Source organism: Gymnoscopelus microlampas (genome assembly GCF_963454915.1).
Source record: "Gymnoscopelus microlampas genome assembly, chromosome: 7".
Taxonomy (NCBI): domain Eukaryota; kingdom Metazoa; phylum Chordata; class Actinopteri; order Myctophiformes; family Myctophidae; genus Gymnoscopelus; species Gymnoscopelus microlampas.
In genome coordinates this window covers 381542-453630 of record NC_139944.1, presented here as the reverse complement: position 1 = coordinate 453630, position 72089 = coordinate 381542, and the positions used below count along the sequence as shown (strand labels likewise).

General features: G+C 42.1%; 3 protein-coding genes and 1 long non-coding RNA gene across 4 annotated transcripts; all 4 read right to left on the bottom strand.

Moving 5' to 3' along the window:
* Positions 1 to 4411: 4411 nt before the first annotated feature.
* Positions 4412 to 6640, bottom strand: LOC311048843 (putative ATP-dependent DNA helicase Q1). Its single transcript, XM_084062154.1, has 3 exons — positions 6522 to 6640; positions 6132 to 6211; positions 4412 to 5629 (listed from the first exon to the last, which is right to left on the bottom strand). Exons 1-3 carry the CDS (start codon positions 6593 to 6595, stop codon positions 4425 to 4427), a joined length of 1359 nt encoding a protein of 452 aa, XP_083918280.1. The 5' UTR covers positions 6596 to 6640; the 3' UTR covers positions 4412 to 4424.
* A 5580-nt stretch (positions 6641 to 12220) lies between these two features.
* LOC311049447 (uncharacterized protein) lies at positions 12221 to 13741 on the bottom strand (the record flags this gene model as incomplete). The annotated part of the gene is made up of 3 exons (XM_084063018.1): positions 12221 to 12324; positions 12451 to 12764; positions 12936 to 13741. 3 exons carry the CDS (start codon positions 13739 to 13741, stop codon positions 12221 to 12223), a joined length of 1224 nt encoding a protein of 407 aa, XP_083919144.1.
* Positions 13742 to 38147: 24406 nt separating this feature from the next.
* On the bottom strand, positions 38148 to 40285 carry LOC311049064. The gene is made up of 3 exons (XR_014601158.1): positions 40155 to 40285; positions 38805 to 38984; positions 38148 to 38352 (listed from the first exon to the last, which is right to left on the bottom strand). It is a non-coding gene; the product is annotated as an uncharacterized lncRNA (long non-coding RNA).
* A 116-nt stretch (positions 40286 to 40401) lies between these two features.
* LOC311049446 (uncharacterized protein) lies at positions 40402 to 42744 on the bottom strand (the record flags this gene model as incomplete). The annotated part of the gene is made up of 5 exons (XM_084063017.1): positions 40402 to 40577; positions 40785 to 41045; positions 41271 to 41457; positions 41570 to 42046; positions 42517 to 42744. The coding sequence occupies 5 exons, from the start codon at positions 42742 to 42744 to the stop codon at positions 40402 to 40404; spliced, it is 1329 nt and encodes a 442-aa protein (XP_083919143.1).
* Between the last annotated feature and the right edge of the window lie 29345 nt (positions 42745 to 72089).

Sequence of the window (72089 nt, the reverse complement as noted above, 5' to 3'; positions counted from 1 at the left end):
GCACCCGCCGCGGCGGAGACGCGACCGCCACGGCGGAACGACCGCCACTGACAGCCACTGACTGCCACTGACAGCCACTGACCGCAGACAGACAGACAGACCCAGGCCGTTGGAGCACACTCACACCAAAAATAGCCGATCAACAAGCTCACAAGTGTGAGCTTGTAGATCGGCTATTTTTGGAGTGTAGAGGGGGGAAGAGGGGGAAAAACGAGCAGACCACGTGCGTAATTACGCACGGAAAACTCCGGCTTGATATCGTTTGACATTATAATAAATTATAAAATAAATTATAATAAATTCATGACTGATACACCGGAAAAAATATAAACTTGACAGATCATAGAAACATTAAAATTATAAGAATTCAAGTACAATTTACAGAGAACTGGCCTGATGAAATCTCAGCGCAAAATATGCCACAGGTCAGTGGCGGGTGCATTTCTCCTTTCCGACATGTCGCCTTTCCGACGTTGACGAACCCTATACCTAACCCTAACCCTAACCCTAACCGCACGCGGAAGCCACTAGTCGGAGTGGTGAGATGTCGGAATGGAGAGTGAACACCGTCAGTGGCGGGTCTGTGGCGGGTTTTTGCGGGTCGTGGTGGTCAGTGGCTGTCAGTGGCGTCTGTGGCGGGTCCGTGGCGGGGCGTGGCGGGTCCATTGCGGTCAGTGGCAGTCAGTGGCTGTCAGTGGTAGTCAGTCAGTGGCAGTCAGTGGCAGTCAGTGGCTGTCACCGGATAACTGTACAAAGTCGGTGAAAGGCCGTCCGTGGAAACCGGTAAATAATCTGTACTAAACTGTACAAAATCCGTGGAAGGCGGAGAGTGAGAATCAATCAGTGAAAGACGGTCTGAATTGGTAAATGAAACTGTATGGGGCCCTCAGCCTTGAGAAACAGAGATTTAAGGTACAAACAGAGATAGATTTGATGCTAAATGCTAAATTTTATACAAAATTTAGTGAGAAGCTCTCAAAGCTCTAAAACCTAAAACAAGCATATCTATTATGTCAATACAATACAATACAATCAGAGAGCCACGCGCCTTTGGAACCTCAACCTCTTAGGAAAAACTCACGGCCAAAGCACTGCTCCACTTCTCTCCCAACTTGCTACACAAATCTTGCAAGAAGTACTTCTATTTTATTTTCAACCTTCACATGCGTCTCCTTTTCTAATAATCATAATGTGTTATATATTTCTGCTCGCAATTTACTTCCGGATGGTCCGTCTCAACAGCCAATCATCTGTGACACAGTGAGCACCCTTTGACGTTGCCATGACGTTGCGCTGGCACCTTCTTTGACGTTGCCCCATCCGTGAAACGGGCAACAAACAAGCGCTGCCGTGGTCTATGCAAACGAGCCGAAAAGCGCGCCCAAATAAGGCCAAAATCGCTTACACAAAAGGCAGACCTGGCGACGCAGGCTACGCCAATCATGTGAGAGAGATCTACAAGCTATGAGGCAGAGACGCCATGTGTCATACACCGTATCTTAGCAACAACGAAAGCGCTCACTCTCATTGGTCGTGTCATGCTGAGAGCAGTTTCCAGACAGTGGCATCGCAGAGAGCTTGCTGTCGCCATCACAGTCAGACGCAGCAACGACAGGGCGTTGTGATAATTTCTCTAATAAATCGCCCTGTCATTCATATTGTCAAGACTTTTAGGTCACTGCAGCCTGCTACTAATGTAACCAATGTTTATGTCCACTACTGTGATAGCGTTCGTTGTATTTGAATGATTAGTGCCCCAGGGGGGGTGCTTAACATGAGCCCTTAGCATGCGGCTAACGCTAACAGACTTTCACTGTTAGCATGTAGCTAACGCTAACGTGGTTGTCATGCCCGCAGCGGCTGTGCAATCACTTTGTCAACAATGCACGTTCGTGTGGTGAATGTTATTATTGCTGCTCAGTTAGTTCATTGTAGATGGTGTATGTTGTGGGCTGTGTAGCTCGACAGCAACTCCAGTAACTAACGTAATGGCAGGACCGCCCGTGCAACGCACGTTTAGGCTGCATTATGGTAATGTAGTAATTTCAGATAATTTCGGTCCGATTAGGGCAGTGGTTCTCAACCTTTTCAGGCCGCGCCCCCCCAAAATAATCATATTTTAACTGGGGACCCCCCCATTTTGTTTGACTCCGTTCCACAACTCAATATTGTGCAAATAGCAGATCTACAAGCTCACGTTGCGAGGCGTTGTTGTGTACATGTTTGCCCCTTTCTTATATTATTTGACAATTTTTTATAGTATAGTTTGTTGACTACTTTTGTTGCAGTAATGCTCTTTTCCTTTACTTTCGTTTTTTTTATTGTCTCCGCCAGGCCGAAAGGCATGGCGCGAGAATATGTTTTACCCCCTGTCCGTCCGTCCGTCTGTGGACAGCTAATCTCCCGCATTGTTGGCTTGATCGCAGCGAAACTGTGCACACACACTCCCTGGATGCCAATTCAGAACCTCTGCCCCATTTTTTTCACATGGCCCTGTTGTAGCGCCACCAGGAGGCCGCTTTTTGTAAAACACATTTTTTTCACAGTACTCCTACATATTTTGTCCAAACATCACGCAAATCAGTACACAGTATCTCTATAGTCATTAAACAAAACGGGTCTTTCAGATTTTTCATAATCCATCCTGATTGGCTAAAAATGGCTTCCAAAGTTGCAGGACTGCTCCGTTTTGACCAAAATGCCTCAAATTATGAACACAGCATGCACTTTCCGTGAAACTTTGCACGCACATTCCCACTGGGTGCATTTCGCCTTTCCGACATGTCGCCTTTCCGACGTTAACGAACCCTATACCTAACCCTAACCCTAACCCTAACCGCACGCGGAAGCCACTAGTCGGAGTGGCGAGATGTCGGAATGGAAGGAGCACCCCATTCCCACTTAACCTGACGCTACCAGATCCAAACAGCTTGCTCCACACATTGTTTCACAGCTTATTTGGATCTGGGATCTCGGGAGCCAATTCGATGACGGGGCTGTTCCTTTTTTTCAAGATACTTGGTAGATGATTGGATGGGACCGTCTGTCTATCACCGTGTGGGCGTGCAAACACAACCAATCATATCGATGTGTCTACGTGACGTATGGTCGAAGCGACACCAGGAAGTCAACATCGTAGTCCAGTATTTCACCACAACAAGAACTCTGAAGAAGTTGCTAAAAAAAAGTTATCATGGAGGTCGGAGATTTTTGCCGTTTTTGTAACACGAATCTGCGCATAAAAGGTATTTTAACGGGTACAAGGAAGATATTTGATAAGCCTAAGCCTGCAAACGAAACAAGTATTAACGAACGCCTGATAGCGTTAGGTTTAACACTGTTTAAAGACCCCTCCGTATCGTGTCGGATGTGTAGGTCATGTCTTCGCTTGCTTCAAAGAATGGAAGACGATTTTTCCATTTTAAGGCGATGGGAAAAAGAGGACAAAGACAGAAGACCTCCAGAAACGGCTACCGCTACAGCAGAAACACCGACGTCACCTGAGGCATCCTGCCTGTGGTCACCAAACTCTCCTCTCAGCGTTAAAGCGTTTTACTCTTGAGTCTGAGTCAGTCAATAATATAGCACAGTCTTTCAACATGTCCACGATACACTTTAGATAACGTATATCTCATTGTGCTATAAAAGTCTGTGCAATAACTGCTGCCAAGTAGTCAAAAATGTTGCAATAATTCACTGTTGCTGTTCATCAATGACTGGACCAAGTGCATCTTTATTTTTCTCATTACTTTCACACAGAAAATATGTATCTCAAATTTGCACTGTGAATTTGCACTGTTTAACTAAGGGTACTTGAAAGGGATATGAGAGTGCACATAGTTGGGACCCTATTGAATATAGGCTACGCATGTTGTATTGTTTTTATAATCCTGTTATATATATTGTTGTGATTTTCCCCTACCTGAGTATGCGCAACTATAGCATTTAGTTGTCTTTTTTTGTAAATAAATATTTTAATTTGCCTCACTTGTTCATGTTTACTTTCTAAAACAACATCATAACATGTTTGTACAGTATCAAAGTTGGATCCCATGTGTAAAATGGCAAACTGATCAATGCCTCTAGCCTAATGATTTGAAACAATCAATTTTAACATGGGGGGGAAAAGCAGGGATTAAGAGTCATCATGCATAGTGAAAAGGGTGACATACAGTACCAGGACAGATGTAAAACAATGATGTACTTATTTTGTGATAAAAGGTTATCAATCTAAAAGTGATATATTTGCATACCTGGAAAAGAAACGACACCAGATTTTTTGCAGCGACAAACTTTTAATCACTTGCTTATGTTCAAATGACATACAAAACAATTTTAATCATGAGCATTCAGTCAACTAAATATACCACAGCTTTAATTGACAACCAATGTGAGTCTTATAAGAGCCTTTAATGGCCAACTGCTTATTCGTCAGACGATTCTGAGCTGCTGTGCTGTGTTCCCATCTCAAAGTCCTCATCATCTTCATCAAAATACCCTGTATAATCGATGTCTGGCTCAGTGAAGCTATCCTCTTGAGAAGAAGGCTCTACATCCTCAATGTCACCAAAGACTTCATTGATGATTAGCAGAATTTCTCTTGCATGTTTTTTTCTGAATACGGGAAGGTTTCTAAGAATGTAAGACGAGTCAAATATGTGTGTGCAGCGTTCTAATACTGCATCTATGAGCTCAGCACTGAAACCAGTACATGCTGACTTGCTAGTGTAGACATGTGCTGTGTCTTTTTCTAAACAACTCATATACTCCTCTAACATTTCCCGGATAAGAGATTTGTCCTCTTGTGTTACCACTCTACATTTCCCTTGCATGCCAGCATCTTGTTCTATTACCTCATGTTTGGGGCTAGGCTCGTCACAATCTTCACCTGCACATGAACATACAGAGTGGCAATAGCTGCAGCAGACATGCCCTGGCTCTACACTTGTTGGCTGGTTTTCAAAATGGCCGTACAGTGCTTTTCTAAAGCAGCTCTTAGTGCCAGTGTGTATCAGTTCTTTCACTTCTGGACCAGCACTTACAGTTTTTTTTATAGCATACAAAATTGCATGTGACTGTAACCCATTTCTGCCAGCCCTTCCAACTTTTTGAACAATGTCTTCAACATCCTCTGGCAAACCATACATTACAACATGAGAAACATTAGGGAAATTCAAGCCCATCCCAAGAGCTGTTGTTGCAACAACCACTCGGCAGCTCCCCTCTCCCTCTCCACTAAAGGAGGCCAAAACTCTGTCTTTGTACTTTGACAGTGTGTTGCTGTGGAAAATTCCTATAAGGTGGTTCTCAGCCTTCTGATCCTGGTCTCTGTTAACCCAAGCATCTTCTCCCAATTCTGCTTTAAGATAGGTGAACACTCTCCCAACTAACTTCAGTGTTCTGCAATAGATTATGATGGGAGACATTGATAGACCCTTATCTTTGACCTCCTTTACTACCCAGTCCATACAGTTCAAGTTATCAGCAGGAACCCGACTCAGTCCCAGCCTGATGTTTTTCCTGTTTGGGCTAACAGTCACGAGAGTTGCCTCCTCCATATTCAGCATCCTGGTCACACGGCCTCTGTTCTTGTTATCAGCAGATGCTGTCAACGCTAAAACAGGTAAACCTGAAAGACAATAAGTGCACATGTATCAGCAAACAAGCATTAATGAAGAACTGCTGTGGGCTACACTTTCTATAGTGTTATAAAGGGGAAATAATTAGGTTATTTATGTTATCGGGTAGCTTCAGGTAAAGACTGACATTTCCACATATCATACTGTATTTTCTTTACATGACAAATAACTACACTTGGACAGCACCAACTTCTATGATCTGCTCCTGTAGTGTAAACACCCCTCCCCCTAACCTGGCTAAACAGGGGGGTTAGCCTCCCAAGTTGCCAGCACAACACACCCCTCCCCCTAACATTAAAAATAGGGGGATTAACCTAACCAGGTTGCCAGCCCAATGCACACACAACCCCCCCCCCCCCCCCAACATTAACCCCCTCAGGTAGCAGCACAATGCAGCCCCCCTTCCAAACACAATCAATGCCCCTTTTCTGGATTGATATATTAATTAATCATGTATTTAATCATGTAGCATTACTGTGTTTCAAAACTCACCTTCTTTGACTATGGATCTTAGTTCATTCAGCCTGGAAAAGGCTTCTCTGAAGGCTGGCTTCCCGTTTGCTCCCAGTCCCCTGGTTGAAAGAAAAATAAATCCTACATTGAGTCTAGGCAGCAGCAATAGTAACGTGCATAGTTGCATTACAACAATACAGTTAGAGTAAGATCTGTGTTTAACATTTGGTCTGTTTGTGTGTGTTAGCTTATTGTTTATAATATAATGTTTGACCTAAATAAAACATAAATGTTACAACACTTCGTCTTTGAACTACTGTAACCGTATTTAGAAACACGCTGCTCTGTTTTGTTTTACAGTTTAACATTGCAGTGTATGTGTAGTGTTAACAATTACACTATACAGCCATTTAACGGCGTTTAGCTTACCATTTGTATGCGACGTGAACTTCATCGACGACAATGCCCAGTAGGTTTTCACGATACACTTGTGAGGAAAGCATATCACGCCATTTATCTTCCAGTAACCATGTCTCCGGGCTGCCAAAGACCAGCTGACATCGGCCGTCGAGGATGTCGGTGTGTGCTGAATTATCTACGAGTTGCGCAGCATAGAGTCCCAGATTCGTAGCCTCTTTGATTTGATCTGCTACGAGGGCAGTCAAAGGAGACACGACGATCAATATAGGCTTCGGCTTCGTCCCCAGTTCTTTCGCTATCAGTGGAGCTAGTTGGTAAATTAAACTCTTGCCGAAGCCAGTCGGGAGGAGAGCAAAAACATCTTTTCCACGCAGAAAAGCCTTCAGTGCCAAACTTTGCTCTTCTTTCAAAGAAGAAATATTGTCCAGTTGAGAAATAACTAATGTTATTGCAGCATCTATCGTCATATCGGTGTTGCTCATGGTAGCGGCCATGTTGACTAGTGAAGAAACTACAAAACAACAGCCGCTCCTATATGGCGTCACATCCTCTTTTGCCCAGATCCCGCCCTTAGCTCACGCTGATTGGTCCGTACCGGGAGCGGTACGGTGTTAGCTCAACCCCTTGAGCGATCTCAGATGTAGCTGTCTTGAGGAACCTGGTTACTCAATACCGCCACCTCTGGCAGGGTCAGGTTAATTCCCACTATGCCGAGGAAGAAAGTCCACTTGATTTTTTTCTAATCAGCCTCATGGTGGCGCTATAACAGCCCGATTTGTGTAAAACTTTGTATGTGCACTCTCTAGAGGTCAGGGAAAAACCTTTGCCCTGCATTTTTCACATCTACCTTGTATAGCGCCACCAGGAGGCCGACTTATGTAAAACATATTTCTTTACATTACTCCTTCCGATTTTATCTAAATTTCACGCAAATCGGTACACATGATCTCTATAGTCATGTGATCAAGACGGATCTGTTTAATTTTTCCATTCACAGCCCTTTCATCTACATAAACGTTCATATTTCAAATATTAAATTCTTACCCCGTGGCCACAGATGTTACAATTGGAATCGGATGGGTCTAAGTACATGTATCTTCCATATTGTTCAATAAAAAAACATTTAAATCCGAACGGTGGCCATTTTCTCATAGATGTATAATGTATCAGAGTGCAATACACATCCCAACCGATAGGGTCGCGTAATTGAAAGCATGAGAAGAAAATGGCCACCGATTGGATTAAAATGTGTTTTATTAAACAATACGGAAGATACTGGTACTTAGACCCACCTGATTCAAATTGTAACATCCGTGGCATGAGGTCAGCACTTTATATTTGAAATCTGAACGTTTATGTAGATGTACGGTCTGTACATGTAGAAAGTGCAAACACCAGGTTGAAGCTCCGCCATGACTGACATGTTTCGTCCCGACTGGCGGCCGTGTGCGGAGAGTAGCACAACGTCACTTTACTTACCGATTGCGTTCGACTCGTTTCACTAAAATTAAAACGGACTGCGAGTAATGGGAGAGGACAAGTGTCTCTTGTTCACAAAAAAAGTATGGTTACATGGAATTAATTAATCTCTGTGCAGGGAGGGAAAAAGAAAAGGGTGCGTCGTTTGTCCCCGCTTTATAGCAGATCTACAAGCTCACAACGCGTCGCGGACTCAACATTTGTGAGCTTGTAGGTCTGCTATTTTCGGTGCGCATGCAACTAAGAATAAATTAGGTATCACGTCGGATGATATCCATGTAAACTACAAGTCTAATCTAATGTGTTCTTTCCAATGACAGGACAGAAAGTCGTCATCAGCCTGCAAAAATGAAACTGCTGTTGAAGACCTGTGACTACAGCCATATATATTATTTTTCTAAATAAAACGGTTACATTTACACACTGCTTGATCTACTCATTGGTATATTCTATATTGTGTAAGCATTTATAATGACAAAATGTATGAACACCCAATTCTATAAGGGTTCTTTAGAACTGTTTCATGATATAGGATAGGAGATGGTCTTTCATTTGGCAGAATATGATACATAATTACATGACTTGTAAGCATTACAGATATAATAGTGAAAAACTCTTGTTCATTCTCGTAGTATTTACTTCGACATGCAATCATTATTTTTCTGGGGACCCCAGCACGTTGGATTCAACTTTACTGGTCTTAGATACAATAGGCTATAGTAAAACCTAACCTAACCTATTATCCATATACACCAATTGAAAGCATGAAACAGTCTCAGTTGAAAATAAAAAGAAAACGATTCGGCTGTGTATGACAAGAGTATTTGAACATTAGCATGTCATCTAAGTAATGGCCAAGTGTAGTCCAAAGAATATAAATGGTAAAATGGTAAATGGTGCATTTATATAGCGCTTCTATCCGAAGCGCTTTACATTGATTGTGCCATTAACCCATTCACACACACATTCATACACCGATGGCGGAGGAAACCATGCAAGGCACCAGCCTGCTCATCGGGAGCAATTAGGGGTTCAGCGTCTTGCTCAAGGACACTTCGACACTAACTCTAGGGGAGCCCCCCAGCCCGGGATCGAACTGAGAACCTTGCGGTTTTCCAGTTCACACTACCCGGCCACTCTACCCCCTGAGCCACTGCCGCCCCTAATATAACTGTAAATGACAGTGAAACATTATATTCTCATAAATAAGGAATCATGCATGACATGAGTATGAAACGTTTTGTTTTATTATATTGTTGACTATGCCTCATCGCCATGGATGTCCCGACTAGATGGACGTCACCAGCACCGGACTGTCTTCATGGTGGGAACTGGGAAGGAATGTTGAACACACACACACACACACACACACACACACACACACACACACACACACACACACACACACACTTTGTGCTACTCTGCTAATTTACACATGATATTTAGTTTGCTAAAAGATGCAATCAATACAGAATACAATACAACAGCAGCGAAGATTGAGTGTTGCCAGATCTTGTGAGAGAAATAAGCAACCAGATCTATGAAAACAAGCCCAAAAGAAAATACCTATAGGCCAAGAGCACTTGAAACCTAGACATGGGCTATTTGAAAACACATCAACATGTGTTGATGTTGTTGTAGTGAGAACTGGGAGGGGAAAGTTACAATGTAGACCACACCCCCATGCATCCTCCCCTCCCATCAAGGAAGGGCAGTGCCCCAAAGCATTATGGTCATTGTAGTAATACTGCAGTCCAGTCAAACCCCAGTCAAAAACACATACTTCTATATTGTTCTGGCCATAGGGTGCAAATTTCAAAATTTGCTACTGTTATCTACTACAAATATTATTAACATTGAGTGATTGTAAGTTCTTCCAGGGGTGAAGTGCTCCTTTAATGTCAGAGTGTTTGTGTTGGAGCGCCTCAGTGCGGCTGCAGAGTTCATGTGCAACCTCTTCCAGAGAGAGATAGAGACACTAGAAACTCTGCTGGAGAAACAAAAGACAATGCTGGGCATTGACTTTCATATGGACATTGATCTACACACTGCATGTATGTCTGTTACACACACAACATCAAACTACACACTACAGGTATGATGCAGCGTTTGCATTCCAGCCAGCACGCCAGCGTAGTTCCCATATGGTTTCAAGGTGGGCTAAACCATTTGGACCCCATGTCGGCAATGTCAGCGGGATCCACTTCAGTCCCAACTGGGATGCCCTTGTGGAACATACGTGTGTTCTAGCTGGGCCTTAGGTGGGCCCCACCTAGGCAATTCTATGTGGGGCCGAGGTGGGTGTTAACTGCTGAGGTGTGCTTGTGTTGTCTATGAAATGAATACCAAGGACCTCAACAGAAACAAGTCCGCAAGGACTTTTTTTGGACGGAACTTTTAGACAAAAGTATTACAAATGTAAGTGTGATGTTTTAAAAAAAATGCCTAATACATTTTTCAATCAATCAATCAAAATTGTGTCTGGGCACAGCGATTGCACTTTGAGTCGACCTCAGGATACATTTCAGCCACCCTGGCTTTACTAAGATGATCTATGTTCTACTTTCAGTTGAATTAGACTGAAATGTGCACATGAGGTTGTTGAGTTGATTCTATATACAGCTTCTGCCCACCCACCACTCATCTGTCAACTCAGTCCTCAATTGTCTCTCCAATTTATTTTTTAAATGCTGTGTGTAACCTCAGTAAGAGCTGAGATAAATGTATAACTGTCTGAAACAAAACCATTCTCAGTTGGTAACATTAGGATCCGTTTCTCCCACTTCTGATTATTAGGAAGCTGTGGAAATGAACCAAATACTTGTTTCACAAACTGACGGATCTGGAGAAATCTGAAGAAGTTGAATTCAGCACAGAGAGAAGGAAAACTGTATTGTATTGTCCGTATACAAGTCTTTAAAACACCCAAGTCCCACATTATAACACCTATTAAATGCAGAGGTGGACAGAGTACTCGACCCCAGTACTTGAGTAAGAGTACAGATACTCCTGGTTAAATGTACTCCACTACAAGTAAATGTAGCTCAGTCAAAATATTACTTGAGTAAGAGTAAAAAAAATGCTTGCTTTTAAATGTACTTAAGTAATCAAGAGTACATGCTTTTAAAAACATTTAAGTAAAATACTTAAGTAAAAGTAAAAGTAAAAGTAAATTTCTTATTTTTCATCAATGAATTGCTGTAATTTTTTCACAATTAATTTATAAGACCTTGTAACTCGTTTCAGAAAAGTCACTCTGAAACCACCTGCACTGATGTGCTTGCTTGTAGAACCACTACGTTATACAAAGCATGCAGAAATGCCTATAAAAACATAGAATTGAAATTAATGGGATCGAAAAGGTTGTCATTTTCATGTTTTATTAAACACGGGGGGTTTACACAAATAGGGCATGTTCTCTCCTTCACTGAGGAGGAAGAAATTCCTAAACAAACTACATCTCTGCTTTCAAGAACTCAACGGTTGAAACCACTCCACAAGAACATAGGTAGCATATACAGTACAGTACCACAACAATATTTGACCTGTCTGTCTCTAGTATGGAAAGGCATAACACCAGAGAGGAATACAGTGTCTGTCTGTCTCTAGTATGGAAAGACATAACACCACCAGAGAGGAAATGCAGTCTGTCTGTCTGTAGTATGGAAAGACATAACACCAGAGAGAAAATACAGTGACACCGGATGTACTGTACTGATTAATCTACCTTTATAACTGGCTCAACAAAACTGCTTTCAGCAAGACAAACTCAATATAATAATGAAATAAACAAGCAAAGGCTTTGAACCAGATGTAGTGTCCACTTAAGTTTCTGAACGTGAAAGTAGTGCTTCTTCTGTTCTTTTTTTTGTTTTTTTTTGTTTTTTTTGAAGTGCACTTTGACTTTTACTGTCAAATTAAGTGAAAGAGGTCTCAGTTGAGACAATTGTCAGCCTGGTCAAACTATTGAAACTTGAAGAAGGCCTTATTCAACTTCAGTAGCAGATGGTTTTCAATGTTCTGTGAATGAAGTCTTCCCCGTCTTGGGCTGAAGAGCAATCCAGCTGCACTGAAGAGCCTTTCACAGGCAGCAGAGGCGGGTAGTGCTGTATTTAACTTGAGCGACAGTTTGGCTACAGCTGGGCAAGATGTGAAACTGTCCATACCTCCAGCTGTACATGCCAGGTATGTATCCAGTTGCTTGGTGGTTTCCTGGTTGTGTACATGCTTCATACCGGAAAATAAATCATCTTCATCGGAAGTGCTTGAGGAGTCATTCGGCTGCTGAAGAGGTTCATCATAGTCCGGAAGACTTCCTTGATGTATCCGAGGCCTAAATGAAAAAAACATCATTATCCCATTTTATGGTTGCATTGGCTGTTTTCAGGATTTTTAAATCATTAACCCTAAAAATCTGATATCAATTATAACTTAAGTGAGAAAACTGATGTTTTCTCACCTAGTTTGAGGACATCATCAGTGGTCCAGGATGATTTGAACTTTGGGTGAAGAATAGTTGCAGCGATCATCTCTGGGTCAGACATCATTTCCCCAAATCGTTTATTCACCCCGCCTAGGAGGGCATCAATCAGCGGCTTGCAGTATTTCAGCGACGCTCTGAGTTTCTGCAGCTTGGCGATGAGACTGTTGATTGTAGGGAGGAGCCATCCGAGGTGAATGTTCTCTTCTCCCTGCAGTATGTCCAGCGCCTTCGCAACTGGAGCCATGGTGTTGGCATATTCACCCAAAAAGGCGATTTCAGCTGGACTGTACCTAACACACACACACAAAATATGCTTATTGGATAGGTACTATGGAGACTATCATTTAACCATTACTTTCTTTCTAAAAGGTAACTAGGATTTTTTTTCTACAGGTTCAGCAGGGTAATAGTACGGTAAGTATATCTGCAGGTATTTAAAAATACAAACATTCATTACTTACATTGGAAGATCTAATTCAGAACAGACGGATCTCACAGCCTCCTCTCCATCCTTCTGTTTGATGATGCTCAGGATCCGCTCCACAGCCATGTAAAAGGAGTTCCATCTTGTGGCATTAGGTTGCACAAGCTGAAGTTTGCAATGCTTTTGTACGACCTCTGCAGCAGTATGGGACCTTGATGTCTTGTTCCAGAGAGCCTGAGATTTGGCGAAGGTGGACCTCGACAGCGTCTTGTAGATAGGAATATTGTTTGCATTAGTGGCATCCACTGAAGACACTAGATTTAGTAAATGACAAGCGCATCGATGATGCTTCGGGAGTTGGTACTGGAGACCATCATCTTCAGCCATAATGGCATCAACGTCAGTGAAGTCCACCACCTCCTCATTCTCAGGGTCATCAGTTGCATCTTCTTCGTCAGCTGTCTCCTCAGCAGCATTGTTGTTTGCATCTTCAGTTTCACCAAACACACGGAACGCCTTTATGAAGTTTGAGCCATTGTCCGTTGTGGTTCTGACAATCTTCTCACGGATTTCATATTCCAAATGTATGTCATTCAACGCACCTGCCAAGACATCAAAGGTGTGCGAGCCCTTCAACTGCCTACATGCAAGAGCAGCAGAATGCCTCTTAAAGCTACTTGGATCCAGCCAATGTGCAGTAATGCCAATAAAGCTCCTCCTCCTTGCAGACCAGCAGTCTGTTGTTGTGGCTACGTATGAAGTCTTCCTCATTGCGTCCTTCACCTCCTCCATCATCAACAGTGTGGCATTGTGAAGCTTGTGCCGGACAGTGGTTCGAGACATGACGGTACCCTTTGGCGGGAGGCATGCGTTAATCCGACAGACCTTTTCTCCGACTACAGATGTGCCACTTCAAAACTTCACATGTCCTGCCATCGCCAAGACAGTACATTTTCAGGGGATTCCCAGGGCAATAAGAGGGACAAAGAAGGGCATTTAAAATGCTGAATTATTTTGATGATCACTGCTTTTATGATGCTAATTAATTTGAGCAACTGGTCAAATCACCTTTCGCCTCATAATGAGTCTGACACCTTCTTAAACACACATTCTTTTGTTCTCATGTATATGGATGTCTGTTGAAGGGAAAAACGGGGGTGTGTAGTGACAACTTCTTTTCAGGGGCAAAACAGTGCATTTTAAGGGCAGAAAAGGGAGGAAAAAAATGCATTTTCAGGGGACTTTCAGGGAAAGAACAGTAACGTGTGAAGTTTTGAAGTGGCACATCTGTATGTGGCATCCGCGTGCGGTTAGGGTTAGGGTGCGGGTTTGGTTCGGGTTTACTATTGGAAACGTCGGAGCGCTGCGCTGTCGGAGGAATGCGCTGTCGGACTAACGTACTGCACCCCACTTTGGCTGTAGATCTGTGACAAGGCTCTGGAAAGCTGGCAGCTCAACAACGGAGAAGGGCTGGAGACCTTGAACTATGAAGTTGAGTACTGCATTGTCAACACTCTTTTGAGAGATTTGCTTAGTTTCTTCAAGCTTCAACTTTCATTCTTCCTTCAAACTTCCACCATTTTTATCCCCAAATCTATTATTTGATTATTCAGTTATCATTGTATATACTGTACCACTGGTTCTCAAAGTGAGGTCCAGGGACCCCCAGGGATCCTTGCAAAATGCGTTAAAAAAAGCATCACAATCATTTGAACCACTTTAACCATTATTTTATACTTTGGCTATTCAAAAATAGCAGATCTACAAGCTCATAGCAGGGCACTGAGTGCCATGCTCTGAGCTTGTAGATTTGTTTTTTTTGAAAAATCTCACACACAAAATATTTTTAGATGGGGGTCTGCAGCCAAATACATATCATTGTGGGGGTCCTTGACATGAAAAAGTTTGAGAACCACTTGTATATACTGTATGATTATTGCTGCTACAACAATGACTTAGGAACCAGAAGTAAATATGTAATACTCCTATACACCAGGGGTTCTCAAACCTTTTCTTGTCAAGGACCCCTAAATTGATATGTATTTTGCTGTGAACCCCCATCTGAAAAGGTTTTGTGCCAGGGACCCTCCTCCAGAAGAAAAGATTTGAGTTAAAAAAAAAATATATATATATACAGTAGTAGGCTATAGCTATTCACAAAATTAAAAAAAATAGCAGATCTACAAGCTCATAGTGTGGCATGACAGGCTATGAGCTTGTAGATCTGCTATTTTCGAGTAGCCCAAAGTATTATATAATGGTTAAAATTAACTCTTTTTTTTGCTGGGGACCGCCTGGCCCTGGAACCCCCAGGGGTGAGAACCACCGCTATACACACATACAAGAACAATATCTGGTGCTATTTTAACAGCATTTCTCAGTAATATGGCAATGGATTAACTAGTGTCCTAACATTAAGCAAGGGGTTGACTGGAGAAGTGAAGTAAGTGACAAATATTTAGCCTAAATAACGTTATAAAGGCATTTCATTCATCGGCCATCGAATAAAACCACAACCACCTCGTTTGCAGTTTGATCAACACATTCACATTCTCACAACAGGTGGCATTGAAATGTGACCCGAGACACATTAAAACATGGTGAAACTCATCCGTTAACTTACGTAAACGTGTTTTTTTCAGGTTGGATGTCGAGTTGTTGAAAGCAGAGCTGTAGTTTATCTTTGGTAAACACAGTAAGCATTTGAAGCGATATGCTTTTTAGCGGTGCCAGCCGCTCTACACTTGACTATGTCCGTCCGTATGTCCGTTTGTCCGTTTGTCCGTTATGTCCGTTTGAGCCCGGATGTCCGTTTGAGCACGGGCTTTAAACAGCTATAACTCCAGATCGCAGCATGCCAGCAAGTCCAAATTTGGTATGTGGACTTACACCACCAATAGGGACGAGCATTGACTGCTGAAGCCCCGCCCCACCCTATTATAGCGCCACCAAGAGGCCACTGGCTTTAAACAGCTATAACTCCAGTTTGCAGCATGCCACCAAGTCCAACTTTGGTATGTGGACTTACACCACCAATAGGGACGAGCATTAATTGCTGAAGCCCCGCCCCGCCCTATTATAGCGCCACCAGGAGGGCACTCATCAAAGGCACCGCTTCCTTCACACAGGGTGCGATTTTTTGTCTGTGTCCGGGTTTTTCACCCCTGCATATTCAAACATGGACTTAAGATAAGGCCATGGGTGTTTTTCTTGTTCGGGTTTCTCAGCCTCATTCTGCTGATCATCATCACAGTCATCAGAGTCGGAGACGGAGAGAGCGCTCTCGTCTTCTCCTACTGTCGCCATTTTACCGCCGTCTTGTTTTGAGTTGATAAACAAGTAACGTGGGTTAACCGGCGTTATCCTTATATGGATGCTGGGCGGGCCTGGATGACGTATTTCCGCTTTTACGTAGACCCCAGTGGAGAACGTGTACTGTGATAGGTTTCCTTCTTTGACGAACACAGCTTGTGGCCAATTGCATTTTAGGGGAAAATGTGTTTTTTTTCTTTCTTCAGCAAACCAAAAGTAACGCGTACTTTTTAGCCTTTGTAGAAATCTACTCGAATAAGAGTACAATATTTTTCTTGGAAATGTACTCGAGTAAGAGTAATAAGGGTCAAAAAAATATAATACTCAAGTAAAGTACAGATCCTCAGGATATGTACTTAAGTACAGTACTTAAGTAAATTTACTCCGTTACTGTCCACCTCCTATTAAATGATAAGTCAATGGTAGAGGGAGTAAATAGTTGATTCATTTTAATGGGAGCGTGTGTAGATGGTGAAAGGAATTTAGAACTGAAAAAGTGCTCCTCGGAGCACAGGTCTCCGCCAGGTTAGGTAGAGTATTGTGGCCTCCTGGTGGCGCTATTATAGGTCAATGTGAAAAGGGTGCCATTTCTTCTTAGGCCTTGCACGGCAATCGGACACTGCGTTCATGATTTGAGGCATTTTGTTCCAAAAATGTGGTTTGCTATATTAGACCTGCTGGTGGCACTTTAACAGGCCAATGTGAAAAGGGTGGCATTTCTTCCTCGGCCTCGTGGGAATGTGCGTGCAAAGGTTCACGGAAATGGCACACTGCGTTCATGATTTGAGGAATTTTGTTGAAAACGGAGCTATCCTGCAAACTTTGGAAGCCAATGTTATGCCAAGTAGGATGGAATATGAAATATCGGACACATGCATCGTAAAAACATGACTATAGAGATGCTGTGTACCGATTTGCGTGATTTTTGGACAGAATCTGAAGGAGAAAGAGCAATTTTTTTTTTACAAAACTCAGCCTCCTGGTGGTGCTCTAAAAGGAATATGTGAAAAATGCAGTGCAAATGTTTTTCCTTGGCCTCTAGGGAGTGTGCGTGCAAATTTCACGCAGATCGATGCAGTTATAGCTAAAAACGTGAATCGGCCTGTTATAGCGCCACCATGAGGTTGATTTGAACGTTTTCAAGTGGCATTTCTTCCTGGGCCAAGTGGGAATCTACGTGGAAAATGTCACGCAAATCGCATGCTGCGTTCATGATTTGAGGCATTTTGTTCGAAATGAACCAATCCTGCAAACTTTGGAAGCCAATCTTAACCAATCAGGATGGAATATGGAAAATCAGACTGATCCGTGTTGATCACATGGCTATGGAGAGATAGTGTGTACCGATTTGTGTGTTTTTTGGACAAAATCTGTAGGAGTAATATACAAAAAAAATGTTTATCAAAAGTCGGCCTCATGGATGCGCTATGACAGGCTAATCTGAAAAATATGGGGCAGAGGTTCTGCTGTGGCATCCAGGGAGTGTGTGTGCGCAGTTTCACAGCGACCGGGTCAACGGTGGCGGAGATTAGCTGGTCACAGACAGAAGGACGGACACACACACACACACACACACACGGACGGACGGACGGACGGACAGGGGGCAAAACATACTCTCTCGCCATGCCTTTCGGCCTGGCGGAGACAATGACACAAAATTGGATCCAATTTTTTGTTGACAATACTATGGGTTTAAGTGAGTATCGGGAGGACAAGAGAGGAATAAACTAGGGCTGGTAGAGATTATAATTGACAAGACTGAAGCTCCAAAGAACACCACACACCAGTCTATGTCAGGTGCATGTAACCAGTAATTTATGTTATGAATATTAGCTCCCCAGTAGATATTTTGTTATATATAATATAAATGTATGTATGTATGTATGTATGTACAGTATGTATGTATGTTCGCAGCTTCTTCGCCAGGCAGTTGATCTCCTCGACGAAATGGAACCATGTAAGTTTGAGACATAAACGTTAAGTGCATTATTAGAATTTGTTAACTGCATGAACTAACTTGCAAAGTCATTCCATTTACAGCAAGTATTGGAACGGGTAGCCTACAACTAGTCAACTTTTGTCCGTTTGAGCTAAACTTTTTTGTTTTTTGGTTTTGCTGTAATCGTCTGTTTAGCATCATTTAATTATGGCATTCCGGTATTACAAACAGACTGTATCGAGAATTACACGTGGTGGGTGTATGACTATGCCACGGTAACAAACATTGAGTTGAGCACCAGTACTCTAGCCTGGGATCCAGCCTGCTTCGCTACGTTCGGCTGACTTTTTTTTCTCTCTTCGCTTCTCAGTCTGGAAAGCCTCCTATCTCCAAGGGAGGCGGGACATGGCATACGGCTGGAATCGTGCCGTGGCTTCTGATTGGTCTGTGGTGCGGGGCGGGACAAAAAAAACGTTGTGATCGTTGTGATTCGTCATTCGTTTGAACAACATCCAATCAGCAACGACGTTGCCTAACTTAACATATGTAGTTCCAGTGTAGTTCTGCCAAACGAGTCAATAGGAGGCTTTCCAGACTGAGAAGCGAAGAGAGAAAAAAAAGTCCGCCGAACGAAGCAAAGCAGGATCCCAGGCTACCAGTACTCAGTCCACTTGGGGAACGTGACTGATGTCCATAAACACAACTCTGTTTAGAGTTAATGTAAAGGTGTTTATTTACAAAAGGCAAATTAACAATCATGAGGGGCATTGTCTGATATGTCCAATTGAGTTCTATTCAGTAATGGACAAATTGGCCTACTCAATCCCAGTACTTGAGTCAAAGTAAAGATACCTCTGGTCAAATATTGCTCAAAGTGAAAAGTTGCTCTGTCAAATTTGTACTGGAGTAGGCCTACTTGCATTTTAAAATACTCATTCAGAAGTACATTATTTTTAAATGTATTTAAAAAGACATTTTCCACAACAAATCAGATTTTGCAGAAATGTATATCGATAATGGTAAAAGTAGCCAATCTACAGGTGCACAATATATTGTGAACTTGTAGATCTGCTATTTGCACTATCTGAAATAAGTCGTTAATGTGCCTTTTCCCCTTTTGTAATGTAGTGGAGTTAAAAGTACCATAGGCTCTATGCACAGCAGCCATATTGGAAATAAATTGGTCCCCTTACTTCATTCACAGGTGTTACCAATGACATTAATGAAGGCTCTGTTCCATTCTGGTCAAACAGAGTCAGGGTGCTGATAATGTGCATGTTGGCTCACTGGAAACACTCTGCTACACCAGTGGGTGTCAAAGTGTGGTCCAGGGACCCTCATGGTTCCTTGAGGGGGTTTCCAATTGGCCCTTTACGGGTGTGTAACTCTGAGTGTCCAAATGGACCCGTACAGGTCCATTTGGTTCTATTTAGACACTCTCAGAGTTATGGGGGTCCTTGAAATTAAAAGGTTTGAGAACCACTGTGCTACACTAAACTAGAGCCTTCATCAGTATAATTGGTGAGACCTGTGAAGGAAGTAAGGAAGAGGCTTAATTATTTTCCAATATGGCTGCGGTGCATAGAGCCTTGGTGGTGGACAGTAACTAAATACATTTACTTAAGTACTCTACTTTTGACTCCACTACATTTCTAGAAGGGGAAAAAGTATATTCTGAATATGTCTACATTTTCAAATGAATATTTGAAAGGTAGTCTCAGTTACCCTATTATGTTTTTAGATGCAAGCATAATAAATACAATTTATATAGCGCTTTTCTGAGTACTCAAAGTCGCTTTACAAAACCAAAACGAAATAAAAAGTTACAAACTATAGAAGTAAATGTAAAAAAGGCGGATTAGGGAATGCATGTATAGGAGGCTAATGTGCAGTGAAAATATGTTGTGATCTCTCAATCTCACATTCCTGAAAGTACTGTTGGCTGAATACTGATATGTCAATTCCTATCTACAGCAGCGAGTTCACCTTCTCCTGCTCCTCCAACACCAGGGCAGATGTTGCACCCAGTGGATGGTAAGTAAAAACAAGATCATGCATAATTTGGCTATCAAAGGTTTCCAGAATTCGTTATGTTAAACACCTGTAAACCTTTTTTTTTCACTTGTCTAGCTGAAGTGTCCAGAAAGTCCACTGCCTACCCTCGACCTGCGTCAGCATCACGCAGAAGGAGCGTAGTTCAAGTATCTTACACACACACCTTTACTTCTGTTGTCTGGCACGGAGGAATTACTTAAGCAGGTATAAGGTTGTGTTGAAAGTTATTGTCAAACACCATAATGTGCATTTGGGTTAAGTGCACCAGTTGAGCCAGTTGTCTCTCTGCTGGTGGGGTCTGTGTATAGCATCTACAGCATTATACTATTAAGGGCATGGAGCAATTGGGAACACTTGCCAATCTATTAACCATGGCACTGCTACCATGCGTCACTCCCCATAGCTCCGCCCACATAACTTGAGTAAGAGTTCACAAATGCAATTAAACGGCTAAAATTGAGGAAATTGAAAACTGGGACACTAATTCAGTGTTAACTGCTTTATGCCTGTAAAAACATACTGGGCTCATGAAGGACAGTCTTTGAATTCTAATGTAAAACATTACTACCTTTTTTTTTCTTATTGTGCTAGGGAACCAACCAGACCCTGGGAAATTCCTCGAGTTCCTCCTGGCTGCATTTCCAAAATTACGAGATGCAGGCGGGTTTGAAATAATGCGCATCACTGGTTCGACGAGGAGCCGTCAGCTCACTCTGATTCCCTGTCCGAATGAGGGCTACACAGTCCAGCACTTGAAGGACCCGGCGCTCCAGATAAACCAAGCCACACTCTACATAGGACTTTGGAGTCGGACAAATAGTAATGAGATTTATTTTTGTTTCATGGTGTTTTTAATTTTCTATTTTGCTTTATTTCATCAAATGTCATAATCTATGTCCATTTTGTTTTCATGTAGAGTAAATGTTGTCTTTATCTTATAGCAACCAAGCACCAGCACCAGCAGGGGTGAAGGTGGACCCCCGATGCCATGTCTCACCTGTGGACAACAATTTCCCTTATCACTGTTAAGAGGTCACTCTGACGTCTGTTTTGGGTAATACTAAAAAAAGTTTAAAATGAATTACCCTTAAATTAGAATCTTGCTGAGTACATGTTAACATAGTTGTAGCTGATAGGATGCACATTGCATATCAACAGTAAAAACATGCTTTGATAAGTGACTGTTTAAAAAAGTTCACGCTTATTAAGCTGACATTTTAAGAAATGCTGTATTGGACACTGATTTTAGGCTACATGAGTTAGCAGCACAGTCTGGTCCACGTGTTAAACTCATGTGTCTGTGTGACAATAAACGAGAATTATTTGCACAGCCTTGCGTGCTTTCCTGCATATAATTATTTGCACAGCCTTGCGTGCTTTCCTGCATGCAGTCACCTCTGGTGCAAGTTAAGTACTGTCCCACTACAAATCAAAACAGTCCCACATACCAGCACCTTTACTGTCAAGTTGTTCTGTGGCTGGAGCCTGCAGGCATCCTTGACTTTGGTGACTTTGAGTTTTTGTTGATCTTAGCTGGATTAAGCTTTGAGTGAGGCCTTCCACACTGGTGGTCTGTCCTCTTGTGTATGAGGCTTTGGAAAAGTGAAACATGGGACACCCCCTCTAAACTTAAAGGGTATCTGCTGTTGGACTTCCACTTTCCATATGCACGCCGCAAAGTATTTTCTCTTGTGTTGAAAGTGTGACCTTTGTGCACCTAGTTACGGTAATGAATGTGTCATTGGCCGTTTTAAGGAGGGACTTAGTATGATTACTAAAACGGAATCGGTTACCCTTCACCAAGTACTTCAGCTTGCAAAATGTACTGACCCCTCACTTCATTCTTTTAAGTCAATCAGAGAGTAGTGCAACTGCCTCAACGTCACGAGGGGGTAACATTGGAGCTGGCAGCAGTGGTGCCTCCGCCCCACTGGTCTCCAAATCGATCCGGTGGACGACCTGGAGGTTGGACCGTGCACCAATGGGACGTCCACCTCAGAGAGCCTGTTCAGTGATTCAGCTCAGGGTCTGTACTTTTTACCCTGTACTTTTTAGGATGAATTTCAGCTTTGCAATACTTTTAATAACCTGTGTAAAATGTAATTCTTCTGATAACATTGGACATGAAATATGGCATCCTGATTTTCTTTTCATATTCTCAATTTCTCATATTCACAGCAAGTACACCATATGACCCTGCATCAGAGGCCAAACTGAATGGTAAGCTAACAAGTACACCTGTCATTAACTCTTTGACTGCCAAAGTATTTTCATAAAGTACTCCCCCAGTGCCAGCAATGTTTTTTTTTTTTGTGCTATGAAAATAAATGGTCTAGATTGTTTTTTAAACCAATAGCACAAATCTGCCACTGGAGAGCAGCAAATGACAGCTTGATCAGCTCCTTAGCTCACTGCACCCCCCCACACAGGCCCCAAACACTGTATAAGTCATAACCGGATGTGACGTGTCCTCAGATTGTCCGATCGGCCAAAAATACGATGTGATACACGGTCTGGGTGACTGATCGTCACCCAGACCATAGATTATAGAAGATAACCTTCGTTTTTTCTACCGTGTGAAAAAACGTGTTTTTCCCTATTCTGGCCGAAAATGACCGCGGAAAAAAAATGAGAACCGGAAATGGAACCCCGGCCATGAAACCGGATGCAGATGTGGGTGAAGTAAGTGGAACTCGAAACCTAGATTGAAATATAAACAGCATAGCGCGATGAGAGATTACACAATGAACGCGTGTCCAACGCGTGTCCAACGCGTCGATGGCATGGGTGGATTAAGTAGCAATTGACGCGTTTTCGAGTCAGTGGCGTTGATAGAGTTAAATAACCAGTCATAACTTCGCTCAAACACATTTCCCACTTTTTTTTCCCTCACTTTTTTTGTACTCACACTATTTAAAATTATCCTGATTCTAGTTTACTGGCTGGAAGCCATATAATTAATATACTGAATGATGCTCTCAATTAATTCATTATTTACATTTCATCTTATCTGTCAATTTGTTTTTATATGCTCATTTATGTTGACATGTTTTCTTAAGCTTGGGTTACGGAGCCAAACCCGATCAAGGCAGCACAGATGTTCTCACAGTCGAAGCGTGACAAACACAAAAGGGAAGAAGACCTTCTCTTCAAATTAGATCTGCATGATTCCCGGGGGAGAAGAGCAGGGCCATCATCAGATTCTACAAGATGTCACGGGTCGAGTGGGCCCGTCCACTGATAGGCAGATTGAAAGGTAAAGGTCTCAAATCAATCACTCCTAAAAAATTGTGTCATACGATGCCCTCTTGTTGTTACATGTCTATTTCTGTATAGTTTACAAGGTGCCATGGTCATTGGTGAGGGGGTCAACAGGCATTTGCTGGGTACAGTAATGGAGCATCTCAAATAAAGTTTTTAATATGACAACAGGGCTACTACATATATATTTTGTATATGTAGTAGCCCTGTTGTCATATTAAAACACTTTAAGTCCTTGCTCAAGTGCTTTAAGTTTGCCCATTTGTTGGGACCCCTTTTCATCTATGAAGCAACAGATATGCTAATTTATATTCTAATTTTGGTTATAATTTTGTTTTTGCCATCGCAACCATCAGTGCTCATTCTCCAACTAAATCATGGGGCAATAGCTTTATAGGATTGTTATACATTAATGATGAATATGCTACGTTATTGTGGGCATGCCCAGCATTGCCCACGGATAATCGTGGGAAATGCCCCTACTCCACTAGTTAAGTCAAATCTTTCTTCTCAGGGGTAAAGACATTGATCTTTGAGAGTGACCAGGACCATCTGCTACCATCCACCTCCCAGGAACTCCTTCAGAGTGACTTCTTTGTCTTTCTCTAGCAACACCATATTAGAGCCTAGCAGCCACGTATTATACCATAGCAACCGCCTTTTAGACCCTAACAACCACCGCTTTACCCTAGCAACCGCATATTAGACCATATAAACTGTATATTAGACCTTAGCAACCCTATTAGACCCAAGCAACCACTTATTAGACCCTAGCAACCACCTGTTTTACCCTAGCAACCACCAATTAGACTGTAGCAACCGCCTATTAGACCTCAGCAACCGCCTATTAGACCCTAGCAACCACAGTTTTAAAGGGACTACACCATGAATTAAAAAAATAATAATAATATTTAATATCATATTGTTTATGTCCCTCAAACGTTTTTCAAAAGGTTTGAGCCTAAATCAAGCTTCAGATATACTCATTCCAACTAACTTCTCTCTGGCTTATAAAGCACTTTCACCTGCAATACCACATTGTCCTGTTTGGCACGGGGCGCTATTGAGCCAGTTTGTATGCATGTTATCTCCTGGTTCTGTGTGGAAAAAGTAAAACAAAATAAAAATAAGAAAGAAAAAAAAAATGTTGTTTGTTTTTGTTTTGGTTGGAACTGAAAAACGGGAGGGATTGTACCCTGACGTGACGTCACGTCAGGGACCAAATCAGTTTGGCCTGTTTAGAGACCAATTTACAGAAAACCCCAGATTTGCTGTGAAAGCCTGAGTGTTCAAATTGGGGTATTTTTGGGGATAGAAGAGAGGTAGGGGAGACCAAAAACACACAAAAAAGAAGAAAAAGTTAAAATTCATGGTGTAGTCCCTTTAACACTAGCATGACTGAGGTTTCATTTATACCTACACAGCCTGAAATACGATCATTTTGATCCCCAAATAAGGCTATCCTATTGGCTACTGTCTCACCTCTGTGCTCCAGACCAGCTCACAGCTTCTCCTCCAAACCGTGGGGGGTTCCATTGTCTTCTAAATATCCATTAACATCTCAATTGCACTCTGCTCAGTCAGTGAACCCACATAATGTTGTTGTTGTAGGCAGACAGACACAAACATTATAAAATAGTAATGTAGTATATATATATATATATATATATATATATATATATAATAGTATTATAAAATGTAATGGTAACTGCAGATTCTGTATGTAAAATCTTTATTAAAAAAAGCGTATAAAACAGCGCAATCTGTAGCGTCACATTAAACTCTTCAGTGAAACATGGAGCCTATATGAAGACTGAAGCCACTGTCTAATTACGTGACTATCTCCATTGTCCAAAACACATGGATATCTCTTGACAAACCAATATTAGTATTATTCATAATAATACTATTCACATTATTTGCCTATTATGCCTAAGCGTAAGTAAAGCGTCTCCTTGAACCTTCTATCATCACTTTCCACGTCGCTGACAACAGCGCAACACGTATGGTATGTTTCCACATGTGACCAATCCTGCGCAAAATAGCTGATCTACAAGCACAAAACAGTTGCTGCGTGACAAGCTGTATGCTTGTAAGTCTATTCTTTTTCCGCTGCTTTGCAATGAAAGTGAAGGTTGCCAAATCTTGAGAGAGAAATAAGCAGGCAGGTCTATGAAAATGTTACTGCATGCGTTTTGCCCTGAGAAAACAGTGAGACATGAAGCATTGTCAAATGAAATTGAATTCTTAACTATATATATAACTAGTAACTAAAGTTTTCAAATAGCCTAATTGTAGTGGAGTAAAAGTATGCATGAAGCTAATCTAAACAATATGAAAAGATATTCTGTATCTGCAAAGTAACTAGTAACTAAAGTTTTCAAATAATTGTAGTGGAGTAAAAGTACAAGATGTGCCTCTGAGCTGTAGTGGAGTAGAACATTATTACCATTATGATGTAATTATATATATAATTATAATAATAATAATAATAGAAAGACGTGGAAATCAAGCCCAACGTCGCTTATAATAAGCAGACATGGCAACATAGACTCGCATTGCAGCAGTTCTCTGCTGCGCTGGGGGCCGCTCTGCGGGGGGTAAACGAGGTGTAAAGTGCTCTACCCCGGGGGAGAGAGGGGGAGAGCGGTCAATTTAGCCAAAATATGACGACTGGGATGGTATATATGGTATATAATTCATATTTATAATACGTTTCCGGAGATGATTTGAAACAAATATTTAGGAAAAGTCATGAAAGGGGAACTTTCTCAGAGCTTTGTGAGAGAAGATAATCCACTTTAAATTCTCAAAATCGGTCATGTTGATGGCTTAGTCATGCAAGTGTTAATCGAACCTTTCAAACCTTTCAAACCTTTCAAACCTTTCACATCTTTCAAACCTTTAGAACCTTTAGAACCTTTCAAACCTTTCAAACCTTTAGAATCTTTAGAACCTTTAAAACCTTTTACATCTTTCAAACCTTTAGAACCTTTCAAACCTTTAGAACCTCTTAAACCTTTCAATTCAATTCAATTTTATTAAAGTGTCAAATCACAACAAGTTGTCTCAAGACACTTTACATGTAGAGAAGAGACCTGACATCCCACCCTGAGCAAGCAATGTTGCGACAGTGGCAACGAAAAACTCCCTCTTAACTGGAAGAAACGTCAGGCAGACCCTAGGCTCTAGGGTGGCGGCCTTCTGCCTCGACCGTGTCGGGGGAAAGAAGATAGAGAGAGAGGGAGAGACAGAGGAGAGACAGAAAGAGATACAGTGCAAGTAGTAACAATAACAATAGTAGCACATATAATAATAGTGTAAGATAGTATATGATAATATAATATAGTACAGCAATAATGTGTATGCAGTATATAATGGTATAATAAAAGAATGTTAAGATAATATACAGTACAGTGTAGTGGTATAGTGTAGTGTAGTAGAAATCCACGGCCATGCTCCATGGAGAGGCCCGGTCCGCAGTCACAGGCTTGAGCCGCAGCTGGGGGTCCGTAGTGACAGTCCATGGACCTGCGATGTGGGGAATAAAATAAAGTCCGGGGAGCGGGTCCCCGGTTGTAGAATTAGTGGCAGGCCCGACTAGAGTGTGAATCCGTACAGGGTTAATTACGATTGTACCAATGGGACACAAACCCACACAACCAAAGGGAGGACGAGAAGAGAGAGGACGAGAGGAGAGAGGAGAAAGGGGGGAGGTGGGCAGGGGGAGGGGAGAGAGGATGACTATAAGACTAGGTCAGTTTTCCAAAGATCTTAACCTCGAGTATTGTACTCGGCCCTAAGCACCTCAGAGATAAATTAATCGATGAGAATATTACCCTAGATGGTATTACCTTGACCTCCAGGGCCACTGTAAAGAATCTGGGAGTCACGTTTGACCAAGACATGTCCTTTCAGTCCCACATAAAACAAATTTCAAGAAATGCCTTTTTTCACCTGCGTAATATTGCAAAAGTTAGGCACATTCTGTCCCAAAATGATGCAGAAAAACTTGTCCACGCATTTGTTACTTCTAGGCTGGACTATTGCAACGCCTTACTATCAGGCTGCCCAAGTAAGTCCCTAAATAGCCTGCAGCTTGTCCAGAATGCCGCTGCGCGCATACTGACAGGAACCAGAAGAAGAGATCATATCACTCCTTCATTGGCCTCTTTGCACTGGCTCCCGGTTAAATACAGAATAGAGTTTAAAGTTCTCCTCCTCACATACAAGGCTCTCAATGGACAGGCACCAGTATATCTCAAAGAACTCATCGAGCCCCGTAAACCAGCCAGAACACCACTGCGTCCACAGTATGAAAAAATGCTTACGGTTCCAGTAAACCCCCAAAAAACAGGAGGTAGAGCATTTAAGTTTCAAGCACCTCAGCTGTGGAACCTTCTCCCAGTCTCAGTCCGTAAAGCAGACACACTCTGTATATTTAAAACTAGACTAAAAACCTTTCTCTATGATAAAGCCTATAGCCGAAGTGTATAGACTCAGTCCCCCTATAGTCATCCTCTCTCCCCCACCTTCCCCTTTCTCCTCTCTCCCCTCGTCCTCTCTCTTCCCGTCCTCCCTTTGGTTGTGTGGGTTTGTGTCCCATTGGTACAATCGTAATTAACCCTGTACGGATTCACGCTCTAGTAAGGCCTGCCACTAATTCTACAACCGGGGACTCGTTCCCCGGAGTTTCTTCTACCACCCACGTCGCAGGTCCATGGACTATTACTATGGACCCCCAGCTGCGGCTCAAGACTGTGACTGCGGACCGGGCCTGGGCCTCTCCATGGAGTCTATGGACTGTTACTACGGACCCCCAGCTGCGGCTCAAGACTGTGACTGCGGACCGGACCGGGCCTCTCTCCATGGAGCACGACCTGGACACGACCGTGGACTTCTACTACACTACACTATACCGCATATTATATTATCTTAAACATTTTTATATTATTCCATTATATACTGCATACACACTATTGCTGTACTATATTATACTATCATATGCTAGTATCTTACACTATTATATTTGCTATTATTGTTATTGTTACTGCTTGCACTGTATCTCTTTCTGTCTCTCCTCTGTCTCTCCCTTTCTCTCTCTCTTCTTTCCCCCAACACGGTCGAGGCAGAAGGCCCCCGCCCTAGAGCCTAGGGTCTGCCTGACGTTTCTTCCTGTTGAATTAAGAGGGAGTTTTTCGTTGCCACTGTCGCAAAATTGCTTGCTCAGGGTGGGATGTTGGGTCTCTTCTCTACATGTAAAGTGTCTTGAGACAACTTGTTGTGATTTGACACTTTAATAAAATTGAATTGAATTGAATTGAATTGAAGGCAAATCGTGTTAATTTATGACACACATGTTTTTTAGGGGTATTAAGGTGTGCTGAATCCAAATCTGCTGTGTGTAAAGCTCAAAAATGGCCGCTAAGCCCTTAAAATGGACCATTTAAAGATGGCGGCCGCCACTATGCTGAAACATAATAAAACACTATATGTTTGATTAAACAAGGTAGAAAATAGACTGAAATGTGCTTTTTTATGTTTACATATATGGGGAATACAATGAAATATTCTGATATAAGATCAATTGTGAAGGAACCACTTTTATATAATTTATATTGTGAAAATTGGCCTCTTTGGTAATGAATAATGTTTTTTAATTAGTTTTTTTGGGGTTGTTATTGAATAATAAAGATGTATAATTGCCTTAATTTGTGTTTCTGACTTGTATTTGCAGGCAGCAGACACATGGACTTAGTCCCAGTCATCCTCAGTGTTCTGGCAGGTGTTTCTTGCAATTACACGCTTCAATGCACTCCATACGTACTTTCCTGCAGCCACAGCGTTGGCTGAGACATCCCTTTTTGCAACTGCATGACGTGATCTCCCTGCATGCTTTTGGCATAGGTGGCAGAGAAAGCAGCCGTGGCACCAACTGACCATTCAGGTGCATCCATCCCATTTCGGTCACTGGAGGAAGATTAGGATGTGGCAAGTGTGCTTGGTTCCAGACAAGAGCTTGATAGTGGGAACGCATGATGTGGAACTTTGCTGCATCTGAGGTTGGTGGCAGAGTCTCTTGTGCACGACCTATACAAAACAACTTGACTCTTGCTTCATTGCATGTATCAACTTCAGGCACACCGTATATCTTACAGATGAATTTCTCTGTTGATCTCGCTATGTCTACTGTGAGAGGGCCTTTTCCAAGCCCAATGAGATCTGTGTGATGTTGCTGGAACACCTGCCAGGCTGTTTTCTTACCGTGGCCACTGAACTGAGACACGCTGTCACAACCAGTGACAGCATGGAAGGCAAGTAGTGTGTCAACTTGATCAGCAGAAAGCAACATGCGAATGTCATGTACTGGAAGATACTTTGGAGCCTTTGATGTCCCAGCTTTCATGTAGAGACGTTACATTGCATTCTGTCATAGTGTGCCAGAAGTAGAAGAAGCACACCTGTATCTCGTGCTGACACAACTAGTGTTTCCATTTGAGTATGGATGCAATGCAAAATCAGTCGTGTGTCAGCTTCCTCGTGGTCAGCACTTAGAGAAGAGACTTCAAAATCTGGATCCGATGACTTGACAGTGGTCACTTCGGCAAACCCCCCTGATACAATGATGGTTAGATTATTTGGGCTGTGTTTGACCAGTCTGGTGGAAGAGGAACGGACTCGTTCTCTACTTTACGACGTATTGGTCGGTGGCGCTGCTTGCGTTTAATCCTTGTGCCTGCTTTGATTGTTAGCTCTTGATACCTGTCAAAGACTACATCAATCCTCTGGCAATGTTCTCCCATTTTAAAAACAGCTCCAGCAAACATGTTGGCATATTCACCAAATGTTCTAATGTCAGGTTGCTTTCCTAGTGCCATCACGAGTGCTTGGCCATCAATGAGCAGGCAGCTGGAATCATCAAGTGTAACTTTTGCAGGGGTTTGGACTTGTTCTGTCAGTATGTTTACTAGCACAGATTTGTTTGTGGAATGTAGACTACCATTAGTTGTTGCCAAAGATAATGGGATGGTCATGAGTTCATGTGTAAGAATGTTTTCAAGGTTTACCTGGCGCCCTGCTCTGTAAGCTGTAATGAGCCTTTGTAGAATGTTCCTATCCACTTTGATAGTGTTTTGCTTGCCCTTGGAAAGTTGCTCAACTTCATATAAAGAGGCAAATGTCTTGGCCTTATTCTTTCGAATAGGTGATTTCAGAGCCAGGTGCTGGTCACTATCTGGAGGCTCACATAGTCGTTTCTCGACAAAGACTTTCATTTGTGCTTGTCCAAGTTCTTCTGCATTAAGCAGAGATTCCTGAATCTCAGATGTGACTACATCCTTGTTGATCATGTTTTTCAATGTGTCTCCACCATCTTGAAACACACCATGCTGTTTCAATGACACAACTATTCTGCCTTCATCAGAGTCGTCTTTCTCCATTCTTTTTTTTGTGCACTCATTGTGTGTGTACTCATCATCTTCATTGCCTGATGTCATTCCTAGCAAAGCTGTTGTCTGAGAAACTATGTCTGTCCTCAGATTATATGACAATGTCCATCTACTCAGTGCAGACGCTATTCTGGTAATACCTACTAAGCCTCCACTCTTCTTTCCTGTAGCATTTAGCCATTCTGTACTTTGGTCCGCTGATACCTGATTGAAGTGTCGATCAGTGCGTTTTACCACAAAGTTGCCTTCCTGGAACTCAAGGAGGACCTCTGGTGGAAGAACTGACATCTCAGCCAGGTATACAGTACCCCATCTGGCATAGTTAACATGATCATACCTGAAGAAGAATGGCAGCATACGTTTGAATGCATATAGGTGGAGATCCCATAATCCATCACGTTGTACTCTTGTGAAGCAGAGGGGTGCAATACGTTAGTCCGACAGCGCATTCCTCCGACAGCGCAGTGCTCCGACATTAAACAGTAAACCCGAACCAAACCCGCACCCTAACCCTAACCGCACGCGGATGCCACATAGTCGGAGAAAAGGTCTGTCGGATTAACGCATGCCTCCCGAAGCAGAGTAGGATGCTGACCATAGTCATATAGTTCCACCAGAACTCAGCATTTGGGTCATCAACTACAAGAGCTGCAACAAAATCTTTCAAGGTCTGCTGAAATCTGTTGCTATTCAGTTTGTCGATCATCTGTGCAATGTGGTCGGCATCTATGGATGTACAGACATCTGACAGTTCGGCTCTCAGTGTAACATCAATCTCATCCAGATAAGCATAGAGCCGTGGGAGTAATACTTGCCAAAGAGCCTGTAGAGTAATTTTGTGCGCCCTAATGGCACGTGCATACCCCTTTCCTGCCATGACATGTTGTGCAGCATTAGCTCCCAAGAGATCACACCCTACCCATAGCTCACTCAGGCCAGAATTAGCCATGTGTCGTCCTATTATACCAAGAAAGTTCATGGCAATATGAAGGCCTCCACACCATGCTGCTGTTCTATTGCTTTGGCAACATGGATCACTCGCTTTACGACTGTGTTCAGTGTATCGAGTTCAGATGCGTACCCAACTGTAGTTTTCTCAGGGTTAACTGTGCTTGCCTGTTGGTTGTAAAATGTCCAGGATGGTATAGGTTTGTGAGATGTCCTAGATACGATGAAGGCCATGTCAGCAGCATGTGCTTTCTGTGCTGCAGGACATTCTTCAGGTGATTGTGGGAAGCAGTCAGCTGCCATCACCACCACGTACGTGTGTGTGTGTGTGTGTGTGTGTGTGTGTGTGTGTGTGTGTGTGTGTGTGTGTACAATTGTACTGTGAACAGTCGTTTCTCTTTGGAGCGGATACAGTTGGTTGGAACAATATTCACCAATAAATGACAATTTTCACAATATATATGAGTTTTTAAGCAGTTTCCTCACACTTGATTTCAAATCAAAATATTTAATTGGATTCCCCATTTATAAAAACCTAATTAAAAAAAAAATCAAGTTTCTACCTTGTTTAGTCAAAAAGATGCTTTGTAATATATTACAGCATAGTGGCGGCCGCCATCTTTAAATGGTCCATTTTGAGGGCTTAGCGGACATTTTTGAGCTTTACACACAGCAGATTTGGATTCAGCACACCTTAATACCCCTAAAAAACATGTGTGTCATAAATTAACACGATTTGCCTTCAGCACTTTAAATAAGCACATTTTCTGAAATCCTGCCTAGTCTAATAGGGTGACTGAGTCTATACACTTCGGCTATAGGCTTTATCATAGAGAAAGGTTTTTAGTCTATTCTTAAATATACAGAGTGTGTCTGCTTCACGGACTGAGACTGGGAGAAGGTTCCACAGCTGAGGTGCCTGAAACTTAAATGCTCTGCCTCCTGTTCTAACTTTTTGGGGGTCATACTGTGGACGCAATGGTGTTCTGGCTGGTTTATAGGGCTCAATGAGTTCTTTGAGATATACTGGTGCCTGTCCATTGAGAGCCTTGTATGTGAGGAGGAGAACTTTAAACTCTATTCTGTATTTAACCGGGAGCCAGTGCAAAGAGGCCAATGAAGGAGTGATATGATCTCTTCTTCTGGTTCCTGTCAGTATGCGCGCAGTGGCATTCTGGACTAGCTGCAGGCTATTTAGGGACTTACTTGGGCAGCCTGATAATAAAGCGTTGCAATAGTCCAGCCTAGAAGTAACAAATGCGTGAACAAGTTTTTCTGCATCATTTTGGGACAGAATGTGCCTAACTTTTGCAATATTACGCAGGTGAAAAAAGGCATTTCTTGAAATTTGTTTTATGTGGGACTGAAAGGACATATCTTGGTCAAACGTGACTCCCAGATTCTTTACAGTGGCCCTGGAGGTCAAGGTAATACCATCTAGGGTAAAATTCTCATCGGCTAATTTATCTCTGAGGTGCTTAGGGCCAAGTACAATAACTTCAGTTTTGTCCGAGTTGAGGAGTAGGTAATTACAGGTCATCCAACTCTTTATGTCTGTAAGACATGCTTGAAGTTTAGCCAGTTGATCTGTTTCATCTGGCTTCATTGATAGATATAATTGTGTATCATCTGCATAACAGTGGAAATGTATAGAGTGTTTCCTAATTATCTCACCTAAAGGAAGCATATATAGAGTAAATAGTATTTGTCCAAGTACAGAGCCTTGTGGGACTCCGTATTTAACCTTTTCGCGTAATGAAGGTGTATCGTTAACGCTTACAAATTGAAATCTGTCAGACAGATAGGACTCAAAGCAGTTCAATGCAACATCCTTAATGCCAACCAAATGCTCTAGTCTCTGCAACAAAATATGGTGATCAATAGTATCAAATGCAGCACTGAGGTCCAACAAAACCAGTACAGAGAGAAGGTTGTTATCGGATATAATCAGGAGGTCATTTGTGACCTTCACCAATGCCGTCTCAGTGCTATGGTGTGCTCTGAATCCTGACTGAAAAGCTTCAAATAGCTTGTTGTTATGTAAAAAGTCACATAACTGCTTGGCTACTGCTTTCTCAAGGATTTTAGAGAGAAATGGAAGGTTCGATATAGGTCTATAGTTAGCCAAAATGCCTGAGTCGAGAGTCGGCTTCTTGAGGAGAGGTTTGATGACAGCTACCTTAAAGGACTGTGGTACTGTACGTAACCAGAGACATATTGATCATATCGAGTAGGGATGCACCAACCGGGGTCAGGACCTCTTTAAAGTGGAAGTAACATAATGGACACTACTTTGTCCTAATTTAATTGTGACAAAGTTGTGAAAATATTTGCCAATGTAACTATAGACTGAAAGGGTCTGTGTTGAGAGTTTTCAGAAGAAAGAAGCCCCTAGTGGCCAAAATTCCGAAAATCCCTCTCACCACCTCGGAAAGGGCCGACCGAAAACAACGCGTCAGAGATGAGACTCAAATACGTCACCCATCTGGAATACATTGGAAAAGGCCGTTTTAATTACACTATTTTACTCTATTTACAATAAAGTTAAAAAAAACTTTTTTAATTGACATGACCAACGACATGTCTGCTATACACCCTCAATTTTTTTTAAATAATCCGCCGCCCGTTTTTGCAGTATTCACATCGAAACAGAGGTCGCGCAGATATATTGTCTTGGGGGCGTGTCTTGATCAACCAGGCTGTTCCAGCGGGCCACAGCGGATCAGCATGCCCCAAGATGAGCGCTCATCTGCGGGTATAACCAGAGAGGTGACTCGGGGTCTGGTTCTGGAAGTTTTTTTTGTTTTGTTTTGTTTTTACCTCTGGATTTTTGTGGTCTGTCTGGCTGTAGCAAACAATGACACTACATTAGATTAATAGTGGACAGGTAGACTAGTTATTTATTTTAAATGGAATTAAGAGTTAGTGATAGAAATACCTTTATGCTCTGGTCTGCCCGCTGGACGAGGGGCGACGACGTGACGTGGACGGCTTTGTTATATAAAGTAACTAAGTACATTTACTCAAGTAGCCTACTGCACTTTACTGTAGTATTTCCAATTTGCATTAGTTTTACTTCTACTCAACTACATCTCAGAGACAAATATTATACTTTTACTCCACTACAACTATTGGACAACTTTAGTCACTAGTTACTTTGTAGATTTCGATTATTATTACTAAACACACATTAACCACTTCAGCCCTATATACATTTCGGCCATTTGAAAATAGCCGATCTACAAGCTCACAATGCAACGCCTATCTACAACTGTGAGCTTAATTGTAGATCGGCTATTTTTTCGAAAATGTATACATTTGAAAACATATGAAACGGGACATTCTGCGTAAGGATTACTTTTACTTCTGGTACACAGTATTTCTACATTAATGATACTTTTACGTGTGAAATATTTGAGTACTTTTTCAGCCACTGGACAATTAGCTCTTCACAATGAAATAATTCCGAGCAGAGAAATAAACACTGTTTAGGTTACATGGATGATAAATAAAAATGTTAAACAAGTATTCTTGTTTACACTATGCCTCAAAGCATTTAATTATTATATTACTTTTAACATGCACAAAGTGGTTCTTCCTGTTTTTTTTTTAATGTAAATTTTCCAACCAGAGACCAACATATATATACATACAATCATTGTAGTGTTATGTTGATTTTCCTGTTAATGTGAATATCAATTGGTTTACAGCCTAACACTCTCAACCATAGTTCTGAATATTAGTATATTATTTTGGTCCATAGAAATTTTGCTGGGTCTCCACATTTACATTGCATCAGTCAAGAGAAAAAAATACAATTTACCCGGACGCTGGACACAAATAGAATTAGCCTACAATACAATTATGCCAATTTTTTTTCACTGGAATTAAATCTCAAACGTTATAAGATCCTTCACAAACGCTAATGACATGTCTCTTGCCCAGTGCCCACATAAACGCCCTTTTGACCAGCTGATGATATAAGCAGCTGATTGTTGTCAAACATAATTATCGCCTTTTTCCTATATTGATTTATATTATTTATGCATAATAGTGGGCTAGGTAGGCTACAGCTACAATCATAAACGTTTTGTATATGATTGCTACTATGTAGGCCTATGGTCATTCCAGACTCGGGTTAGTTACACAATGTTGGCTAAATCACTAAGGTGGACAAAACTATAAAAGCTAAACCCTTCATTCATTCATTCATTCATTCATTCAAATATGTCACATAGAGATTTGACGAAATGTCATGGAAACTAGAAATTAATTGGCTATCAGGATGTGTTTGGAAAATGTAAGATCAACAAGCTCACTTTACTTATGAGCTTATAGATTGGATATTTTAGCTGTGTACTGTGCGTCACAACTGCGCGACTTTACCTGTATACCCACGCGTATCCCACCTATAATTGAAAATGTCTGACAGCGAGAGCAACCATAGTTTCCAGTCCTCCCCATCTCCCGATTTTGAGGATGAAGAGGAATTGTTACAGAATGAAGATGAGGAATTGGTGGACTCAGTGGAGAATGGTGATGAAGATGTAGATGAAGAGGAACTAGTGGAGGATGATGATGAAGAAGTAGATGAAGAGGAACTAGTGGAGAATGATGATGAAGACGAAGATGAAGATGAAGAAGACGATGATGAGGATTTTGTGGAGAATGAAGATGAAGAGGATGTAGAAGATGAAGAGGTGGAGATTGCAGCAGCACTTCAACCTTTCAGGTTTGAACCTGATCCACAAGGACCTGGTCCTGGAGCAGCACCACCCCTTCCCCCTGGGCCAGTGCGAGTGGGGAACACTAATTGGTACAGTGCTGTAAAGTAACTACATTTACTCAAGTACTGTACTTGAGTATAATTTTGAGGCATTTTTAATTCACATGAGTATTTTCAATTTGCAATACTTTTACTTCTACTCCACTATATATCAGAGGCAAATATTATACTTTTACTCCACTACATTCAAAACTCCAATTATTTGAAAACTTTAGTTACTAGGTACTTTGTAGATTTGGATTATTATTACAAAACATACATTACACACATCAGTCCTATATATACCTTTCGACCATTTGAAAATAGCCAATCTACAAGCTTGTAGATAGGCTATTTTCAAAACATTTTTTATACATTTAAAAACTTGTAACTAATAAAACAATGCCTGCATAATTTCAAGATCATAAATATATTGGTTTAGCATTATTGTTTTAATATAAACATTTTAAGAACTAATGGTATAAATATATTTATGTTGTAGGTGCACCTGTGGAAATTGTGTGGTGATGCCCACCCATGATGAGTGTGTCTGCTGCCGTGGCTATAGGGAGACACTCCGCACCATCAATGAGTGTCCCCCAATAGTGTGCATTACTGCACACCCAGGCTTCTCAACAGTCTGCCTGGATGTGCATGTGCTGAGAACAGCCTACCATCAATACAGGCAGGACAATAGAGCCGATGCAGATCGACTGGTTACCCAGCATGAGTGAGTTTCAATCATCAATGAGTTTTCAACAAAAAAAACGTAAACCAATAAATACTGGTACCTGGTGGCAGTATTTGGTGGCTACAAATACCCACAGACCTGTTTTATTAGCTCATATTATGTACTTTACAACTATTCCAACATATATTATTTTGTACTGGTTTCACTAGGCAGGGTTTCTCATAGTTGGTGCCATGGTGCAAGTACAGGTAGAACACATTGATAATATTTGTAATTCATCAATATCAGTTCAATTTCACTACTTACACCCTCTATACCTTTTTTCATCTACACCAAGTTGCTAATCTTCAAGCTCACAATCCGTAGCAACACAACACGGTGTGAGTTTGTAGATCTGCTATGTTTGGGGGGAATGTTCCCCCCCAGAATAGAAATGCTGGGGTTCAAATTGTTATTCAATGTAAGTACAAAGTTATTTTCAATCTGTCCTTATGGGAAAGGATATTCTGTACATTTTTCTGTGTCACATACTGTGTCTTAGGGGGGAAAATGTACATGTTTACATACCATCCTTTGACATACATTTAATGTTCTATAAAGTAACACTGTAATCCAGGGGTGCCGTGGATGAAAACGTTTTTTACAGGGGTCAAACCTGACCCAAAAGATTATTAGAACCACTGCACCAAGGAGCACATTATATACTACACGTGTACAGTACTGTGGAAAAGTAGTTGCAACCAAGACATTACTGTTTTCTTTGGCAGTCGCACTGAATAACAATAACAACAACATATAACAACAATAACATTACTGTAAGTCCAAAAGAAAAAAATCACAACATCAAAATAGGCATCAACTCTGTTTTACTTTTTCTTCCACAGAAAGTTCCGTTACACAGCTTACAGACAGTTTGTTTTTTGGAACTGGGGATATCTTGGCAGGTACAACAGAGTCCCGATTCCTTCGTGTTCGGTCCAAGCTATCAGATCCAGATTCCCAAATGAAGCGGGGATTCCGTACACTGGATTCAGACTGCCATGATAAAACAAATAGTTTCAAATGTAAAGAAAAATAAATAACTCCTTCACGTTTCTACCAATAATGGCTTCAGGTGCTTTCATTTGTACATGACTTCTTTGTGCCCCTTCATATTTTGCTTGTTTACACAATTTTATATTAACATAAGATCAAGACATAAACATCTAGATTTTGTGTACAAGAGTAAATCATTCAATTAGCATCATGAATTTTCTATTCTTCCCTTTTGGCAAAATGCTACCTGCCACGTTTTTATTAACCCATTTACACACACACAGTCACGGTAAAGACTATGAAATTCAACAACCTCAACGTGATCATCTGGCTCAACGACCCATTGAAAAAGATTCTAAACATACAACATAGTCAGGAAAAAAAGTATTTGGTGGGGGGTTTGATTGTGTAACAACAGAGTGAGCAAACATATTGATATTGTAGAAACTTACCATAGGTGGGTCCTGCCGATTAATCCTTCTTGTAGCGACTCACATATGTCGCAACTGCAAGGCTCAACTCTGGGCGTTTTGCATTGTGGCATAGCGGTGGCGGGGCAATAGGCATCGGCTGGCAGTCACTGGCTCCAGACACTTTTGAAGATACCATCTCCATGACCTTTGTGGTATATTCTGTAACAAAAAAAGAAGATACAATTAATGATGCAGTAATACAGTATACTGCATCAATAAGTCATCATGCATTTCAAGAGTGTGCGGCCCCTTCTTTTGAAGGCTACCTTTTGTTTTATTTTGTAATTTTGTCTTGCATTGACCCGCACCTCCCGTTGGGGTCTAGAGATGTGCACAAATGTTATTTTATGTGTGTGTGTGTGTGTGTGTGTGTGTGTATGTATATATATATATATATATATATATATATATATATATATATATATATATATATATATATATATATATATATATACTGTTTATATATTGGACAGTGTTCTGCCCTATGAGCAATGGAGAGTGTAGAAATGAGGTGAAGAAACAAGTGCAAGCAGGTTGGAACGGGTGGAGAAAATGGTCAGGTATGATGTGTGATAGGAAAGTATCAACAAGAATGAAAGGGAAGGTGAACAAGACGGTGGTGGGACTGACTGCCTGACGCTGAACAGAAAACCCAATCAAAATGTAAACGCTCTAAGCACACTTAATTATTGCTAGTTATTATTATTATTAATAATAATAATAATATAAGACATCTATCTGTCTGTCTGTCTGTCTGTTTGAAACCGAAAAAAAGGTGACTCCAAAGCGCCATCTCGTGGTAGTATTTGGAACTACATTTATTGCGTGAGCTAGGTTGGCTCACACAAGTGAAAGTCACATGAGAAACTACAAACTCAGTAGGCACCAACTGTATGTTGTATGGTATGGTTTAGAAACAGTCGCACTGAGGGAAAGACAGGAAGCACAGCTGGAGGTAGCAGAGACTAAAATGTTGAGGTTCTCTCTGGGAGTAACGAGGATGGATAGGATCAGGACCTAGTACATTGGAGGGACAGCCCATGTTAGATCATTTGGAAATAAAGCCAAAGAGGCCGGACTGAGATGGTCTGGACATGTACAGAGGAGGGGTAGTGAGTATATCGGTAGAAGGATGCTGAGGTTGGAACTCCCAGGCAGGAGGCTATAGGAAGATAAAAGAGGAGATTTATGGATGTAGTGAAAGAGGACATGAAGTTAGTTGGTGTGAAAGAAGAGGAGGCAGAGGACAGGGTGAGATGGAGGCAGATGATTCGTTGTGGCGACCCCTGAAAGGAAAAGAAGAGGCACAATAATAGTGTAGACACTCACCGAAAGTGGGTTTGGTTTTCACTGGGCGGAGCGAATAATCTCCCTTCTTTGCCTTTGGGAAGACGACTGACCACCGTACCATACCATCTCTTTTACGCACTGCCTGCATGCGTCCGCTGTTTTCATTGTAATGCATGACTGCAAGGTATGTTCTAGAAGACGTAAAGAACAAAAACAGAGCATATCCCTGAATAGTAATGCAACCCATAAAATCAAAAGATACAATAACAGTTGTGAAATGTAATGCCTACCTGGCATGCATTCCTGTGTAGGAGAAGCATGTGTGCTTCGGTAGGAAGTGCAAGATCAGTGCGTGGTAGGCCTCCAGACTAGATGTTTGGTGGTCAGTGGAGAGCTTTGAAATATCCTTTGAGATCAAAGTCCCATGGAGGATCTTCTCCAGACCAACTGAGCTAGCAGAGTCTGGGGGAGCAGGGTACAAACACAAAAAGTATAAACCCCACCAGATTGAATTCCAGGCATGCATTAACCCATTTAGACCCGAGGCTGCTACATTATTTTAATTCATTTATTCCCCATCCTCTTCATTTATTTTTGACTAAAATACATTTAAAAATACTGTTGCTATAGCCTATAGACATCTAAATACAAAATTAAATGGTCACTTACTTGGTGCCAGCCATTCCTTTGTTCTTTCGTGCTCTTCTAATGGATCATGGGGACATGCAGGCATTAGTGGATTTGGGAGGTCTGTGTGTTGATTTTGCAAATGGTAGAGCACAACCTGCCATTTCGCAAGAATCATGTCCCTGTTGGCTTCCGTGCTCGATCCAGCAGACCAGTACAGATGGTTTATGATGGATTTTTGCCACAGCCCTACAGCTCTGCTCTCTCGCTTAGTGGCCAGCAAGACTATCTTCTTGCTGATGCCTAGTCAAAGAATACATATTTGTATTAGTCTACAATCAGAACAATTCTGCAAAATGTTCTGACATTATACAGTTTGTTACTAGATTAAAATAATCAGAAGAAAGATTGTCTAGGGATATCATTATCAAGTAGTTTAGTCAGATTAAAATGTTTAGGTGCATTTCTTCAATAATTCCAAACTTACAAACAATAACTTAATTACTGTTAATGCACACTAGGTCATACCTTTTGCAATATGCCAAATGTCGAACCGATGTTTGACTCCTAGCCAGATTTCTCGGATCCATTTGGCTACTTGCCGATTTCTGTCTGTGATAAGTGTTCCCACTACCAGTTCAGCACCACCCAGGAAGGTCTTGGTCCGCTTCAGTCCCTCAAGCTCACACCAAGACGAGCTCTTCACCTCATTACTCTAAAATAAAGAAAAAGAAGACAAAAAAACTAAACACTAATTGACCTAGAAAATGAATGTAAAACAGATAGTTGAGCAATTAAGAAATGGAAAAAAGACATGCATCACATACCTGTACAATTTCAACGTGGAGAACTTTGTTGATCCTCTGCTCAATAATGCTGACCGTGCCAAATTTAGCTGAGTGTCCTGGGCTGTCACTCCTCCCATCTGCTGTCAACACCAGTGGTTCACCCATATCCTTGAGCGACGCGATGATGCCACTTTGCTCGTCCTTCCAGACCTGTAGAATGGCAGGCTCAAGATGGGCTTTCTGATGCCTAAAAAAGGTGTTCCGGTGCATGGTCGCCACTCCCAGTATGTTGAGCATGCGCAGGGCTTTGGTTGGCATGCTTCCCGAAGCCAGAATCGCAGCCGACAGCAGCAAATTCCCGGCAGCAACACTCCCAATCTTTGGCTGGCTGTCCCATTTCTTGACATGGCCACAGGACTTGCAGGTTTGTGTGACGTAGATGGCGGTTCCACATTCTCTGACTGTGCCAGGTGTTTCGGCAAGACACAGCACACAGTGTTGGAACAGGGTCATTAGCTGTGACCGAAACACAAGATATTTCCTGATTTCCTGTCCTTCACAGGACCTGGGTCAGAGGTTTCTGGCTCTCTGGAAAAATAATACATACATACAAGATTGAACTCCTTGCTCTGGGTTAAATGGTTAGCATGTTATTGTACTTGCACAGACATTTAGAACTTGTGAAGTATGAATTGAATGTCAACACAGCATACACATTATTTACCCTCAGATAGTCCTAAGATAATGCAAAATTGCACTGAGTTATAGGCAATTGTGGTGCACATCTGTGAACGTCACTCACAATAATGTTAATCATAATAAATATTATTGATACTATTATTAGTATTATTAGCATTAGTAATAGTACTAGCAGCTGCAATGCAATGTCTTCACTGAAAACTTCCTAAACTAATGTATTATGCATACATTAGTTTTTGTATCGCCGACCTGACATCTACATTTGTATCATCTGAGATAGAAAATACCAACAGTCTACAGTGCATACATGTGATGCTAAACATGGCCACTGACCCAGACAATGTCATCTCCCCATCCTCTTCATCTTCTTCATCTTCTCCTGGGAGATAATCCTCATCATCCATGTCTTCAATGGCTTCCTCCTCTTCTTCTTCCTCCTCCTCTTCCTCATACAACTCCATAGCTACCTCTGGTTCGTCCAACATAATTTCACACTGCACACCAATGGAAATCATCTTGGGAGAACTGGTTTGACAACCTAAAAGTACAGAAAAATTGGCAGCTATTGTTATTGAGCCATGGCACAGTTGTTGTACTTTGTATTAGATTGTATGAAGATTTACACACAATGACAAAGTATTACATGATATTAGAGAGAATATGTTAACAAGACCAGGAGACCTGGTTCTGCCAGACCCAGCACTACGTCACGGTGTATGCCCATGTATGGACGAAAGGGGGACAGACTTTTATGGCTGGGGCCTAAGGGCAAAGGGGGCATGCCCATGTATGGAGAAAACAGGTACAAAACATGCCCATGTATGGATGGAAGGGGGACAGACTTTTATGGCTGGGGCCTAAGGGCAAAGGGGGCATGCCCATGTATGAAGAAAACAGGTACAGAGCCTCATGTAAGCCAGACCCCTTGGGTCTGGCAAATAGTTCAATTGAAAAATACGTTTTGATCACTCACGAATGCTCTTATGTGGAGTTGGTATCCATGTGCACTGTGTGCCTTGGTGGTGGTGATCACACAATCGTGCATCTGGAGTTACAGGTGTTGGCTCAGTGTGAGATACCGCGGATGAAGGGCCCGCTGTACTCTCTGTGACAGTAGGTGCCAGGCACTATATTCAAATAGCATAGAACATAAAAAACATTAACAATATGCAAAGGTTATGTCACAGTATTGATGACAATACCAAGTAGAAGCTGTCAGCATAGTGCACATCAGTATTGATCCAATATAGCAGGGGTCTTCAACAGGGGGTCCAGGACCCCTAGGGGGTCCTCAGAGTTACTACAGGGGGCCACCAAATCTTTGTGTGATATGATTATTTATTTTTACATGAACCACTTGAACCCTATAGCATCCCTTTTCTGAGGAGAACTTTAGCCAAAGATAGCAGATCTACAATAACTGTGAGCTTGTAGATCTGCTATTTTTAGATCTGCTATTTTCTTTTTTTACAGAGGTGTAGAGGGAAAAAAAGAGCAGACCAAGTAAAAACCTAAATAGTTTAATCTGAAACACAATTCTATACAATCTAGAGGTCCCTGCTTCATCTCTCTCTCAGCTAGGGGGTCCTTGGCCTGAAAACGTTGGAGACCCCTGCAATATAGAGTTGTTAGGAGAGGTCCTTCTAACAGGGACCAGAGCTAGGCTCACACTCACTGTATTAGCGCGCGCAAAATAACATTTACCCGCGCTATTTAGAAGGCATAATATAACGTTTTGTTCTCAAAGCACAGGCTACATGATGCAGATGGACCCATTTGTATGCCGTTTACTTCAGCAGTTCAAGGAATAACTTATGTTTATTGTATACGTTGTCAATTGTCATGTCGTGGGTGTAGCCAGTGTCCAAGCCAATGCATAATGTACCCATGTTGGTTATGAAAACAATAAAAATGCATTTATAACACAGACACTCACCCGATTTATCTCCATCATGGCAGACGCTCTTGATCGCTGTGTAACTGTGGCTGACGGAGCACCAGAAAACCCGACATTGACTGTGGGAACTGCATCCTTCCTCAGTCTCAGCCTTGCGATTAGTCCAGCTTTCCACTGCCCATAGCCATCGTAATCGCCCGGAGTAAAGTGGATCCCACATATCGTCGACACGCCTGGGGTCCCCTTGGTCCAGTCTGCCCTCTTGATCCGTGCGAAGCGATCCCACTTGCGAGCAAGCTTCTCACACTTTGGCCAAAAGTGCAAAGTTACTCCATCATAGTTGGAGTTACTGCAACCTCCAATAACGCAAGTCCTGGGCATGTTGTTAGCTTGCTAGCTTCGTTAGCCTTTAAAAAGGCTGTTTTTTTTAGCTTTTAAAAAAGCTGTTAAAACTACACTAGGCCTACTACTACTATTACTATCACAACTACTACCGACCAACTAACACTAATACTACAAATACCTGCTTGACCAACACCAACGACAAAAACAACAACTTCTTCCTCAGTAAACAGACCTATGACGCGCACTGCTGCGTTGCCAGATTCTACGAGAGAAATAAGCAGCTATTTTTATAAAAACAAGTCGCTTATAATAAACGGACATGGCAACACTGGTAGCGATTCCCCAGCTGCGGTCACATACGCTTGACGTCACGGATATTGCACAATCGCCTATTTCCCGAAGTAAAGCCACCAGAGGGAGCTCTTTTTTATAACTTCAAATATGCCTATTTCTATTTATTCTTTTTCAAACGATTTTTTTTTGGGACATCCTTAGGGGGTCTTTAAGAGATATGCGTCATTACTTTTGAGAGGAAAGCTCCCTGGTGTCTCCCCTTTAAGTAATCTAGTTGGGACTGGATCCAAGAGACATGTTGTTGGTTTGGAAGATGTGATCATTAAAGTGAATTCGGAGAGCTCGACCGGGGAGAAACTGTCCAAATATACACTGTGTCGTACAGCCACTTCTGAGGATACTACATCGGAGGGTGGTCCAGTAGGGGCTGAGAGTAGTAGGTTATCAATACTATCTCTGATAGTATATTTTTTTTCCATTGAAATTGGATCAAGGTAGAAGCGTTCACGGTCAAGTAATACTTGCTATTACCTGCTAATTCTACCAAACACTTTGAAGCCGAGCCGAAAGACAAGCGATGCCTAGAAGCTCAATGAATGCCAGTAGCCCATCAGTCCGGAGCATGAGGAGAGGCCAACGCCCGCCTCCAAGGCCAGCATTGACCATCATATCTCTAAATATTGAAGGACTATCTGCAACTAAAGAAGAACTTGTTGCAAAACTCTGCAGAGAGCATCAGTGTGATATTCTCTGCCTACAAGAAACCCACCGTGGACCTAAACATCATCGACCCCGTGTGGAAGGAATGACCACCCTCATAGAAAGACCACATGAGAAACATGGAAGCGTCATGCTAGCAAAAAATGGGACAATCATCGAATCAACATCTAAGAGTGATGAAAATAACATTGAAGTCCTAACTGCTGAGCTCAGAGGAATTACCATCACCTCAGTATACAAACCACCTCCAATACCTTTCGTGGTGCCAGAAATACCATCATCTGGAAAACCAAAGATTGTGATTGGAGACTTCAACAGCCACAGCAAGCAATGGGCATACGCTAACAACAATCCAGATGGAGATGCAGTGGAAGCATGGGCCGAAAGCAACCAGCTTAATCTGATCCACGATGCCAAACCACCAAAGTCCTTCAACAGTGGGCGTTGGAAAGCAGGTTATAATCCTGATATTGTGTTTGTCAGTCATAACATCACTGGTGCTGGAGCCACTGCCAAAAACCCAACACCGCCCCATTGGCATTACAGTCAATACTGCATTCACCCTAGCCACAGTTCCATTCCGAAGAAGATTCAACTTTGGAAAAGCGAACTGGCCTGGCTTCCAAGAAGATCTTGAACGGAAGATTGCCCATCTCCCAGTGGACCCCAAGAACTATGACAACTTCACCAAGCTTGTGCACCAGGCAGCCCGGAAGAACATCCCAAGAGGCTGCCACACTCAATACATACCTGGACTTGATGCTCAAAGCAGTGAGCTATATGAGCACTACCAACAGCTCTATGAATCTGACCCCTTTGCTGAAAGTACCATCGAAGTAGGTGAGAGACTCATGACCTCCCTATCAGAATGCCGCCAGCGGAAATGGCAAAACCTGCTGGAGACAACTGATATGGCGAAAAACAGCAAAAAAGGCATGGCGCCTAATCCGAAGAATCAGCAACGACCCGTCAACTCCAACACAGCAACAGTACACCACCACCGCCAACCAAGTTGCATATCAGTTGTTGCTCAATGGGAAATCCACCTCCAAACAGCCGAGACCAAAGGTAGACCGACTCCAGTACTCCCAAACCACCGGACTGACTGAGCCGTTCTCTCTTGAAGAGCTCAATATCAGCATCAATGCCCTTAAGACTGGTAAAGCTATCGGCCTGGATAACATTTTCACAGAAGAGATCAAGCACTTTGGACCTCTGACACGAAAATGGATCCTCGAGCTGATGAACAACTGCATGCTGACGAGAAACATCCCGAAGATCTGGAGAAAAAACAGAATCATTGCTCTCCTCAAACCGGGTAAAGACCCAGCATAAATTATGCAAAGAGCTTCCACCCGATCTCCCTGCTATGCCACCCGTTTAAGCTGTTTGAGCGCCTGATCCTCAACAGGTTGGTCCCAGTTGCTGAACCAGCCATCATCCCCCAACAAGCCGGATTCCGACCTGGCAAATCCACAACAAGCCAACTTCTGAACTCACACAGCACATTGAAGATGGGTTTCAGAAAGGACTGGTAACAGGAGCCGTCTTTGTTGATCTGTCTGCCGCGTACGACACTGTGAACCACCGCCTCCTCCTAAAAAAGATCTTGGAGCTGACAAAAGACCTGGCACTCACAGACCTCATTGGAGCCCTCTTGAAAGATAGGCGCTTCTATGTTACCCTGAACAACAAGCAAAGTCGCTGGCGACGACAAAGGAACGGCTTACCTCAAGGTAGTGTGCTGGCTCCACTACTGTATAACATCTACACCAATGACCAGCAAATGGAACAGATCACTTAGCGGTTCATCTACGCTGACGACCTCTGTGTAACATCCCAAGAGAGTACGTTTGAAGCAGTAGAGGCAAACCTCACCTCAGCCCTAGATGAGCTGCAACTCTACTACGAGCGCAACCACCTGCATGCAAACCCTGCGAAGACTCAAGTCTGCTCGTTCCATCTCAGGAACCGGGAAGCCAACCGACCTCTTAACATCAAATGGTCTGTAACACCACTTGAGAACTGCACCAACCCTGTCTACCTTTGCGTAACCCTGGACCGCACCCTCTCCTTCAAGGAACACATCAAAAACACCAAATTGAAAGTCAGCTCCCGAAACAACATCCTACGGAAACTGACCAATTCCAAATGGGGAGCCACGGCACACACATTAAGATGTACTGCTTTGGCCCTGTGCTATTCCTCAGCGGAGTACGCTTGTCCTGTTTGGGAGAGATCGACCCATGCCAAGAAACTAGACTCAGCGATGAACAACACTTGCCGCTTGATCACTGGTTGCTTGAAGCCTACCAACCTGAACAACCTGCACCTCCTCGCTGGCATTGCCCCTGCAGATGTGAGACGGGAAGTCGCCAGCCGAGTAGAGATCACGAAAGCTACCAGTGATGAACGCCACCTCCTTCATGGACGCGATCCCCCGGCCCAACGACTGAGGTCAAGGAGAAGCTTCCTCAGCCATGTCCAGCTCCTAACAACATCTCGGGAAGAAACCAGACTCCAGCTATGGACAACAAAGCTTGAGAATGACCCCCCTCCTATTGACATGGGAATCCCCCCTTCCGAAGACCTCCCTTCTGGCTCAGAAGCACCATGGGTCCAGTGGAAGACTCTCAACCGCCTGAGAACAGGAATGGGGCGATCAAAAGCTGCTATGGCCAGATGGGGCTACAAAACCGGCCCAACCATCTGTGAATGTGGAGAAGAGGACCATACGATGCAGCACTGCCTTGTCTGCCCTCTACTACCCAACCAGTGCAGCTTAAAAGATCTCGCAGAGTTCAATAATAATGCAAAGGACTGTGTAAAGAAATGGGAAACTGTCATATAACCACATGCTTCAAAGACACAAAAAGAAAATTCATGAAATAGGAATAAGGGATATAGGAATACGTGGATCAGTAGAGTCATGACTTTTTGTCAATGTGGCTAGAGTGTCAAAAAGGAAACCTTTAAAACCTTTAAAACCTTTCAAACATTTCAAACATTTCAAACATTTCAAACATTTCAAACTTTTCAAACCTTTAGAACCGTTAAAACCTTTCACATCTTTCAAAACTTTAGAACCGTTCAAACCTTTCAAACCTTTCAAACCTTTAGAACCTTTAGAACCTTTCACATCTTTCAAACCTTTCAAACCTTTCAAACTTTTAGAACTTTAAACCTTTCAAACCTTTAACTCTACTAGCACTATCAATACTCAATACCATCAACATTCTTAGCGATCACACTGTTTCTTCAGGAACAGTACTTTCTAGTTATAAAATATTATTTTATCATTTATTATTAACCAAATAACTAAATTGTGCACATGTAACCACATTTGTATCCTCATTTCTAAACATACTGTAGTAGCCTACAGAGTATGGTACTCTAGTAGCCTAGAGAACCATACTTGAGATTTTTATCATTTATAAAGTATTTATCATTCCCAGGGCATAAGAAAAGAAAACCATACATTGACAAAGGGCTTAGATCATATAATGTATAATAAAGGACAACTGAACAAGACTTCAAGAGTCTGATTTTTTATTTAAGTAAAAGTATCAATACCACAATGTAAATATATACGCTTGTTACAGGTAAAAGTTTGATATTCAAAATGTACACGAGTAATCAATATGTACTTGAAGTACCAAAAGTAAAAGTACTCATTATGCAGAAATGTCCCATTTCAAGTTTTCAAAATGTATAGACATCTTTTGAAAATAGCAGATCTACAAGCTCACAACGCCTCACGTAGATGTAGATCTGCTATTTTCAAATGGCCTAAGTATTTATAGGGCTGAAGTATGGAATCGAATCACTGCCATTACTCTTAACTTCAAATAAAGGTTTCAGAACCTTGAAAACCTTTTTTGAAATACTGAAAATACATTCTAATAAATTCTAATAAAATCATGACTGATACCAAATGAAAATATAAACTTGACATATAAACATTAAAATTATAAGAATTCAAGTACAATTGCCAGAGATATGGCCAAATGAAATCTCAACTGTTCTGTCTGAATGCACAAAATATGCCGATATACAATTATTATGAGTGACCCCTTGGGCCAGGGGGGTTTAAAACATATTTGCAAATTTGGGGTGTAGGAGTGGGGGGGTTTAGGAATGTGGATTACAGTAAAATTGTAATGACAAATTCCAAGATGAACTCTGCAGCCGCACTGAGGCGCTCCAAGCCGTCAGATATTCCCCGAATGTTGGTTTCCAAGCTCTAACCTTGGATTGCCTTTCAATAAAACCATATTTGATGGGCGTATCACCTACCTGTTACTGATTTGAGAGAATTTTATATTATTGTAATCAGTTCATTATTTCCTGTGTAATCCATGAATAAAACTGAAGTGTGTCCTTTGGAGCGAATGGCATTGCGCGGCACAAATTGTCTTCTTTGAATAGACTATCATCTTATATAAATGCAATTGACACGAGGAATTGACACTCTCACATCTGCTGATAATAGGACAATTATAATCACAGACATTCCTGGAGAATTAGAAGATAGAATGTTGTGTGCCAGGCTGTGGGTGTGTTTAGATATGCGCAACAGCGCATTGTTGTCTCCGCCAGGCCGAAAGGCATGGCGAGAGAGTATGTTTTACCCCCTGTCCGTCCGTCCGTGTGTCCGTGTGTCCGTCTGTCATTCGATCTGTCTGTGTACAGCTAATCTCCGGCACCGTTGACTTGCTCGCAGCCAAACTGTGCACACACAGTCCCTGGATACCAGAGCAGAACCTCTGCCCCAAAATTTTCACAGGGGCCTGTTATGGCGCCACCAGGAGGCCGATTTGTGCAAAACACATTTTTTGACAGTACTCCTACAGATTTTGTCCAAAAATCCCACAAATCGGTACACAGTATCTCTATAGTCATTAAACGAAACGGGTCTTTCAGATTTCTCATATTCCATCCTGATTGGCTAAAAATGTCTTCCAAAGTTTGCAGGAGTGCTCCGTTTTGAACAAAATGCCTCAAATCATGAACACAGCATGCAATTTCCGTGAAATTTTGCAAGCACATTCCCATTAGGCCGAGGAAGAACTACCATTTGAACATTTTCAAATCAGCCTCATGGTGGCGCTATAACAGGCCGATTCGTGTTTTTACCTATAATTGCACCGATCTGTGTAAAACTTTGTATGCACACTCCCTATAGGTCAAGGAAAAACCTTTGCCCTGCATTTTTCACATCTGCCTTTTATAGCGCCACCAGGAGGCCGACTTGTGTAAAACACATTTTTGTATACTACTCCTTCCAATTGTATCCAAATTTCACGCAAATCGGTACACATGATCTCTATAGTCATGTGATCACGACGGATGTGTTTGATTTTTCATATTCCATCCTGATTGGCTAAGATTGACATCTAAAGTTTGCATTATTGTCTTGTTTTGAACAAAATTCTGCAAATCATGAACGCACCGTCCAATTGCGCTCAAACTTTGCACGCACATTCACACTATGTTGAGGAACAAATGCCACCCTTTTAACATTGGCCTGTTATAGCGCCACCAACAGGTCTAATTTAGCGAAACACATGTTTTTAACAAAATGCCTCAAATCATGAATGCAGTCAGTGTCCGATTGTCGTGCAAGGCCTAAGAAGAAATGGCAACCTTTTCACGTTGGCCTAATATAGCGCCACCAGGAGGCCACAGTAGCCTACCTGACCTGGCGGAGACCTGTGCTCCGAGGAGCACTTTTTCTAGTTTGTATTGTATTGGTTTGTATTGTATTGGACCAGTACGCAATGGATAATGATAATATTATTATTATAATAATAATCCTTGAATAGCGTGACGTGTAGGCTATCTTGTGGGTTTTCATTGGCTGAGCAGTCTGACAATCCCCTGTGAGCGTCAGTTATTGGCCGACCGCTGTTGGTCCCACCCAGCCCAGTAAATATAAAATGTGATTGGAATGGCCTCCATCGGCCCCGCCTCTGGTCCCGCCTCCGCCCCCCCCCCCCCACCTCCCTGCGAGGTTTCGAGTAGACTGCAATGGCATGCCTTTGCCTCTGCTGCTGCTGCTGCTGCTGCGTGTGCGCGCGCACGTGTGTGTGTTCAGAGATTTGAGGAGAGTGTGCTGCTGTGTTTGTGACGCTGAATCACAGTTTCAAAATAAAGTTTAACCATTGCATTTTTTTTCAGTCTTTCAACAATAAAGTTGCTAGTTTCAAAAACAATCTCCCTTTACAAGATTTCTACCATGGAAAACAAAATAATACCCAAGGAGAACAGTGCCAAAATGCATATTCTGAAAGTGTGTTTGTGACCAATTTGAAACTCTGAAAATGTGTTGGCGAAACACTGTAAAATATTTTTTCAGAGTTTTGAAAAAAGAAATCGGCCTATCAACACTTTATTCAGAGATTCAACAATTTTTTCAACGATTCAAAACCAGTTTTCAGTCTTGCAAATATGTTTTAAACCTTTTGAACCCTTTATTTTAAGTCAGGAGTTTTCAAGGTTTCAGACATGGAAAACAAAATAATACCCAGGAAGAACAGTGCCAAAATGCATATTCTGATGCGAAACACTGTAAAATATTTTTTCAGAGTTTTGAAGAAAAAAAATTTGGCCTATCAACGCTTTATTCATAGTCAACAATTTTTTCAGAGATTAAAAAAAAAATTCAGAGATTCGAAACGAGTTTTCAGTATTTCAAAAAAGGTTTTCAAGGTTCTGAAACCTTTATTTGAAGTTAGGAGTAATGGCAGTGATCCGAGTCCATACTGAAGAGGTTAATGTATGTTTTGTAATAATAATACAAATCTGCAAAGACACTAGTAACTAAAGTATTCAAATACTTGTAGTGGAGTAAAAGTCAAAGTATTGAACAATGAAAATACTTCAGTAAAGTAAAGGTACCTCACATTTGTGCTTAAGAGCAGTGAGCAGTACTTATATGTACTTAATTACTTTTTTTTTTATAGGCTCAAACAAGAGTACAAGAAAAAGCTTTCCATTAAGTTCTACCCTGCCTATGCATTCTATGCCAATGTCTAGCTTGTAGGCCTAATAGCAAAATAACACAACTTAACTTTGGAGTTTATTCTCCAGAAAATGCCCACTGACGGGTCTTGCTAGCAAAATCATTGATAAGGTCTTTAAAGTTCAATTGTTTTGCTAACTGGCTTTCAATGGAAAGAAGTGCAAGGCTGTTCAGTCTCTCTTGGGACATTGTTGATCTTAGGTAGTTTTTCACCAGTTTCAATGCCTTGCTGAATGCCCGTTCACCCCCAGCAACAGTCACAGGCAGTGTGCAGAAAATTCTCAGTGCGACACAAATGTCTCCAAAGAGGCTCTCCAGCTGCATCTTATAGATGGCATTAAGGAGACCAAGAGGGGGGGGGTGCTCCTTCCATTCAGACATCTCGCCACTCCGACTAGTGGCTTCCGCGTGCGGTTAGGGTTAGGGTTAGGGTTAGGTATAGGGTTCGTCAACGTCGGAAAGGCGACATGTCGGAAAGGCGAAATGCACCCCAAGAGGGGACAGAGTAGCTGAAAATGTGTCCTCATATATTGTGCTCAGGTGAAGCATTTCGTTTTCAAATTCCTTTGAAAGATCATTGTCGTATTTTCTTTTCAGTGCCTAGGATGTTGTCTTTATTTGCTCTTTAGTCATATCGGTCAGCTTCAGAATGGGTGCAAATGTTTCGCACATGGTTGCTGTGGACTGGAACCTTCTACTCAAGTCACAGATGATGCTATCCATTGCAACATAAAAGATTTTATTTCAGAATCCATGTGCTGCACTCTCTTCATTTGCGTCTTTTTGCATCCTCTCATCAGGCCTGCGTTTCCTTTTCCGCTTCCGTGTATCTTCACTGTGAAAGTGAGCAGGGATCTCCATTGCATTTGCTACTAGGGAGGCCTCTGTGAGCAGTGAGTCCCATTTTTCACGAATTTCCTGTATTTCCTTTTGCAATGTATTGATGTTTGCAGCCTGTATATCCAGAGAAATATCTCCTCTCTGAAAAAGCAGGTTACGGTTCTTAATGCACTGCAGGACCTTTACCCACACAGTGAGAAGGACGACGGCCTCAAAGGTCTTGAAATAGTTTTTCAGACCATTCACGTCAGACATGGCTTCAGATGTCAGATTGCCCATGCCCAAGACACATTCTAGTGCCTCAAGGATCGAGGGTAAGTGAGTAGCCACAACTCGTACAGCAACAATCAGAGAGACGATGAAGAGAGCATCGTGTCTTTTTCTTCAATATTGCCCATCGCTCTGGGCTAGCACTGCAACTAAAACATGTGGAGACTTCAGGAGATGATGCAGCTGCATGGGTTACACATCGCTATTCCGCCACATCGCTATTTAGAAGATTGACTTCCATTCTTCTGAATGGAGGTGTTTCCCATTTGTTTTCGCTATTCCGACATCGCTATTCTGACAGTGACGCATTGCTATTTATACACACAACGCAGTGATCAGCAACACATTGTTGTGAGCTTGTAGATCTGTAACACTGACTGACACCTTTGTTTGATTAATGATGCTTGCATGCATGTAGGAGGTGGGTTAATAATGAATAGAATAAAATCGGGTTCATTCATAGCGCATGAACCAGCACAGCATGCGCCCTATCTAAAATAACAGATCTGCAGGCAGCTGACACACCATGTCGCAGTGCGTTGATAGCTTGTATGTCTGTCTTTGGGTAGGCGTTGCACGTTACGCGCCGTAATATAGATAGATAGACAGACAGACAGACAGACAGACAGACAGACGTGTGTGACAGGCTGACGTGTGTGTGTGTGTGTGTGTGTGTGTGTGTGTGTGTGTGTGTGTGTGTGTGTGTGTGTGTGTGTGTGTGTGTGTGTGATGTGACACGTTGTAAGCTTATATATCTGCTATTTTCACATACCCTAGGTATAAAATAGGGCTAAAGTGGTTAATGTATGTTTCATAAATAATAATATACTAGACCATACCCGGTCGACGCATCCGTGGGGGGATATGCGCACATGATCTGGCAACCCGGGAGGCAGTTCGTCCCATAGCTGGGCAGCCCCTTAACCATGGCGACAGTGTTTTACACATAAACGCTAATAAGAAGCTGAGATTTGATGAAATTGAAAAACGGGCTTCACAGTTAAGTTCAGATGGTAATGGTCAATGGCTGTGTGCAAAATCAGAGCAATTGCTCCAGCCAGTGAGGAGAACCGGGTAGTGACACCACTACACTCACCACTACAGTCAGACGGACAGACAGACAGAGGTTACTAGAATTATAGTAGGATATCTGACAAGTAATTAGTAACTAAAGTTTTCAAATAGTTGTAGTGGAGTAAAAGTACAATATTTGCCTCTGAGATGTAGTGGAGTAGAAGTAAAAGTATTGGAAATACTCAAGTAAAGCACAAATACCTCAAAAGCGTACTTAAGCACAGTACTTAAGTAAATGAGTTCAATTCCAGCTGTCTTTATTGTTTCCTTTCCTTCTCTTGCGTAACGGTCGGGATCTCTGAGCGCAGCCTGTAGTCTATGGAGACTATCCAACACTTCACCACGGTTAACCAGTGGTTTTCAACCTTTTCAGGCCCTGACCCCCCCAACAATGATAGTATTTGAACTGGAGACCCCCTTTTTTTACTCAGTTCCACAGATAAATAATTGTGAAAATAGCAGACCCACAAGCTCACAATGCCAATGTGTTCTTATTTGGTTTCCCAAATGCTTAGTGGTATACTCCGTCACGCCTCATTTTTTTTGCTGGGGCTGCTGGGCGGGTGCAATACGTTAGTCCGACAGCGCATTCCTCCGACAGCGCATGGCTCCGACGTTTCCAATACTAACCCTATACCAAACCCGAACCCTAACCCTAACCGCACGCGGATGCCACATAGTCGGAGAAATGGGATGTCGGATTATCGTATGCCTCCCCTGCTGGGCGCAGCGCGGCACAAAATCCAAAGGCTCCCTCTCTCTTAATTCTCAACAAATATCTGTGATTATAATTGTCCTACAATCTGCAGAAGGGAGACGGTTAATTCCTTGGCTTGTGTCATTTGCGTTTATATGATAGTCTATTCAAAGAAGACAATTGAGCGTCCATAAGATCGCACAGCTGTCCAGTCTGGTCTGGACTAATATCAAACCAAACGAGGCTGTGCGTAAATACTGCAGTTATTATAACAGCGCAGCAAGAAATAAACGATTAACGTGCATGAGAACGCACTATGACATTGGTAGCTCAATGCAAATCCTCAAAGAAAATGCATCTTCCTAATGGATACATTTGGATTGGATATCTCACAATATGATAATGGTAACAATATGCGGCGATTCGCTGTCCACCGAGGAACAAGAGCAAGAGGCGTGCAGAAGAGGAGCTTGAATAAAAATGCACTTTTCCTGCCGTGTGCCAGCCACGCTCTACGTCATCGTAGAAGCAGCTAAACCTACAGGGTCTGTGCGCATCTTTGGGGCGCTACAGCATGCACCTATAGGCTCCACAATATTCCGCTCATCTCTTCAGTACAAAAGGACTCCCAACATTAGTGGGTTCAACCCATTCAAAAGGTGCCCACATATCCAAATTAGCTTCAGAACGATTTGCACAGTGGGGGAAAAGTTTTGCTTAAGTAAAAGTATCAATATTGCAATGAAGAAATACTCTGTTACAAGAATGTCCGGTATCAATAAAGGACTTTACCGTTCCTGTTCCACACATCGGCAAAAAACAACAACAGGTTTTGCAAGTTTGCAAATCTAATGCACAATATTTAGGGGAAAAAAGAAGAAAATAAAAAGAGCTACAAGCTCACAATGCTCACAATGTACACTAGTACAATATTTTCCTCACAGATGTAGTTGCGTAGAAATAAAAGTAGGCCTACCTATGAAACAGAAAATTATCCACTACAGTGAAACAAACAAAAAAAAGAATCAAAGCACTTGGGCTTGGGTCAATATAGGTCAGGCAGGATACATGTACTCGAAAGACAGACAGACAGACAGACAAAGTTGTGGATGCAGTGCTGGACTGCATGCCAGTACTGGTCCAGCGTTCTCTGTCCACGGCGGTACTGGCCTGTTGGAGGAAATCATTTGTTCATTAATATTAGTAATAATACATCAATATAGTAGCATTAATACATTTTAATAGGTAACACGTTTTTGTTGTGCACAATACGTTCTATTAATAACTAGCTCCATTAAGAACCTCTTACTCCGCTATACAGCTCCGAGATGATAGCGGAGTGAGAGGTTCTTAACACATTGACCGCCAGAGGTTAATCTCATAATGTACTCACCAGTGCCAACGTTTTATTGTTGTTTTTTGTTTTTTTCACGTCGCCTTAGACATTGTTAAAATCCTTACAATTGAGCTGCACACTGTTTGTAAACATCACGGACATCTGCCTGGTTCGAGCAGTGAAAACCACGTCTCAAACGGAATCTCCATGTTGTAGTTAGAACGGTTTATGTTAGACAGTGATCACCGAGGAGAAGAAAAAAACAAGGAGAAAACTGAGTTACAGTCTCGTCATTAAAACGAGGGCTGACGGCTTCGGCAAAACCGGATCCCAAATAATTCTGTTTCCGGTGGTGTTACAATGAAATGTGCCGTACCGGAAATTGAAAAAAACATAAAATAATCGGAAAAAAAGGAAAAAGCACCACGGCCCATAGGCTACGGGATCGGCGCTTTACAGTTGGATTTATCGGCCCGTAGGCTACGGGCCTGGCGGTGAGAGTGTTAATGGAGCTATATAATAACAAGCCTCCATGCAGTCCACTGTATTTCAGCTTCACATCGTCACCCCCCCCTGCTCCCTAAGCTGAGTTTAGGCCAAAGCCTCAACCTGCTCCTTGGATCCCATGCCATGCCTACAGCCTTTTACTATTTATTTGTTCTTAGTATGGATAAACTCTCAAACCTCTCCTCCAACCGGCACCACTTCATTCGCTGGGTAGGTGGTGCACACTATGCTATTAGAAACGCCGTTTCTGATCATGTGACCTCCCGGACGCTGTTTCTGGCCGGGGTCTCGCCAAATTTGTGCCACGCACCCACCCCCCCGATAGACCCTCTCGAGTCTAGGCTAGTCTCAATCAATCTATCAATCAATCAATCAAAGCCGACTAGTAGAAATGTGCTCTGTGTACACGTGTACACCTCCCACACTATGCTATGGGAAACGTCGTTTCCGATGATGTGACCTCCCGGGACGCTGTTTCTGGGTGGAGTCTCGCCAAATTAGTCCCCCCCCCCTGATGGACCCTATAGAGGCTAGGCGAGCCTCATTCAATCAATCAATCAAAGCCAACTATTAGAAATGTGCTCTGTGTACACGTGTACACCTCCGACACTATGCTATGGGAAACGGCGTTTCCGATGATGTGACCTCCCGGGACGCTGTTTCTGGGCGGAGTCTCGCCAACTTAGTCCCCCCCCCCCCCCCCCCGATGGACCCTTTAGAGGCTAGGCGAGCCTCATTCAATCAATCAATCAATCAAAGCCAACTATTAGAAATGTGCTCTGTGTACACGTGTACACCTCCCACACTATGCTATGGGAAACGACGTTTCCGATGATGTGACCTCCCGGGACGCTGTTTCTGGGCCGAGTCTCGACAATTTCCCCCCCCCCCCCCCCGATGGACCCTATAGGGGCTAGGCGAGCCTCATTCAATCAATCAATAAATCAATCAATCAATCGAAGCCAACTATTAGAAATGTGCTCTGTGTACACGGCGTGTACACCTCCCACACTATGCTATGGGAAACGGCATTTCCGATCATGTGACCTCCCGGGATGTTGTTCCTGGTCGGGGTCTCGCCAAATTCGTGTCAAGCCCCCACCCCCGATGGACCCTCTCGAGGATAGACTAGCCTCAATCAATCAATCAATCAATCAATCAAAGCCAACTATTAGAAATATGCTCCGTGTACACGGCGTGTACACCTCACACACTATGCTATGGGAAACGTCGTTTCCGATGATGTGACCTCCCGGGATGCTGTTTCTGGGCGGAGTCTCGCCAAATTCGTGCCAAGCCCCCCCCCGATGGACCTTCTCGAAGCTAGGCTAGCCTTGTCCAGCTTAGTCCAGCCTAGTCCAGCCTAGTCCAGCCTATTACAGAGCGAACTATTAGAAATATCCTCCGTGTACACCGTGTACACCTCCCACACTATGCTATTGGAAACGCCGTTTCTGATCATGTGACCTCCCGGGAGGCTGTTTCTGGGTGGGATCTCGCAAAATTCGTGCCATGCCCCCCCACGAGCCTCATTCAATCAATCAATCAAAGCCAACTATTGGAAATGTGCTCTGTGTACACGTGTACACTTCCCACAATATTCTATGGGTAACGACGTATAGCAATACGTTTTTAGAAACCGCCTTTCGGATATGTTTTACAGCTCGCCAAGGCGCACGCGTGAATGTCTTGTTTGTCCCGGTACGACACTCCTAAGTTGACCTCTTACACTTCCGGAAGGCACATAGAGTCTTAAACCTTAACTCATTCAGTGCCAGGCTTTTTCAAGCTTGTTGATCCCTGTGCCAAGGAATAGGCTATTATTTTACCTTTTCAATCGGTCACAGAGTGTTTGTCTTCAGTGTGATTGATCCCCTGATGGTTGCTAATCACTGAGTCACTTCAGGTGTGGTTTCACAAATTTCAACGAGGTCATTGTGACCTCGTTGACATTTGTTTTTGATGTTTGAAAGTGGCATGTCTCACTCAGAAATACAGGGTTTACAATGGTAGGAAAATGAGATTTTTTTTCAAAATCACAGGCCTGGAACACCCAAAAAACAACCAGGAAGTGGCCTTTGGAGGCACTTCCTGTTGTCCCAAAAAAACGTACTTACATATTTTGGAATCAACGTCATCACATTAGTCTAAAGCCAGAGTCTCGAAGAAAAATACAATTTCTAAAAATGTAACAAGGGTTCACCGTTGCGGTCTTTTCGCTGACCGTGTCACTTTATCAGTGTCAGAAAAATTCAGGGCTGGTGCCAAAAAATCCGGCTCACTCAATATGGATTGAGAGAAGTTTCGGATTTAAAAAAAATATCTGGAGTGATTAGTTACAGATTTTGGATGCTGCACGTAAATAACACAAATGTACTGCTATTACTGGGGTTGCTTATTCTCCATGCTCGTTGACTCGTACTAGCTCATCTTTGGATATGTTGATATGATGATGATGATTATGATGATGTTGCACGTGCAAACTCACTGAGGGCGTCATAAAGCCTACTAGCCTTGGAGGGCCCAGAACACTGAGAAAAGAAAAAAAAAACAGACACTTCCGGGTGGTTTAACCACTTTCCCAAGGTTTTAGAAGGTCAAGATTGCCGTCATTCGATCCGGCGTCATCTAAGTAGGGGGGGGGGGGGGGGTCAAGATTGCCGTCATTCGATCCGGCGTCATCAAAAAGGGGGGGGGGACGGGGGCGGGGGGGGATATATACTAGGTCACTTTAAAAAAAATAATAATAATGCCCACCCCTGGAACAGGTAGTGAAATAAACCTAACCATTATCCCCCAACAGAGATTCAGACACCCCTAACCCTAACCCTAACCCTAACCCTACAGCATTTTCTAATGCTGGTCTCTCATCAGAAGTTGGAAAAAAACAAAACAATCAAGCCCCCTTTGATGTCTGTGTCACATGTGCACGTACCTGCAACAGAAAGGGTGGCAATTATAATACACAGGTGTGTTAGAATGATGCAATCAAGGCTTTGACCAGCAGTGCAGACAGAGCTGTTGAAGGGTGAAGATCTTGAAGAGCAAGCACAACTTGACTTTTTTGCATTGCAAATTAAACCCTCTGGATTGGAGCGGAGTAAACAGTAAAGGTATGTAAAATGAAAGGACACAAATGTATGTGTGCATGTGCGTGCGTGCGTGCGTGCGTGTGTGTGTGTGTAAATATAAGGTTAGAGCTAACATCTGCTAGCATAGCTAACCAAATCCTCTGTTTCCATCCAACATACACAAACAACCAAAATAGAGCTTGTAGATCTGCTATTTTGGATTTCTGCACAGTGTAACATTACTGTCCTGTTTAAAAATGAATGAATGAACATTAATGAAACCAAATGGACACATTTGAGTATTTTTTTCATGTTTAGGTGCAGTAAGTCAGTAGTGAAAAGGGAAAATGTGCATTTATGAATTAACAACTTAAATGAGAAGTTCACCCAAAAAATGACTTATTTTATATCAATTGCACACCCTATGAATCTGTAGAGGTGGATGGCAATGAATAAGACACTGGAGAGCAGGGCAGGAATTTCACGGCGGCCACGGCGGCCATGGCCGTCGTTGCCCCTCTCATTGGCCGTGTGCCCCTCGAATAATGACATGCCTTCACGGCCACAGTGGCCGTGGTGCCCCAGCTGCGCCCAGCAACTGATTTCACAGTTTTTCCTCTGCGCGATTTTCTTGTCAATACGTTTTTTTTTTAGTCACCAGTCCCTTTGGTTGAGCTGCGCAGCTACAACATGCACAGTGGTAGGTAGGTTTGATTTTAAGCCTCCTATGAACCTTCGGAATCCCGCAACACAGTGTAATAGACACAAAAGCATTACCGGGCCAAACAGGAGATAAATCTAACGCAGCCTGAACTAATCAATGGTAGATTTGATTTCTAGCCTGAGAGAGAGAGAGAGAGAGAGAGAGAGAGAGAGAGAGAGAGAGGATTCTGTCCTACAGACCGATGTGCTCCAATGTTTTTTTCAACAGCAAAATATAGATGAATACATCTAATAAAATACAGCAAAATCCTCAAATTATGAGTCTTAATATAAAGCAAGCAACAGAATAACTGCAAACAAATTAAAAGTGTAGGCTATCAATATCATACAAAAGAGTGACCTCACCGCTCTGATGGACAAGAAATAAATCCTTTTGCAAACCACATGATATCTGTCAACAATGTTCTAATTGGGAAGTTTATTTCAACAGAATGTGACAGTTTTAGTCAGTTTTTTGGTGCGCAACACAGCCCTCGTTTAAGTGATTGCTTTCACCTGCTGCTGCAGTGTGCGGAGCTTGTGCGCAACAGGGCATATCTCCGCCAAGCCAGGGTGACCTACCCAGGGCCATAGATTCATATGCAGGCATAGTAGCCAATTAGAATGAAATCTGCAGGACTAATATACGGACTAATAAACGGACTAATATACTGATACAGAACCATATATTGGCTATATATTGTGGCTTTCAGGTGGAAATCTTGTATGTTTCTTTTTTTATTATTATTTAAAAACAATTTAAAATCATGAAAATAGCCAATCTACAAGCTGTAATTATTAATAATGAAGAAATACTATATTTTAAAGAGAGAGAAAATCAACTAAAGTCATTATTAGTGCAAGTTCAATCACGTTTCATTTGAATGAAAATAACTTGTGGGGAAAATACATAAAATCTCTCAGAGGTCTTCAACAGGGGGTCCGCGACCCCTAGGGGGTCCGCGAAGGTACTGCAGGGGGTCCACGAAATTGTTGTTTGATTTTAAAAAAAAAATGTTTTTAAAAACTTTAAAAACTTGTTTTCTTCTTTTTTTTCAAAAATGTAAATTTGTCTTTAAACATAACATGACATATTTTAATAGCTTAGTAATGAATGCACAATAACATGGTATGTTTATACATATTTTGTAGAGAAAGATCAGTGGTGTCAGTTCAGCAAAAGCTAAGGTATGGCAAGGTTAGGGTTGCCAACTCCCAGAGATTAAAATAAGGGACATCTATCCTTTTTTTAGGGGTTCAACCCCCCCAAAACCCCTGAAATGCATAGAAACTATGCATTATACCTATAACACAATGCAAACACAATGGTCTGGTCTTACACTTGCATTAGGCTACTATTCATGATTTTTTTTTTCTGGAGCCAAGGTATGGCATCTGCCATGCCTTGCCATACCCAATTGACGCCCCTGAGAAAGGTCCTTTTGCACACCTACTGGGTCAACCTGTGCGTAGGAGCAGGCCATTTGTTCATGTTTATTTATATAAAACACAATTTTATACATAAATATATGATATATATAGTAGCCTTCCCCCTACCCTACGAGGTAGGGGGTCCCTGCTCCATCACCCCATTAGTTTGGGGGTCCCTGGCCTGAAAATGTTGAAGACCCCTAATTATTCTGTGAATCTAATGTGATTAATGTGACCCCTACTTCAGTCAGTGAAGTCCAGGGCTGAATGTAACATATTGAGACCTATATAACTAAATATTGGTCATTTGCCAACACATTATTTTGTGAAATAAATGGGTTATATTTCACAGATAGTTATACAATTCTTATAATATATTAAAATACAATCATCCTTAACCTTCAAGTTAAATGCATTATTTCCGGGGACTTAAACACTTTTTTTTTTGGATGGCCTTCCTGCCCTGGCATTTGGCCTTTGTGCCCTCCAAAAAATTACAACACCAAAGGCCAAGTGGCCTTGCCCCTAAAATGACGAAATTCCAGGCCTGCTGGAGAGCATGGATTCATTTCACATGTATATGTCACTTCCTGTCCACACCCTTCTTCATATAACCTCCACAGGTAGGTTAACTACAGTGACACCAAGTGGTGTAAAGAAGTAACTACATGCATTAAACTGAGTAACAGTAGGACACAACAGAATCCTTGAATCCATGGATTCTTTTTTGTTTTTGTCGCATTCCTAAGCTAATAATTTGATTCCTGTCTCCTACCGGCTAATGTATCCGGTAGGAGACACAAAGTAGATTATTTGTGTCTCCTACCGGAAATACACAGTCATCAAATTATTGTCTAAGGAATGCCACAAAAACAAAAACAAATCGATGAAATCAAGGCTTTATGGGGTGTTTACTTGATAGAAAATAAGCTATTTTTTGGGTGAACTCCTCATTTAAGGCCTGTTTCAAATATTGAAGACAATTTGTGAGCTTCACTTCACTTATAAAGGCTAAATGTGAATTAATAGCAGCATTTTTGTCATTATATTGTTTGATATGAATTAGAACTTTAGTGTCAACTTTTTAATAACTGTTCCTTGGGGCTGGATGGATGGCACAGTGGTCAAGTGTTTAGGTACTAGCGTGTAGTTTGTAGATTTGCTAAGTTTTGCCACTGCCTGGCTGCCTGGCTGCCTGCCAGGCTGGCAGGCAGGCAGGCAGGCAGGCTGGCTGGCTGGCTGGCTGCCTGCCTACCAGTGAACACACTACACATCCTGGTACTTCACACTGCAAGTGCAAGCTAGGGCTGTTGGGTTTTAATTATATGAATGCAGTGTGATGTGTGGCATGGCTATTGCATGTGTCCCCATTTCATTGTTTTGCCACTATAATGCAAGATATCCTCATAGATGGACACACCCTCTAAATGGCCCAGTTTGTGTTTCCTGTTGCAATGTTTGTGTTTCCTGTTGCAATGTCTTATATTTGAGGAATATTGGGTAGTCTTAACTAACCAATCGAACCCCTTGAGAATCACAAAATCTCACCCCTCTCTCTTTTAATTTTTAGATTGCCTTGCTGTAATTTTTGCCAGAAAGCCTATACGGTGGGCTCCCTGCCGGCCCACCTGAAAAAAGTGCATTTCAGCAAGAATGTGAAAGAGCGAAAGCTCATTCTCAATCTCTGCAATCAACACACCAATATTCGGTGTTGCCCCTGTCCAGTCCCGGGGTGTGGAATCGTGGGCACGTTCCTAGAGAGGCACATGTCAGTCCATAAGGATTTGAGTCATGACCAGCTGGAGACATATAAGGAGATCGCCAGAAGAGGGGAGACAGATAGGCTCCTTAAGAAGCTCAGGGACAGCAATCCCAAGATCCCTTTGATTACCACCTGGGACGACGACGACGTATGTACAATATATTTTGTATTATGTTGGGCTTCCCCTCCTTCTCCTTATGCATCTCCTCTTCAACTTCGTTCTCCCTCCGATTTCCTAGTCTATCTAGTGCTCCTATTCTGCATGCTGATCATGTTTCTTCTCTCCTTACTCAGAATAATGATCTGGTGATGGACATGCCCGCATCGCCCAACCAGCCAGCCAGGCGGGAAGGACCATGCCACAAACCTGGGTGTAAGGCACAGCAGAGGCAACTCCTGGTTCTCCTGAGAAAACATCGGTGGCTGAAGACAGAGCACCAGAGAGCAAAGAGGGAGATTTGGGCCTTCAAGAAGGCTGGAGCACTCCATCACCTCCCACAACCAGTGGTGCCAGAGGTAGAGGTAGAGGTAGAGGTAGGTAGAGAAATGTATGTAGTCAGTCGTGTCTGTCAAGTTGTGTTGTATACATTACCTAATTACCAAACTCCTTCATTCTTTCGCGTTATTCTCGACAGTTCAGAATTATACGTTCGCTCTAAAACGCCCCATCTTAACTCTCCAAACTCCTTCATTTCATCTGTGAGAACAATACACATACATGACCAGATTTGCCTGCCCCATCATCATACTTTAACATCATGTATTTAGTCATTTAACAGTAGTTTATGATGGTACTAATATATTGTGTTTGGTCCACAGGTGTAACTCCAAAAGAAGTGGAGCCAGGAGTGAGGAGAGAGCTGTGTCTCATGTTCGTGGGAGGGGAGCCGGGTGGAGAAGGGGATTTTTTTTTGTACTGGGCTCTACTGGGCTCTAATAGGCTGGACTAGGATCTAGTAGGCTGTGCTAGGCTGTACTAGTCTCTTGTAGGCTGTACGAGACAGTACTGTACTATAGCCTAGAAACGTTCATCAAAACCATTTTTTTGTTTAAATAACTTCTACAAGTGAAGAGAGAGCTGTGTCTCATGTTCGTGGGAGGGGAGCCGGGCGGAGGGGAATTTTTTGTACTGGGCTCTAATAGGCTGGAGTAGGCTGTGCTAGGCTGTACTAGTCTCTTGTAGGCTGTACGAGACAGCACTGTACTATAGCCTAGAAACGTTCATCAAAACCATGTTTTTGTTTAAATAAAACCATTAAACTTCATTCAACCATTCAGCGTCTTTTATCACTCCATTACATTGTTACGATGGTCACAGAATCACTTTGAATTTATGAATGTTTTTTTGGAAACAACTCGGTTGTGTACATAAACGTGCCTCAGTTAGTGGTGGCCTTAGAGGCAGACGTATTACGGTGGACTACACAGGTGATAAAAAGTTGTTAGAGATTAACAAGTTAGAATCCATTTGCCTTTTGTGTCTTTTGGAGGTATAGCTGTATAATGGTGGTAAAAACATTTGTGGACATCCTTAAAAATGACACTGGAGCAAGATGGCCGAGGAGATCGCCAAATGTATGGAGGACTGGGATGACTGGAGACGAAGATGGGATATTTGTCTGTGGAGTACCTGATGATGTATGATGGGAGGTATAGCTGTATATAATAGTTAATAGTTAGACTTTACAGAATCAACATTGGAACATTGGATAAAGCCAGAGTCAACATTCTTATTTTGTTTACATGTTAGAGTCAAAGGTTTTAACAAGGTAATATTCAATATCTATATGTATCACTCCATAAACAAGAAAATACTGTGAGCAGGCATAACAAAAAACTGTTTTGTATGCTTAGTTTTGGTGGCCAAATTCTAGTTTTTTTGATGATAATGATAGTGATAATATAGGGGTCCACATATTCAATGCATGATAACTACCACTAAGATACTAGGCAAAAAAACCTGGATTTGCCCACCCTTTTGATAATCATGGCTCGATGTTGGGGTTCAATTTTACAGTAAAAAAAAAAAAACTATTGCCCGTGTACACAGTGGTTAGTCTCAAGTGTGAGGAGCAACAGGGTGTACTAAACTCTACTGGGCTCTAATAGGCTGTACTAGTAGTGCAGGAACAAACCCTCAAAAAGAGCCTTAGTTTTTGAGATACCCCTCCCCGGAGTAGAACAAAATGGGACATAGTTTTTTCACATCTTTAGGATGTCCCCTTCATGAAATGGATTGTCCCAAGTTTTACTTTTACTGCAAAAGTCATGAAATTCATCCATAAAATGACTCACCACTGCGAAAACACGCCTACCCTGAAAAAGGGGAAATTGATCCATGAAGTGACTCACCACATAGGCAAAAAAAAAACGCCTATGCTGAAAGTGGGAGCTCCAAGTCAATCCCTTCTCATTTTCTACCTGATGTTTTTTGTTTTACATCATACTTAAACAGATGGTCTACAGGTAGTGTCCCTACACCCTAAAGCAATCAGAATGCCAATATTTGGTTCTATTGTGAATCAGCAGCCTTTTATACAAGGCCTTATTATAGGCGGAAATTGCAAAAAGTGGACTTTTCTTAGAAATATTCACATGGAATACTGGTCCTACCCTTCTATCAGGGGTAGAAAAAAACTTCACCTTGTTTTTCCATAACTTTGACTTGTCCTCTTCATGAAATGGATGGTCAGAAGTATTTCTTAGATGTCAAAATTCATGAAATGTATTCATGAACATTTGCAAAAAGAAAAAAAGAATGCAGAAAAGTCCCTACCTACCTTGTTAATCCTGCTTCATTGACCACCTAATGGTTGGATTTACATCATATTTGCACAGATTGTCTACAGGTAGGACCCCAACACCCAAAACAACCAGAAAGATATGTCAAAATTTGCTGTATTGTGAATCAGCAGGATTTTAGGCTCCTACTGTAGGCCTTGTTAAATATTATATTAAGAAGTTATTTTTTTTCAGAGTTACTTCTAATCCTGACGTATTACTGTAAAATGCCTGCAAACAAAATGACTGCTTAATAACAGGACATGTATTCTGATACCATGTTTTTACCCACTTCATATTCATGTGGAATCTAAGGATGTTTCTCAGGTAGGCCTAATATCCTGATGCGTCAAAACAGAAGGAGTGACAAAATATAGTTCTATAAGCCTTCTATGGTAGCCAGACTTAAAATGCAGTATGGGCTAAGTAGAATACACTACTGTGTGCCATTCTTTATGAATAATCATCAATCAGCAGCTTATTCTCAATTTCATATATTTATTTACTTTTTTGAGCAGTGTGGGGGGAACTGACTGACGGGGGCCAAACCGTTTTCCATACGCTGCTGATTGATGATTATTCATTAAGAATGGCATACAAAAAGTGTATTCTACAGCATGTACTTAAGCCATACTGCATTTAGGTTGTATGGGCTTATATAAATATGTTTTGTCATTCCTGAGGCTTTGAGGTGTAGAGTTAGGCCTACCTGAGCATCATAGATTCCATATGAATATGAAGTGGCAGGGTAAAAACATGGTATCAAATTGTATTCCCTGAAGCAGTCATTTTTTGTATTTGTAGGCATTTTACAGTATTAATAGATATAAATAGGATTACAAGTAATTCAGATTTTTTTAATGCCTTTAACCAGGCCTAAGAGCCTATAAAACCCAATTCACAATACACGCCAATTTTAACATATTTGTCTGGTGGCTTTGGGGTGTTACCTGTAGACAATCTGGTCAAATATGATCCCTTTTTCATGCAAGGTGGGGGCAATTCTGCACTTTCTTGGTGCAGAAACTTTATTGAAGAATGTCATGACCTTTGCAGTCAATGTAAATAGTTTGATGGTTGATAGTTAGATGACAAGTCAAAGGTATGAAAAAAGAAGGTCAGGTTTTGTTCTACCTCTGACCAAAATCACAAGTGAATATTCCTATTTCTGCTTTGAATAAGGCCTTATATTATATAAAGGGCTGCTGGGCACTACCTGTAGACCATCTGTGTATAAGTACAATGTGAAAACAACCAGCGTGTAGAACTCCCTATTTCAGGGTAGGTGTGTTTTTGCAGTGGTGAGTCACTTCATGGATGAATTTCATGACTTTTGCAGTAAAAGTAAAATTTGGGACAATCCATTTCATGAAGAGGACAAGTCAAAGTTATGGAAAAACAAGGTGAAGTTTTTTTCTACTCCTGATAGAAGGGTAGGACCAGTATTCCATGTGAATATTTCTAAGAAAAGTCCACTTTTTGCTATTTCCGCCTATAATAAGGCCTTGTATAAAAGGCTGCTGATTCACAATAGATAGATAGATTCACAAATATTGGCATTCTGATTGCTTTGGATGTAGGGACACTACCTGTAGACCATCTGTTTAAGTATGATGTAAAACAAAAAACATCAGGTAGAAAATGAGAAAGGATTGACTTCGAACTCCCCTTTTCAGGGTAGGCGTGTTTTGGCAGTGGTGAGTCACTTTGTGGATGAATTTCATGACTTTTGCAGTAAAAGTAAAACTTCTGACCATCCATTTCAGGAAGTGGACATCTTAAAGACAATGTCACATCTAGTTCTACCCCTGAGAAAGAGCTGGACCAAAGTTACAAGTACATATTGCTCAGAAAAGTCAACTTGCTGCTATTTCCGCCTATTTAAGGCCTTATATAAAAGTCTGCTGATTCACAATAGAACCACATATTGGCATTCTGATTGTTTTGGGATGTAGGGACACTACCTGTAGACCATCTGTGCAAGTATGATCTAAAAACAACCAGCAGGTAGAAAATGACAGAGGATTTACTTGGAGCTCCCACTTTCAGCATAGGCGTTTTTTGCCTATTTTGGTGAGTCAACTATGTCCCGTTTTGTTCTACTCCGGGGAGGGGTATAGTCAACTTTTGGGCTTTTGGGTGCACTAGGCTGTACTGTACTGTACTGTACTGTACTAGACTCTACTGGTCTCTAATAGGTTGTTTTAAGCTCTAGTGGGCTTTGCTAGGCTTTACTGGGCTCTATTAGGCTATAGAAGCCAGTACTTTACTTTGGCCTACAAAGGCTCATGCAAAACTATTGCTCGTGAACACACAAGCTATGGCCCGTGTACACAGTGGTTAATCCCTATGGTCTGAGTATCTACAGGGCTGACAAGGGACTAGTACAGCCTAATAGAGAGTATTAGAGTCTGGTATAGCCTAGTACACTCTAGTCTAGCCTAGTCCAGCCTGTTCCATGCTAGTATAGCCTATATCGCCCTCCCCTAGTCTGTTCCATCAAAAGGCTGGACTAGGCTAGACCTGGGTGTACTAGGCTTTACTGTACTAGACTCTACTGGTCTCTAATAGGCTGTTTTAAGCTCTAGTAGGCTTTTCTAGGCTGTACTGGGCTCTATTAGGCTATAGAAGGCAGTACTTTACTTTGGGAGGCATGCGTTAATCCGACAGACCTTTTCTCCGACTATGTGGCATCCGCGTGCGGTTAGGGTTAGGGTGCGGGTTTGGTTCGGGTTTAGTATTGGAAACGTCGGAGCGCTGCGCTGTCGGAGGAATGCGCTGTCGGACTAACGTACTGCACCCCTTTACTTTGGCCTACAAAGGTACATGCAAAACTATTGCTCGTGCACACACAAGCTATGGCCCGTGTACACAGTGGTTAGTCCCTATGGTCTGAGTATCTACAGGGCTGACAAGGGACTAGTAAAGCCTAACAGAGAGTATTAGAGTCTGGTCTAGCCTAGTCTAGCCTAGTCCAGCCTGTTCCATGCTAGTATAGCCTATAGGACCCTCCCCTTGTCTGTTCTCCCAACAGGCTGGACTATACTAGTCTTGGGTGTACTCGGCTGTACTGTACTGTAATGTATTGTACTGTACTGTACTAGACTCTACTGGTCTCTAGTAGGCTGTTTTAAGCTCTAGTAGGCTTTGCTAGGCTTTACTGGGCTCTATCAGGCTATAGAAGGCAGTACTTTACTTTGGCCTACAAAGGTTGATGCAAAACTATTGCTCGTGAACACACAAGCTATGGCCCGTGTACACAGTAGTTAGTCCCTATGGTCTGAGTATCTACAGGGCTGACAAGAGACTAGTACAGCCTAATAGAGAGTATTAGAGTCTGGTACAGCCTAGTACAATCTAGTCTAGCCTAGTCCAGCCTGTTCCATATTAGTATAGCCTATACCACCCTCCCCTACTCTGTTCTCCCAACAGGCTGGACTATACTAGTCTTGGGTGTACTAGGCTACACTGTACTGTACTAGACTCTACTGGTCTCTAATAGGCTGTTTTAAGCTCAAGTAGGCTGTGCTAGGCTTGTCCCTGAGCAAGACTCACAGGTTCTCATTGGAAACAAGACCGCAAGGACTTTCATGAACGACCTGTTTAAAGGAATTATCCTTATCCTTATTATACTAGATTGTAATAGGCTGTACTAGGCTGTAATAGGCTGGACTAGGCTGTAATAGGCGGGACTAGGCTAGACTAGGCTGTAATAGGTTGGATTAGGCTGTACTAGGCTTTAATAGGCTGGACTAGGCTGTACCAGGCTGTAATAGGCTGTAATAGGCTGTAATAGGCTGGACTAGGCTGTAATAAGCTTGACTAGGCTGGACTAGGCTATAATAGGCTGGACTAGACTGTAATAGGATGGACTAGGCTGTACTAGGCTGTAATAGGCTAGACTAGGCTGTAATAGGCTGGACTAGGTTATAATAGGCTGGACTAGGCTGTAATAGGCTGGGCTAGGCTGTAGTAGGCGGGACTAGGCGGGAATTGGCGAGAAACAGCGTCCCGGGAGGTCACATGATGGTAAACGTCATTTACCATAGCATAGTATGGGAGGTGTACACAATGTACACAGCCCATAGTTCTAATAGTAGGCAGTTTCCCATAGAGTATAGATTGGGAGGTGTACACAGTTCACTTCTAATAGTTTTGGCTCATAGCCTGCCACCCTGCCAGCCTGCCACCCTGTGGAATTATGCTTGAACTGCAAGATAGGACCCTAAAATGTAAACAAAGGGAAAAACATCCGTGTGAGTAATCCGTAAGACCGATGGGCGAACAAGTGGTGTTCACGCACAGAGGGGGGTCCAGAGGACATGTAGAGTTTGCCCCCTGAATTTTCACGCCCCCACAGGCCGCACAGTGGGGCCTGGAAATTTGGCCTGTTCACAAGCCATAGCCGCTATGGCCAGTGAACACAAAAACCTATAAATGTAATTATAATTGTCTACATCCTATACATTTGCATATTATTATTATGAAATTAAAATATGTATGTATTTATTTATTTATTTAACGTACAGCACCTATACATTTTAATATTTAGTTCTTTATCCTGTGAAGAAATCACACAATTACTGGTCTGCTAACTTTTTTTTTTTTTTTTTTAACCATTGTGTTTATTTGGCATTTTCAGCATGTTAGACAGGGGATCAACATCAGCTCATCATATCATATCATTTCTTCACATCGTTCTTTTGGTATACTCCCCTGGGGAGAAAACATCCTTTTAACGTGTCATTTCTTTTACATTTTCTCCCTCCCCCCCACCACCCCCCCACCCCTACTACTGGTTAATGTCAGTACATTAACAACACTTAACAAAATAAAAGACAAAAAACAAAAACAAAAACAAAGGAAAACAAACAGGAAAAAGCAGACATATATATATATATACACCTACGTATATGTACACCCATACATATATCCATATACATATACATATATATATCCATACATTCATACCTACCCACATACCCAACAAAAATACAAATAAAGTGAAAATTGAACACACATCAGAAAATAATGTTTGAAAGGTAATGGATGAGTAGTGATATTTAAATAATAATGAAAATGAAAAAGTACAGGAAAAATATGAAATAA

Bases quoted from the DNA above. Each gene is read 5' to 3' on its own strand.
- LOC311048843 (XM_084062154.1), bottom strand. From the start codon at position 6,595: ATGCTTTCCTCACAAGTGTATCGTGAAAACCTACTGGGCATTGTCGTC. The intron at 6,212-6,521 runs GTAAGCTAAACG...TCTTTCAACCAG, and splicing joins GTTCACGTCGCATACAAATG to GGGACTGGGAGCAAACGGGA. The intron at 5,630-6,131 runs GTGAGTTTTGAA...ATTGTCTTTCAG, and splicing joins AAGATCCATAGTCAAAGAAG to GTTTACCTGTTTTAGCGTTG.